Source organism: Mauremys reevesii, linkage group 5 (assembly GCF_016161935.1).
Source record: "Mauremys reevesii isolate NIE-2019 linkage group 5, ASM1616193v1, whole genome shotgun sequence".
In the NCBI taxonomy this organism is placed as follows: Eukaryota; Metazoa; Chordata; order Testudines; family Geoemydidae; genus Mauremys; species Mauremys reevesii.
Genome location: NC_052627.1, coordinates 84,802,411 through 84,874,499, shown reverse-complemented (window position 1 = coordinate 84,874,499; position 72,089 = coordinate 84,802,411). Strand labels below are relative to the sequence as shown.

Genomic DNA, 72,089 nt, shown 5'->3' with positions numbered 1-72,089 from the left:
GCTATGAAATTTGATGCCTTGTCTTCTAGTGCCTTTTTACATCTGTAAGAACTCTCTAAGGGCTTGTCTACACTACGCAGCTTTTAGTGACAAGGCTGTGTTGACACAGCCTTGTTGCTAAAAGTCAGCCTGTGTGAACGCTCTGTCGATATTTTGTCGGCAGTTTTGAGTGCTCCTGCTGACAAAGCCACGTTCACACTTCCATGAAAGACAAAAGTTTTGTTGACAATGTCACAGTGTAGACAAGTCCTAACACGCTCCTTTTTGTTTCCAGAGTTGCTGCAGCCTCTAACAGAGGCTTAAACACTGTGCTCTCTCCTGGTCCCTTTACCTTTGCTCTTTTTTCTTGTTTTCTGAGAGTCAATTCAGACTAAAAGGATGGGCCTGCAGCCCCTGTACAGCCACATGCAGGCAAATATTAAGTTTTCCCAATAGACGGGCTGCACATTATAGGAGTCTCTGCACCCCTATGCTCTAAGCAGAAGAAAGACTGCTTATTCTTGCCCTCCAGGAGAGCAGAACACCTTTAAAGGCAACAGGAGGATGCTAGGTCATTTACCAGCTACCACTCTGTTTCTAATGATTGGAGCAGATTGTTCAGCCCCTGCCCCCAAGGAGCTTCAGTTACATCTCATTATTTTTTTTCTCATTTCCCAACAATTAAGTAGTGAGTAAAGCAAATGTGTGTTTGGTAAAAAGAGCTCCTTAGCTCACTTGTCGGACAAAACCAGGTATAATTTCTGGTTGCAAGTCCATTTCAGACAACTTTTTGCCAGTCCCATTTTGTAAAGAGATCATTTAAAATCACATTTTTCAGAAAGATTAACAAGAAATTGTGTGAAAATGTGAAAAGCCACTTTTGAAAAGAAGTGATTCCATTTTGGTTTTGTTCTTATTTTAACTGGAATTCCTGAAAAGTTTACAATATGTGCAGGGTACATATAAAAACAACCCCCCCGTGTGTCACAGGATTGCATGGAAGGCATCTCACAGATGGCATCAGTCTTATTGACCCCAACAGATATAGAAACAATGCTTGATAGAGTCCCCAGATCAGCAATTTAGGCCATGTTGACATTTTTAAGGTACTGATGTAGTGACTTCATTAATATAACGACAGACGTGCAAGTCCCTCAGGTAGATGCAGTGCACCAGAGTACAAAACGTGATTTACAGGTGAAGCTTACCCAGTTTAAAACTGAAGTAAGCCACACTTGTGCAATTCACTTCGGACATTCGTGCAACATGTCCACATTAGTGATTAGCACTGATGCAGCGTTCTGTATATCATCCTTAACTAAGGACAGATTTTCTGGTTTTATAAATGACAAGCACACTACAGGCATGGCTCAGTGTATCCCACAATTCCACTGTATTTGCCACAGAATCCATCCACTCCCCACCCATGACCACCTAACTGTGATCCATAAAAAAATATTTCTAACACATTCTGTAACTCTTGTTCTTGGACATGTGTGGCACTTACCTTCCTAAGTGGAGATGTTTTTCCATCTGGTTGCACCATTCTGGAGCATTGCCATCCCATTTTTTCAATTCAACACACAATTACTTATTGTACCTGAAACATCAAGGATTGGCTGTTAATTCTATGAAGGTACATCTAGTAGTTACTGCCAGGGAATCAGGCATCTTTTAAGTCGAGGGTGGCATACTAGTCCAGAGAGGGGATAATAAAATCATTTTTAAGAATTTGACACAGGTCTAAAATTGATCTGAGACTGCCCTTCACTTTCAGGATTAATGGTGGGAATATAACCACTTCCCACTGTGATACTGTGGAACCTCCTCTATGGGACTCACCCACAGGAGAAACTGCATATCCTGGAGGAGGAGCTCCTCATAAGAGTGGCTCCTGAAGAGGGATGGGTGGGAGGGGTAGAAATGAATTGGAAGGTATATTCTACCTCCACAGTGCTCAAGACCCAATGGTCTGAGGTAATATGGGACCAAGCACTGGGAAAGTAGGAAAGATGGTTGGCAAGTTGTGATAAATGAAGGGGGGAAGGGTAACTCCCTTTTATGGACACCCAGCCAGCCAGTTAGCTATAAAATCCCTGAAAGTAACTGTTCTCTACTTGCTTTACCTGTAAAGGGTTAAAAAATCCATAGGTAAAAAGAAGGGAGTGGGCGCCTGACCAAAAGAGCCAATGGAAAAGCTAGAACTTTTTAAAATTGGGAAAAAAACTTTCCCTTTGTCTGTTTGTGTTGTTCTCCTGAGAAGAGAGACAGGGCTGGAATTAAGCTTGAGCCAGGTATGAAAAAATCATCAAATCATACCTAGAAACTACTAATTTGAAACCCCAGATATATAAGTAGATCAGGAGCTATCTGTCTGCTCTGAAAACAGAAGGACTCCCAAAAGGCACATCCTGACTAGCATTCTGGACTGCATACAGTAGACCAGAAAACTGCAACAATGAGGCTCTCTGCATGGAGACTGCAGAAGCCATAGTCCTAGCAACTAAGTCTTTTGTTGTGTCCAGCCCAGCCCACAGCAAAGCTCTCACTACTAATTTAGCTTCATTCATTAGGGCAGAGAACTTAGACAGCAGATCTTTGAATTTATCTCTGGAACCCCACACATTAAAATCATAATGTCCCCAGAAAGCCTACAGGCTGACAATTATAAGCTACAACTCCCGAGTCCTATAAACTTGTCTGATTAACAAGTCCAGCTTTTTTGGCTCTTTTGACATTGAGATGGCAGATTGATGCCTCTGGCAGTCCCGCTTATTAACCGCTGCAACCACTAGCAACCCTGAAGGAAGATAGGAGCACAGATAGCATATCTACACCAGCGACACCATCACAGGACCTAACCAGATCAGCCACACCATCACCGGTTCATTCACCTGCACGTCCACCAATGTAATATACGCCATCATATGCCAGCAATGCCCCTCTGCTATGTACATCGGCCAAACTGAACAGTCTCTAAAGGAGATGGAAAAGGATAAATGGACACAAATCAGATATTAGGAATGGCAATATACAAAAACCGGTAGGAGAACACTTCAACCTCCCTGGCCACACAATAGCAGATCTTAAGGTGGCCATCCTGCAGCAAAAAAACTTCAGGACCAGACTTCAAAGAGAAACTGCTGAGCTTCAATTCATCTGCAAATTTGACACCATCAGCTCAGGATTAAACAAAGACTGTGAATGGCTTGCCAACTACAAAACCAGTTTCTCCTCCCTTGGTTTTCACACCTCAGCTGCTAGAAGAGGGCTTCATCTTCCCTGATTGAACTAACCTCATTATCTCTAGCCTGCTTCTTGCTTGCATATATATACCTGCCCCTGGAAATTTCCACTACATGCATCCGACGAAGTGGGTATTTACCCACGAAAGCTCATGCTCCAAAACGTCTGTTTGTTAGTCTATAAGGTGCCATAGGACTCTTTGCTGCTCTTACAGATAGTACTTGTGCTCCACACAATTTTATGTGGGAAGCAATGAAGATGGGGTCTGCTACAGTATCTTTGTAGGCTCAAAAAAAACCACCTTATTGATTGGGAGCACCACCCCAAATGGACCTATTATAGATATTATATCAACCAGGTTTGAGAGGACCATCACACCTCCTTGATCTGAATGTCCAATTCTGAAGCCATCCTCTTTAACAATTCCTGATAAATCTTGGAGTTATCAGGACAGGGTGATGTTGCCTCCAAGGAAACCACCTTGTCAGGAGATGAGGAGGAGGAAGCCAAGACTGGAAGTGGCTGAAGTTCTTCCACAGGATGCCCTGATGGCTCTTCTACAGCCTCTTCCGGATGCTCAGCACTGGGCCCACTACCTGATACTGGAAGTGGGGTCAGCATACCTGTCTGGATGAGGGCATTGAATAGGCGATATGAGGGGAGAATCTAGAAGCTTGGGGAAAACCCCATGGGTTTCAAAAAGGCAACTGATAAAGGGCTGGATCCCAGTAACATTCTGGCCACAATCCCATTACAGCTTCTCTTCTGGAGTTGCGAAGGGACCCAGAAAGAAAGGACCTAGATGGGGAGTGGCATGCTTCTATGTCTCTCAGTCTCATAGCAGGACCTACCTCAGAGTCCAAAGAAGATTATTCTTTTGCCGATTATGCAGCCACTGTCCCACTCTGTACTGGGACCAGAGAACCTGGCAATGGCTGGAGAAATTACATCTTTGCTGGCTTCCCCTCAGACAGTACCAATGGGTAGACTGTCCAGGAAGTAGACAGCTGGTGCGGGGGCCCTGATTCCTATACCACCAGCGATACCAGCACCAAGAAGCAGAGTAAATTCCTTGCTGCTGCAATTGTCTCCATAAGAGTCAGCACCAAGATCAACAGAGACGATTGTGGTGCCACTGAGACTGACTGTGCCATTTGTGGCATCAGACTCAACAGTGCCTGTTCCAGTGCAGTGATACAGTGCTGATTTAGGCACTGATTTGGAGGAGGGATGCTTAGCTTCTGGTTGCCCCCTACTCAACTCCCTTCCCCCTGCTTTACATGCTTTGGGGTTGGAGGTCTTCATTTGACTGGATCCTCTCTGGGAGATTTATACGTCTTCCTAGTAACAGGTGAGGGAGATCAATGCTGGGACCCTGACAGTCTAGGAGGCATGCTTGCTTCTGACTGAAGCAGCAGCACTCAGCACCAAGTCAGACCAGGACAGCTCCTTGGGTGTTCTCAGGCCTGCCTCCATTAGTGGGAACTTCAGCCTAGCCTCCCCATTATTTTTTCATCCTAGGCTTGAATTCCTGGCAAATTGGCACCAGTCCTTCATGTGAACCTCTCCCAGCCACTTGAGACAACTACCATGCAGATTGCCTACAGGCATAGGTTTTGAGCCCATGGCCTAGGATAAGCCTTGGTGCTGGCAACAGAACACTGAAATCAGGAAAAAAGCAATACTTCCCCCCCCCCCCCCCACAACTAGACCTACTAAAACATACTAAATAGCTACAGCTAAATGTGTACACAAAGGCTGAGAGAAAACTGTTCTGGCAACAAACTGGGGTTCCAATGAGCATTGTGGGTGGTAAGAAGGAATGAAGGGAGCTGTGGGTGGCTTTGCCCTTTATACCTTCATGCAGTGACACACAGCAGCAGAGGGTGCTCAAGCTGCCTGATGGGTATCACTGACAGGAAAAGTTCCCAACAGCCATGTGCTAGGTGCACAAATACCAGGAATGGAATGCAAGTATGCAACCTCTTGAAGAAGAATCTGAGCTTTCATTTACAAAAATGTACTTCCATTTTTCATGATTGTGAAGTGAAAATTGATAGTGTGTGTAGTAAGATAAGGCCCTTTGACATAAACCCTTGGTATCAGAGGCCCGAGGCCTGAACTGAAGTAATGGTCAAGACATTGCTAACATAAAGCAAAGTTAGGCTGTGAGCCAGAGGCAGGCCCTGCTCACAGAAGTTGGCAAGAGCATATACACATGTAAGTACTAATAAGATGAACGTATGCCAGGGTGGCACCCACACAGATAACAAGGAACAGGCAGACCCATTCTAAAGACAGTATAAAAGGACAAGATGATGGATAGACAATATGAAGGGACAATACGATGAATAGACAGTATGATGGATAGACTTATTTGTTCAAACCAATCTCCACCATGAGAAAGGCAACACCATAATGCATAGAGGGGATGTACCTCAGTGCATTCAATGATGCGAAACCTGTTTGTACTGGTGTATAAGAATGCATCCCTGAGTGGATGTCTTTGTCTGGCCTAGGGGGCAGCGGCAAATCCCGCCACTGACTGAGCCGGTCCATTGTCAGGGGGCACATATTCGTAGTATGTCCTGTAGAGTCTGCGGGAAACTATTACTGTGCTTCGTTTGACAATAAACCTGGCTGGGTGCCTTCATACCTTACTAGAGTCTGTGGTCATTGGGGATTCTCTCGGGGTCTGCTCTGCCAGCTATCTGTGCAGAGCCGGGGCAGCACACAGAGGGAACACGCAGCCAACTGATATCAACATGGAATACAGCAGAGCACCACACTGATAGCGTCTGATGACATTGTGAACAAGCTGTAAGGATCTGTCTGCACTAACTACTCCAGCACAAACTCCTAATGTAGACACTCTTCTCTGGTGTGAAACAGGGCTTGCCTCGTGTGACTTGCCCCTGTACAGTACTCTCACTCTTTTGCATCAGTTTACTTTAGGAGTTTGCAGCAGCATAGCTACAAGAGTGCAAATTTCCCTAACATTAACATGTTGTATATTACTGCAATATTGTCTTCTGCAATGCTAACTTTGAAGCTGAAAGATAACATTTAATGCCAACTTTGTTACCTATATTGCTGCTGATAATTTTAGCAGAAAACATGTTTATCCTACAGTTCCAAACTGCCTCTCATGCTTTTCCATTTTCAAAATCCCAAATGTTCTTTATTCAAGTACCAAAACATTCAGCTTCCCCTGATAAACAGTACTAAAGAATAGAAGTTACTTAGAAAATCAAACCACCAAACACAAAGGGTAAGTGCATGTTTACATATGACTACTTGGTGCAGCAACTGATAAATATCAAGGTTGATTTTGTTTTTCTGCACTCACTACAAGTCAATGGTAATAATTGTTCCAAAAGGAAAATGGCCAAAATGATGGTTCTCTTAGCAATGAGAAAACATGCTGTTTGTAGGCTGGCTTCAGAAAGGCTTTGAGAGACCTGGTTTCAGTTGTAGCCATAGCTGTGTATAACACAGCTCTAAATCTTATTCTACTGTACCTGAATGCTGATTTTGCTTGTCTATCACATTTTCTGTCTGTGTATGTGGTGGAACTAGGATTAAAATTAGCTAGTAGAAGTTCAACCCAGATAATATAATGGCAATGCTGATAGGCCAGGGACTATAAACATGAGGGATTGAGTGAAGTTATATCTAACTGAGGGGATGTACCAGCCTTTTAATCAAGTTCACAGTTTAGGAGTTATATTGGGTCCCAGTCAAGAGCTTCTGGATGTCCAGATATCAGTGGTGGCCCAGTGTCTAATCTTCTCTTCACTAAAAAGTTCCAATTTTTCTTTCAGATAGGGACCTCAACACAGTTATTCATGCCTGTGCAATGAATGCCCTCCACTTGGGATAAAACCTGAAGACCATTCCAAAGCTTTAGATTGTGCACAATGTGGGGGGCCATTTATTTGTCAAGTCTGAATTAAGAAGATGTGTCTCTGTCATGGCCCTATGCCTATGCTGTTGCCTCCCCTCTGCTTGGCATGGCGAGGGCCAACACCACAAAAGTCATCCGCTGACTTAGTTGGAGGGGACACCATTATTCCTTTGGATTGACTGAGAAATCCTTCTCCTCTCTAGTTTCAAGTGCGCTAGGGTGCATTCCAGAAGAAAAAGCTTTCAGCTCCAAACCATCCAGAGGATTCAAGGGGAAAGGAACTTGCCACCACTACCCGACCCAGCAGAGCTCCTTGCTGGGCTGGCTTTAGTCCCAGAACAGTGGTTTCAGCGTTAATCCATTGATATGAAAGGGCAGCTCACATCTCAGAGCCATTGTTTCAGGCTCTGCCCAGACTCAGGCTGCCATCTCTGTATTCTGTACATTGGTTCACATATTTAAACTTTTGTTCACAACCATGAGTGCTAGATAAAAATAAAATGAAAGCTAAGATTCTAACTTTGTCATACCCGTGGACCTTGTATTACTACCAGATCTTAATCCAGCCTTATTTCTTACCTAGAACATATTACATCTGTACTTCAACTAATTCACTGGATACAACTCAATTTCTAAGTGTAACTGCAGGTGGTGGGTTTGATCTACAGATCTATTATGGTCTGGCTCCTGTGTACCTGACACATCTCTTCCTGTATGCCTTGCCATGACATCTGAGATCAGCTCAACACTAAAACTGACACATGTTAGGTTTTTACTTCTGGGTGCCTGATGCAAATCATTCTCAGTGGAAGTCCCATCACTCTAGAATTCATACTCCCTTTTGCTCTGAAGCCCAAATCTGTCCAATCGTGCTGCCTAAAAGGTATCTAATACTATACAAAATTAATATTGAAATCTGATTTCTCACTTACAGGAAATGGATGTAATAATTGCTGTCAATTCAAATAAGATGATTTATCCAGTTATATTTTGATTATTCTATTTGAAATTCAAGATAGAAGAGGGATGCATATTTAAGAGTATCAGCACTAGTTACTGACTTGATGCTGTGTGTATCCCTTTCCCATTGACAGCAGTGGAGGTGGAGGGGGGAGCTCAGCAACTCACAAGAGTTTTTGGTAATTGGTCAAAATTTTCCACATTTTGGTCCAAAAGGAGAATCTGATGAACTCTCAATTTCTTTTTTCATGTTTTTCAAGCAGCTATATTCAACACTGTACAGCATCAAGGCCTTTACCCTTATAAACAAAGGCATAAAAGACAAAGGGGTTGGGTCAATATTGTCTTAGCCACGTGATAAGGCTAAGATTAAAGGATAGCTAGAAAAGAGACTCCTTGTTTTTCCCTGTTTTATATTCTATGCACTAGAATATATAATCATGAATATCCTTCTACAAACCAGAAAGACGACAGACATTTTTACTCTGCCAGGTCATGTGCAGGGATTTCCCTACACCCTCACCCCTGAATTTCCTCTCCCCCTCCCCACAGTGGTCAACCAGTTACATGCAGTGTTGCCAATTTAATCATTGGTTGAACATTTTAATTAAAATTTAAACATTAATACACACTTTGAAAGCATATACAGTACATGACAAAATACTTGTACCTGAAAAAGCATAATGGGTTTGAAAACTATGAACAAAGACTAGCTTCCTCATACAGCTGTTATTTATGAGAATGTCAGGGCATTTGTTTTGGCTATATTGGCCTACCTAATAATTTCACATTATAATTTGTAAGCAAGATCTGAGTGAGCTCTCCCTTGATAGCTAGTGATGAGCCAGGGGGTGGTGGAAAGGCTTCAGAATCAGACTATATTTGCATGAACACACCTACTCTGCCTAGGTATCCAACAGACAGAGCTGAATTGCTCAAGTGATCAATTTTTGCTGGTGTTGGGTTACAAATCACTTTAGTACTGAATGTGGGGGTCATGAAATGTTGTTATCCTTATTGTATGAGTAAAAGGTGGCAGAACTGTGCTTAGCCTGTCTGAATTGGGTGGGGCTCCCTCAGTGCAATTTGTGCTAGGGCTTGCCAGGGCTGAGCCCTGTCACCTCTGGGCTTGGCAGTTCATAGCCCTGGGACCTCTGGGCTTGCCACATCAGTTATGAAAGTAACAAACTTGCTTGATCCCTGGCACCTCTTTCATTACAAATTAAGCACTGGTCACCCTCAACTGAACTTCACTCGCTAATGCCAAGTGCTTCAGAGGAAATGAACAGAACAGGCAATCATTGAGTGATCCATACCTTGTCGTCCACTCCCATCTTCTGGCAAACAGAGGCTAGGGACACTCAGTGCATGGTGTTGCATCCCTGCCCATCCTGGCTAATAACAGTTGAAGGACCTAAATTCCATGGACTTATCTAGTTCTTTTTAGAAACCTATTATAATAGAGTCACAACATCCCTGGCAAAAAGTTCCACAGGTTGACTGTGCATTGTGTGAAGAAGTACTTCCTTTTGTTTATTTTAAACTTGCTGACTATTAATTTCATTGGGTCACCCCTGGTTCTTGTGTTAAGTGAAGGAGTAAATAACATTTCCTTATTCTCTTTTTCCACCAGTCAAGATTGTGACACTGCACCCCATATTCTTCACAGTGATATTATTGTAACAATCACAATGTATTTTATGCAAGATAAGTCACATGAACTACCATTGGAAAGGTTATGGTTTGCTGAATATGATTATCCTATTTGTATGCATGTATCATTTTTTATCCAAAGTTATGAATATTAACTATGTATATGTATTTCAAAATATAGTTACACCTGGGCAATGCCCACTAGGCAAAATGCTCTCAGTCTAGATGGCTGCTTTGGAGGGGCCCATTCAGGTTAATGAGCCATTAGGAAGAAACAATAGGCCTTAGGAGAAGCTTATCTCCCATCTGAGGAGCCTTCCTGAGGACCCTACAGATAACCTCTGAGTAATGGCTGCTGTGACACTACAGGGACATGTGATCAGGTCACCTGGTGCTGGACTCCATCTGAGGATGTCAGTATTTTTCCATTGACTGGTGTGGGAACCAAGCTGTGAAACATAGTGCTCCCACCATATGCAAAAGCTATATAAGGCATGGGAATGACATCATCTGGGGTTCTTCACCAACTTCCACCAACTCGTGGAAACACCTAAGGAACAAAGACTGAACTAGGGGAAGTGCTTGACCCAGGCTAAAGGGATATTTTCGCCTGTGAATGGAACACTTGGGGATTCCAACCTGTAAGCAAGTGCAGCCTGACCCTTAAGAAGCTGTAGCCTGCTTGTATCATCACTTAGGGTGAGGATCTGCTATTCATATCCAATCTATTTAGCATATTAAGCTTAGTTTGCATTTCTTGTTTATTTGCTAGGTAATCTGCTTTGATCTGTTTGCTATCTTTTATAATCAGTTAAAATCTATCTTTAGTAGTTAATAAACTTGTTTTTGCTTTATTTAAAACCAGTGTGTGGGAATCATAACTCAGGGGGGAAAAGCTGTTGCATATTCTTCTCCACATTGATGGAGGGGGTGAATTTTATGGGCTTAAAATTCACATACAAGACGGTATAATTTGGGGCTCTGTGGGGGAGGGGGGTGCATGCCTTAGGAAATGGAAGATGCCCTAGCTGAAATCTTCCAATGCAGGGGCTGGTTAAAGAGCCTGCCTGCCTGTACTGCAGCTGGGTGTGTCCCTACCAGTATGCATGCTGGTGAAAGTGCAGGCTGAAGCCTGGAGGGCTTGGCAGCTTGTCACAGCAGTATAGTGTAGAAGGGAGCCCAGGCTGGTGGGCCAGGGGGACTCAGTGGTACCCAGTTCCAGGTGGCACTCTGGAGGAAACCCATCACAAAGATTATATAGGCCTCTATCATATCCCCTCTTAGTCACCTCTTTTCCAAACTGAAAAGTCCCAGTCTTTTTAATCTCTCGTCATATGGAATCTGTTCCATATCCCTAATCATTTTTGTTGCCCTTCTCTGTACATTTTTCCAATTCCAATATGTCTTTTTGAGGTGGGGCAGCCAGAACAGCACACAGTATTCAAGATAAGGATGTATCTTGGATTTATATAGTAAAAGTGGAAGAGCTTGGTTTGCCAGACTGATCAAACAAGCCACTACTGACCACCTACATGAAAAGACTGCAAAACACCATGCCTCTGGACTGCATCAACATGCAGAAAGCCTTATAAGCCAGTTGCTGTCAAAACCAATTTTAGAAGTACTTAATGAGGCTGTTAAGAATGCTGGAGACACAACACAGTTTATGTGAACCAACATGGCTATTGCATCATACTTTCTATTTAACCAAGAGATACCACACACTACAAACTCTAGGCCAATGTTAAGTGCATTGTCACTTGTTAATCCTGAAGTTGCACACTGGTTGCAAACAAGACTGATAAACGCTCGCTATCTTTGTGCAAAAAACTGAGCTGACTGGCTAGAAGCATACAGTGCAACAGTAAAAGACTCAGCAGGTGAAAAAGTGAAGGACTGTCTCACCACGTTCAAAAAATGTCCATACATGGCTAATGAAAGCACCAATAATATTTGATACCCATTTGTAAGTCATTTCATATGTTTTCTTCATGTCCATGGTAGGCCAGTTAGTGCACTCTAGCTGTTCAGGTTATAGAAGACACATCAGCTGCATCTGTGACAGCCCACATCTTAGAAGATTTACATGCTTGTAAACTGAATCCCAAACAGGTGGCTGCTTGTGCATTTGATAGACCTGCAAACTTCTCTGGAAGACACAGGAGAGTAAAAACTTTGCTTGGAGAAAAGCGTAACCCCAATCTCTCCTATACACACAGCAAAGGACATCTACTCCAACTAGTACGAGCTGCAGAATATTCAAAAGACATTAAAAAGCCATAAATTTAATGGCTTTGTTATACTCTTTTTTTTCAGCAACAGTCCGAAGGGACTGAACTTCTTGGGAAAAATAGAAGATACATTGGGACTGAAGTTCAAATTAGTTCAACCTGGGAAAACCTGCTGACTTTTTCGTAAGTTATCCTTAACTGTTGTCTAAAATTACTGCAACCATTATTACTGGCTGTGATGGAGCATCTGCCCCACATTGGCAAAAAAGGGGTTAAAGGTAGCCCTAGGAAGGCTGTATGGGAGGCAGCCAATCAGAGAAGGGCTGAGGGAGCAGCCTATCAGGGCAAAGCAGGCCTATATAAAAAGGGAGCTGATGGGCAGAGGAGGGTAGTTCTCTGTTGGGAGCCCAGGGAGGAAGGACTGGGTCCCTGAAGGGCTGAGAGAACTGCCAGTACCTTGGACAGAGCAGTGCTGCCAACAGGGGCCAAGGGACCAAGAGACAGCTCCTGGCTGGTTGCAGACTGAGGCCCTGACGCAAGGGCAAGGAGGGTGCTGGAGCCACGTGGGAAGTGGTTAGACTCTGGACTGCAGTCTGCCACTGAAGGGAGTGGCTGGACAGTAGACTGCAGGTTCCCCCGGAATGGGGGGAGAACAGAGTGTGGCACAGCTGGAGGGTAGTGTCATTGAAGAGGACACCACAGTCCTGGGAGTGACATGGGTCCAGGAACAGAGGTGACAGCGAGTGAGACACCATCAGAAGAGGGCACAGCGCTAATTCCCCGGACAGCTAGCAGGAGGAGCTGCAGTGGCGAGTCGAACCCTGTCATACTGGATTTGGAAAGTATCTACCGAGATGGGATAGATCTAATTAGTGCAGCTGGCAGACTACTTTAGCTATTGAGTTCAGAGAAGACCATCACCATTCTCTCTTGTAAGTCTACTGTTGAAACCACTTGAGTCATTAAGCAATGTCATCCAGGCATCTGCTACAACAGTAGTGGATCTTTGTCCAACAAAAGGAACTACACTTGGATCAATTAGAGAGATATCCATTGAAAACATACTAGAAGAAGCAGACTTCAGTCCAGAAGTTGACTAATGAAAACACTTATATTGAATCCTTAAGTGAAGAGGACAAGTAGTGTTTTTTAAGCCAGCTGAGAAAGTACACCGACAGACCAGATAAATTGAACACAGAGTGGAATGTCATACAACAAACGAATGAAGATTTAACTTCAACTTTTTCTTTATCATCACTAGTGGTTTGACCCAATCTTTGTGCTATGTTTCCTGGGATGAAAAACTTAGGAATGTATCTCTTGCAATTCCCAATCACAACAGCTACAGCTGAGTGTTTTTTCCTCATTTAATAGAATTTTGTATTCTGAGAGAAGTCGCCTTCTGCCCCATCATGAGCATATCATGAAAGACTGGAAGTAAGGGACACACAAGTAGCCACCAAAGATGAATGCACTGCATTTGAGAAATTCATTAACAGAGTTGTGCAAAATCCAACAAGAAACCAAGAAGGATGTAGATATCGTGCTTCACAGTAGGCTCATGTAGCCAACTTTAATTTCTGTGATTATTTTAAAACATGAGTTAAATCTAATAAAATGGTCTTGAAATATTTTTGTTTTTACTACTGTGCCGTACATTCCACCTTCGCCCTCACGGTCTCTACCCTCGTCTGCCCTCACGCAAAAAGACATTACACCATCTTTTTTAACAGGTTTCCCCCAAAGAGTAGAATATTTTTAAAGAAGTGTTACCCAATATTTTGTGGATATGATAAAGTCACTATACAAAGAACATGATGGGACACAGATAATTAAATACCCTTTCATAACTACCTTAAAATCCCATTTTAAAAAAGCTTTCATGACAAATTGGAACCTGAACAAGAAATCACACAATTTTGCACACACACCTTTGAATACAGTTCTGAGACAATTTGATAATTTGAGAGGTGAATTAAATACAAGTTCCATCACATAAATGTCAGGGACTATGAGTCTTTAACACTAGTACACAGGGGCCCTAAGGTGCTACCAAGTTCCAGCATGCCGCTCACTGACCTGTTAACAGTTGTCAAAATAGTAGCTGAACTCTGATGAGGACTCTGGTCCTGGGAGCTGATTGGCAGAATGCTGGGGTTTCTGGTTGGTCCCCAGCTTCTATTTAAACCAAGCACAGGAACAAGAATCGTCCATAAAACTGGGTTCTTCTTATTTAGGTCTCCTTTACCTGCAGTACCTGCTCCCAATCTCTTGCATGCCTCCTGACACCTATTTTGTCCTCTGGCCTGTCTCGGACTCTGACCTCCTGGTATCTGATCCGGCCTGACTCCCAGCTCCTGCTCTGACCACTAGCTCAGACTGCCCAGGCCTCAGTCATGACAACAAAACAGGAAGATCCATGAGATACAAAAAAACAATTTTACTATGAAGGGAAATTATTATTCTTAATTCCTTTTAGTTTTCTGGCAAATTACACTATTCCAACAGTTAAGGAATATTCAGACAGAAGTGGTGGCACATCCAAAGGCTATCGGGTATACCCTCAATTTATTACAGCAGTCTTTATGCAACAGATAATCCAATTTAGAATAACAGAACCATAGGGTTAGAAGCGACTGCAAGGCTCATCTAGTCTTACCCTCTGCCAGGATGCAGGATCTGTTGTGTATAAACCATCCAAGACCAATTGCTATCCAGTCTCATTTTGAAAACTTCCAGCAAAGGGGCTTCCACAACTTCCCTAAGCAGTTTCTTCCATTGCCCTACTGTTCTTGTGATTTAATTTAAATCTGGTATGATGTCATTTGAACCCATTGCCTCTTGTCCTGCCCTCTGTGGCAAGAGAGAACAACTTTTCTCCATCTTTTTTTGCAGGCTTTCAAGTATTTGAAGCCTGCTATCATGTTTCCCTCTAATCTCCTCTTTTCCAAACTAAACATATCCAATTCCTTCAGCCTTTTGCTCATATGGCTTGAATTGCATCCCTCTGATCATCTTTGTTGCTCTCTTCTGGATCCTTTCCAGTTTATCTACATCCTTTCTATATAACGGTGACCAAAACTGGACACAGTACTCTAGCTGCGGCCTAACCAGCATTGAGTAGAGTGGTACTATCACCTCCCATGACTTGCATGCTATGCCTCCGTTAATGCAACCCAAAATTGCATTTGCTTTTGTGCAACAACATTACCTTGTTGACGCATGTTGAGGTAATCTCTCATTGTGCATTTGTGCATTTGGTTTTTCTTCCCTAAGTGTAGCACCTTACATCTTGGTTTGTCGAATTTAATTTTATTGTCTATAGCCCTGTACTCCAATTTATCAAGATCCCTTTGAATTTTAGCTCTATCCTCAAAAGTGTTTGCAATTCCCCCCTACTTTGTGTCATCTGCAAATTTTGATCAGTATGATCTCTATTCCTACATCCAGGTCATTATTAAAGATGTTAAATAACACCGGACTTAAAACAGATCCCTGTGGAACCTCACTTGAGATCGCCTTCCAATCGGATATCATTCCATTAATAGTTACTCTTTGTTTGCGGTTGTTTAACCAATTATATATCCACTTAATGGTAGTTCTACAGAGCCAGCATTGCTCCTGCTTATTTCTGATTTAGCTAAAATGACACAATATTAGGCAAAATTATCTGAAATCAATAGGAAAGATTATGACAAACTGGGAAAGTGTCTATTAGTTCTTATGGATATTAGGTGACTTGGTTTCCCTATTCAATTGTCTACTGCTTCCTGCTTGAATGCCTAGAGCTACATCAAAGAAAACTACAAGTGGATTGTTACAGAACCAAGCAGGAAATGTAAAATGATGACACAAATAAAACAGACTCTCAGGTAGATATCTTCAAAGCAGCTAAGAGAACAGTGTCTCGGCTACCAGTTGTGGGGAGAAGTGACCTAGCTGGCTTCATCCCAACTAGTAGGTTTTATGGGGGGGGGGGGGGCGGAGGAGAGGTGATCTGAGAGAGATGGGCCAGGATGTGTCAGCGAGAATACTGACAGTCTGCCTGGAATGCAGAGGGATAGGGCTACAAGTAGTGTAGGCTGGTTTTCCCAACTCAGAGAATAAGCCAGACCCACCTGAGCTGTGGATAGAGAGTTAGACTTCAGTTAAGGAATGTTCATGTAGGTCTCCTATTTTAAATCCATTACTCTAACTGCTGTGTACCTCTTGGGAAAAATAAATCATGCTTTGTTTTCAAGCGACTATTTCTGCATCACTGCAAATGTATGTTGTCTCAGGTTCCCAGAGAAAAACTCTCACATGTGCCAAGCCCGTTGAATCTTCTAAATAACACAGTTGACCACCAAATAGTGTTTGGATTGCAGAAATCTGATCCCAAAGAGATGTGAAAGCATGTGCCTGACACTTGAAAGAGGTTCACTTGGGGCACTGGAAAAGGCCCTTAGTTGGGGTAGCCTACCCAGTGACCATGACACTGACATTGAAATGTTGGAGTAAAACACCACACAAATAGGGTTAGCAGCTACAAAGGGTGTGATAAATAGTAAAGTGTTTGAATATGTTTAATGCATTGCCAGTGAAATAAGAATTGTTCATTACTATGGACTCAGTTGTGAACTGGCCTATGTACCCACGTAGAGGAGCAAGGGGGGAAATGATTAAAGAACAGATCCATTAGCTAATACATTTTTCCTAGGGAACCTTCAGTCCGCGATCCTGCATGGGTGGAAACCTGTGCCCATATGGGAGCCCACTGAGATCCATGGAGCTCTACAAGGGTTCAAGGGTTGTCTATACAGAGCTCATTTTTCGGTCAGGATCTAAGTCACCTTATAGGGACTTCTAGTAGATATTCCTTTTAATAATTGAATTTAATAATTTGTTCAAGGAACCTTCACTTCCAGCAAAAGCAAAGCACACTTACTTTGACTAGTGTATAATTAACTGTTTGTGAAGTAGTTTGCTAACCATAAAAGGAAGTTACATCAAGTTTAGACATTAACTAAATACATCTCCAAGAAATTAGCCTGCAAATGTAAGGAAGATGATGATTCATGACTGTGAGCTATGTTTCTCTTTAATAGGAAGATGAAACATTAGTCTATCTGATAGACCAATAACACATATATGTAAAAAGTCATGGTGTAATCTGTGAAACTGATTGGTATAACTGCTTGTGGCCATTTTTATGTAAAATGAAGAGGAGGGAGTGTAGATTTGTACTGATTTTACAATGTTATATGCAAAATTTTTATAAAGAGAAAATTATATCCAATTTCATTTAAAAAGTTAAAACCTTTTAACTAAAACCTAAAACCTAAAGTTGTGACACTACACCCCATATTCTTCATAGATATATAGTTAAGATATGATTATAGCATAACTAAGATGTATTTTATGCAAGATAGGTCATGTAAGATATCATTGGAAAGGTTATGATTTACTGAATATGATTATTATATTTGTTTGCATGTATTAATTTTGTATCTGAAGTTAGAAATATTGTCTATGCATCTATTACAAATATCTTTACATCTGGGGAATGCCCTCTAGACAGAATGCCAATCAGTCTGAATGGTCAGTTGGGAAGGGACATTAGGGAACACAATAGGTCTTTGGTGATGTTAATCTCCCACCAGGAAGCCTTCCTGGGGATGCTGGAAACAGCCTCTGTATAAAGACTGTAGAGAAATCTGACCAAGTCACCTGGTACTGGATTCCATGATAATACTAGTGCTTTTCCACTGAGCAGGGGTGGGAATCAAACTAGGAGACAAAAGATTCCTGTCATATGCAAAAACTATTTATGGCAGGGGAGTGACATCATCCGGGTTGGTTCTTCATTGACTCCTCACCAAAAAGAAGACTGCCGGAAACACCTGAGAACAAAAAGACTGCAGTAGGGGAGAAGGGCTGAACCTAGGCTAGAGAGTGTCTGGCCTGTGAAAGGAATATCTGGAGTTTTAAGCTGCAAGCAAATACAGCTTGCCTTCAAGAAACTCTGCAATCTGCCTAAAACAGCATATAGGGTGAGAATTTGCTACTTATAATCAATTTCTTTAGTATATTAAGCTTAAATTGCATATTTGTTTTATTTGCTAGGTAATCTGCTTTGATCTGTTTGCTATCCCTTATAATCACTTAAAATCTATCTTTTCCAATTAATAAACTTGCTTTGTTTTGTCTAAAACCGTGCATGTGGAAATCCTAACTTGAGGCAGAAAGCTGTGTATATCCCTCTCCACACAGAGGGAGGGGGTGAATTTCATTAGCTACACTGTACAGTTCTCTGTGCAGCACAAGACGGTATAATTTTGGGTTTACACTCCAGAGTGGGCATGTACTTGAGTAACTAGGCAGTTCCTTAGCTGATCCTTCCCATGCAGAGCTGATCTGTGTGTATAGCTGCAGCGGGGTGTGCCCCTACCTGTATGTGTGTAAGTGCAGTCTAAGCCTGAGGGAGGGCTTGGCTGCCTTGCCTCAGCAATGCATTGTAAAGGCTGGTGAGCCAGGCAGGCTCAGTGGTACCCCAGTTCCAAGTGTCTCCCTGGGGATGGAGGGGAACCTGTCACACACTTAATTCTAAGAAACTCATGTATTCCATTCACAAAGGCTAATTTTTTCAAATATGGTGGCCTAAAATTAGACTGTGAGATACTTAAAAAATTCATTCCAGTTTTAGAAGTATTACCAATTCCAGAGATATGCCCTATACTTAGAATGGGAAATACCACTGGTACCAGTAATACCTCTGAAACCAGAATGATTTTTGTTTAAAATGTGCTCACTGTCAATCTATAGGAGCTTGATTCTGCAAAGCATTTAAGAATGCATTCACCCTGGCAGTGAGTCTGCAAAGCATTTAAGAATGTGACCAATATTAAGCACATGAATAGTACCATTTACTTTCTGTCTACAAAGGAAACAGATGGGTTTCCATGTTCTCATTGTGCAGTATATCACTAATTTACATTTTAATGTACTGTACACTTTACGATCCACACGCAACATTGCCAGTTTCCCCCACCTTTGATATAATATTTAATAGAAGAGACTATAGATGAAATGTTGCTATTAAGATTTCACTATGTTTACAAAATGCATTACAGTAAGTTACTGTATATCCTGAAGTGTTATTCTAAATAATGAAGACTAGTTAAAGCTAGTTTTCTATCTGAATTACCAAAATCTCATCTGCCATAATGTAAAAAGGAGTTGTACATAAATAATCTCTTTCACAGTGCACTGCAAGATAATCTGCTACTGAATGAGCATCAGGGACTAGAAATACCTGAATGCAAATGACTGCCTGAGAAGAAGTGATAGAATCTGCATGAATTTTAAAAGCTTGAGGGAATGGAAAAAAAAACAAAGATAAAATCTCTGATACACAAAACATTTTGCAGAAGCAGAACACCTAAATCATGTCAATAGATAAGTTATCAGCACAAGCACAAATGAGTCTGAAGCCTGTAAATTTGTTTTGTTACATAAACATAAGAAAGGAAAGAAACAAAGAAATCGTTCAGCCAGTGTAACATTCCAGACCATTTATCTTCAAGTTTTCTTTATGTGGGCAATATCAACAATACACAAAGCCCTCTTTTTTGGTGTTTGTGGTACCTGACCAAGTGTTTTTAATATCTTATTGGTAGTTGGTGGCAAAATTACAGTTTTGTATATTATCTCAGCCTGTATGCTGCCAATCAAAGACTGAAAATGTTCATAAATACAATGCTGGTTTAGAATAGAATAATCTATTACATTTTACATTAAAAAAGATATCACAGTTGAAAGGAATTTCTTATAAATAACTCAAGATTAGCAAAAAACAAACAAGCAAAAAACAGGGCAATAATAATCTGTTTTGTATCAGTCTATTCAAAATTCTTTCAAAGTCCTGTTGAAAAATAAATCCTCACTATGATCCCCTATGAGGCATCGGCATGTTTCATTATGACAGTCTCTGGCAGCTCATCAGTTCTTCTCAGGAAGTGATCTTCTCCTTCCAGCAACCAAACCAATGTTTCCTATTCCAGCTTTTTAGATTCTCCACCCTCTGGCCTTGCTCTTCTCGCTCACTATTTTGATAAAAGCAACACAAAACAAAACTTCATATTTTGGACTAGAATCTGGACTAAAAAAAAGCAATATTCCATTCCTAAACCTAAGAATGATATAATGATCTGCCAGAGAATACAGGGCAGTGGAGGGAATAAAGTGAAGATAAAAAGATGAGAGCCAGGTATTTTTGATGCTTAAAGATGCACTACAAAACTGTATAAACATTTGCCCAACCGTCTTGGAAGAAAGTGTGCTTGACTGACACTTTTTAAAGTTTTTCTCTTTTAATGAAATTGGTCTCATTAAATTCAGTCAGAACAGTTTTCAGTCATTTCATGACAAACTTCAAGTTATCCCCAGATCACTATTCCATGAATGTGTGTCTTGATACCTTTACTCATTTAAATTATCAGTCTGAACATCATTTCTGTGATGCCTGTTTAGTGGCTGTTCGGAACTCAATTGCATTGATTTGTTTTTATTCTTGATTATGTGTGCATGTGCGATTAAGCCATGCAGAATGCTCAATTTTAAGTTGTGAAGCACAGTATAACTAAACTAAGAAACTTTCAAATTGAGTCTTTCACAATTAGCTAAAGCACTAGGCTTCTTCTGTTACTAGCTAAGCAACATGAGGGAGCTGGCAAACCAAAGTTAGATTATCTTCAGAACATACTACAAGACTTATTTGGTGGCCAAAAAGTTTTTCAGTTACAAAAACCAAACAAACATAGGAACCCCTTTATGGTTTAGTAGCCTAATCCTCCTTTTCTAGCTAAGAGGGAATAGGAGGTCAAATTGCTATGCCTGGCCCTAACCCTAATGCAATTCCAGATTGGAAGTGAGGGGGACAAGGGGTGTGAAATCCTGGCTCCCCTGAAGTTCATGACTAAACTACCTTTGATTACTGTGGGGCCAAGATTTCATTCTGGGTCTTTGGACTCTCTCTCTTTTGTTCTGGAACCACACTCTTTATACAACTACGTCAAATACAGTTGCCACTATGTTACAGAGCAAGAGATGGAGACCCCATTAATTGATTAATTAATGTTGAGATAATATAGAAATGTCTAGGCCGTCTAGGTTCCCTGAGAAAAACTGACATTTCAATCTACAAAGAAATACTAGGCAACCATTAACGCTGCTGCTGGAATTAGCTTGTAGACGACAGTGAAAGAGTGAGTATCCACTCCATGGTGTCTCTCAGACCAAAGATATACTATGGTACTTGAGGCCATATCTGAGCACCTTTAATGTATTTATTCTCACAATGCCCTCTGAGGTAGAAAAGTACTATTACCCCATTTTACAGACAAGGAATGGAGGGAGCGAGAGAGAGACTAAGTGACTTACTTGAGGTCACATAGGAAGACTGTGGCAAGGTATGTAACCCATGTTCTCAGTCCCAGACTAGCACCCTAACCACTGGACCATTCTCCCGCTCTACCAGCTAAAGGAATTAGAGACTTATTGTAATTACTGAATTACTTATTGTAATTACTGAATCTATGTATCCCATGTAGCATTGTCCAGCTGTGCTGGAAGAAAGACGGACATTAGTTTGGTGGTTTAATTAAGCTACAACTTTATGCTTAAATAAAGGGAGTACCCAGCAGATCAAGTACAGTGCAGGTAATTCCATAATTGTTTACATATGCCACAGTGGGATGGAGGGCTGCTGTCTGCCCTCTGCCTTTACCCATCCTGATCCCCAGCCAACCTGCTGCTGGGACTTCAGTATACTCCCCTCTTGAATGAGGGTTAAGGGTGGCTATAAAAAGGGGGGGGGTTGACTCCCTGCCATACCAGCCATAGGAGCCCTGAATCCCCCCTCCACTCCTGCCCCCCATTTTCCCTCCTTTAAAAAAAGACCTCCTTTAAATCCTTTACCAATCCATTTTGTCTGATCACCGTATCCCTTCCCTACAGAGTACCTGCACTGGACATCCACCACAAGAAGGTGCAACCAACTAGGTTGGATGCCTCCCCCTGCCTAGTACCTAGCTAAGTTCCCAGACATTTACTAGTGTCTTCTTTAATATCAGCCAAAAATGTGTCAGCTCCAAGTCTGACAGGTGGATCCCATCCTCCCTGAACAATTCTGGATCTCCGTATGCTATGTCTAAATGAGAAATTACCAAATCCCACAATGCCACCTATGTATTTGGCCACCTCACTCTTCACATACCTCCTAGCATTGTCAGTCCAACAGGGCTTCACAGCTCCCTGCCACAGGCTGCATTGCAACATGTGTGACCAAGTAATTTTCACACCTGGAAAGAGTTCCAGGATCTGTCCCAAGCCCCCTTACCTCTGAGCATTAAGTTCACCCCTTTACATGTTCCCTAATCACTTTTCCCAAGATTAGCCACAAATCATATTTGGTGCCTGCTCACGAGCCATCAAGGTGTTCAGAAGGGGCATCAGCTGGTGCCATAACATGCCCTTCCCCCCATGCCAGCTCAGGACTGCTTCATCACTGAGGCCCAGTGCAAACATCCAGACAACCTGGAATCCTGCCTATGCACCCAGTAAACAATACTGTGCCCACAGATCTTCACCGCTGTCTGCCTGGCCCACCTGCCAGCATCTGGAATGCAGACACAAAGGAAAATTAACACTGATTCCCCTTCTGCAGTCACACAATGTTCTGTATGCCTCAGAATGCCAACACCCAATTGCCTGAATTGCGCTAGCCCCCAGATCCAGCTGGGCTGCTGTTGCTGCTGTCGCAATCCTGAGTGAGTGGGAACCAAATTCACATGCTGGAAACCCCAGCCATGTCAGTCCCAGTCTTATAACTAACTGTAAAGGTCCAGTATGGGGCTCGCCCTTCTCAGGCGCGGCGGGGAGCCAGGGCGCCTCCCTACAGGCAGGAGTCCGCCTCGGGCTCAGATCCCTCCGCAAGGGCTGAGCAAACACGGAGTCTATAAGCCCGGCCCTGGAGCAGGGTGGGGCAACAAGTTAGTTCAGCCTCAGGTCCTTCAGCAGGGCTGAGCAAACACAGAGTCTATAAGCCCGGCCCTGGAGCAGGGTGGGGCAACAAGTTAGTTCAGGCTGAGGTCCTTCAGCAGGGCTGAGCAACCACAGAGTCTGTGAGCCCAGGTCCTTCAGGCAGGGGCTGAGCAGCGAGCTAAACAGTAGCAGTCTATATAGCCAAACCCTGGCTCAGGGCGTGGCAACAAACACAGGTAAGGCTCAGACACTTAGGCAGGGGCTGAGCAGCGAACTAAACAATAGCAAAGGCCTCCTCAGGCCAGGGGGAGGGGGAGTCTGCCACCCTTGGAAGGGTGGCAGGGGGAACGCAGGCCCTCCCACTCCACTGTGTCCCAGCCCGGGGCCCTAGCAGTGGCAAAGACTCACTGCTGTCAGTGGGGATCCTGACCGCAACACACTGACATAGGCTCAGGTATATCTGCAGCCTGACTGGGGTCGGCTACCCCCGGGCCACTTCCAATCTCCCCCTCCCTAGGTACCTGTCCGTCGCCGGCATCATCTGGTGGGTCCCAGACCATGGGCTCCTCCGGATACCGGGCGGAGGGGAGCTCAGGCGACTCTTCCGGATACCGGGCGGAGGGGAGCTCAGGCGACTCCTCCGGATACTGGGCGGAGGGGACACTCAGGCGGCTCCTCCGGATACCGGGCGGAGGGGACACTCAGGCGGCTCCTCCAGATACCGGGCGGAGGGGACGCTCAGGAGGCTCCTCCGGATACCGGGCGGAGGGGACGCTCAGGCGGCTCCTCCTGATACCGGGCACGGGGAAGGTCAGGCCAGCGCTCCTCTGGATACTGGGCACGGGGAAGGCTGGCCCCGGCAGGAGCTCGAGCACCGACGTCTGTCCTCTCCGGAGGCCTCCGCCTCACTGAGCACTGGGGCCGGGCTTTTATACTTCCTGTCCCGCCCCTTGACTTCCGGGGGGCGGGGATGGGCGGCGGTGGCTCCGCCCACTCCGGCGCCTGGTCTGGCCCGTCCTTCTCAGGCGCGGCTGGGAGCCAGGGCGCATCCCTACACTAACAAATTGGGGGTTCCCCTCACAACATACCATCAACAATGAATCAAGAGAGGCCCATCCCTCCCTGGCCTTATGCCACATACACTTTCCCTGCCTGCACAGCATTGATCCCAGGCTTGCCACGCTCCTGTAAGATAAAGGATTCACCCTGCCTCCTTGATCTGCCTTCAACCTCCTCAAGGTTAATATCACCGATTGCCCGTCCCAGTGTGTATCCCTCAATTCCAAGTCCTTCCAGAAGACTCTATGCAGGATTCAGACCTAGTTTGCTGATTCTAAAAGCTCAAAAAAAACCCAAAACACTACCAGAGATGCTGCCCTAAACAAGGCCACCGCTTGTCCACAATGACACATGGGCTCTAGGATCCACACCAGATCCCTAAGCATATTAAACACTGATAGGATGATATGTATCCTGCCTAGGACCAGTGCTTTGAGATCACCCTGGGTGAAACCTCTGAACTAAAAATTTCCTACAAGTATCAGGTAACCATTCAACCTACTGACATATGTAATTCCTGATAGACGAGTGGAGATGGTTATTGACACCAGTCACCAGGTTGCTAAGACCACCATGTCATGCAGCATCCATTCCTCTGCAATTGGCCCTATTAGTGACAGGCCTTCCTGCTCCTGAAATTGCCCCCAAATCATTAAATCTTCTCTTATATCTCCAAAATGTTCACAGTGCTACCGATCTCTGCTACACTGATAGTCATCATACACCATGGTTCTACAGTGCTAGCAGCATCTATTCAGGTTGCTTGCTGGCTCCTTGTGCCAACTCCCACAATCTGTCCATCTGAAAAGGAGATAATGAATCAGCTATGCCATTGTAAACCCTAGGCACATGTTTGGAAGAGAAACAGATGTTAAAGCTTAAATACTGTACTACAAATACCCTCACCAACTGCATCTCCCTGTGAGAGTTGGAGATTGATAACATGTACCACCTCCATGTTGTCACACCAGAAACACACCCTTTTTTAGAAAACTCCAATCCCCAGAGGACCACTGCCACCAAAATGGGAAAAAAATCCAGAAGTGTTATATCCTGCACTATTTCTTTTTATATCCAGGTGAAGGGCCATTTCTGGGTAAGCCTTCTGCCTTAATAAGACACCATAAAGCCAGTATCTCCCAAAAGCATCTGAGTGGGTCTTTAAATCAGCCTTGAGTCTCCATTCCTCCCTCCACAATGACACTTCAGTGAAATGATTCAGAAACTGTTCCCAAACCCCCAAATCCTCCTTCATCTCTCAAGTACCTCTTATAAAATAGTTTGGTATAAATATACCTATGGTGTCCACTGGAAGCCAGGCACAAATGCCCACCCCGGGATTACCACTCGGTAGGCAAAGAGATGATGCTCTTGTCTAGATCCCTCCATTTTTAGCTCACGCTGACCCCTTCCTGGGCCTTCGCCCCCCTACTTTCCTCCTACCCCCATAGGTCTACAGATGGCACCTGACTTACTTCCCATTTTGTTTCCACACTGCAGCTTTCCCCAACTGCTGTAGCAATTGCAGGGTGACTGGGCCCCAAAGTACATTTCACAAACAAGCCTAAAGTTGCAGATGCTATGAAGAGACCCACTTACATTAAATGCTCAGCAAGTGTGGGCTTACTGCTGAATGAACAGACCACAGTCAGTGTGGAAACCCGACCCCCATTGAGTCCTCATCTCTATGAGGGCTATTCTTACACCAGCATGGACATGGGTAATCCCTGCTTTCTTCCCATCACTGAGGTGGCCAGGGGAATGAGAGAGGGGAAAAATCAGTCAGCATCCCCACGCTGACATGATATGAAGCTGCCACAGCACTCATTGGCTCTCTAGCCCTTTTCTGACAAGCCAACCAATGGGCCCCACCACTTAATGTGCAGTGAGGTCATTGTAATATAGGCTAGTTCATTCATCCTTCAGTTGCATTTAGAAACTATAGCCAAATGGTATTTCTCAGGATTTTATTAGTCTGATAGAGTTAAAAGGGCCAAATTCACAACTGGCATAGTGGACGTTAACTTTTAACCAATATTTGGAGGTGCACCCACAGCTAGCAGTGAATGTGACCAATGAATGGAGGGCACCTAGAATGACACTGGCTGTGAGAAAGGGATGTGATACTGTACCTATGCAAGGCATTTTCTGCCTGCATGAAAGATAACACATGTAATTTCAAAGATCAAGAAGATCAGAGAAGCAGAAATGTATGGTGCAGCGCTGAAGTAATGAGTTAGAAAGAAACAGAAATCATTATCCACCAAGTCCTTTCCAGAATTTAGCAGCGTTTCATATTGTTCCTAAAGACTAACATTCAAACTATTTTGGACAGCAGAGGCTTGAATAAATAGCAGCTGCATTGCAAATCCTGCTGGTGAATCAGTTCTGGATTCTGAAACTGAGAGCTGCCCAAGTGCATGCGATTGTCACATTAATTAATCAGGAACATGACAGCAGAGCTCCTAGGTGCATGGATTCTACCTTCCTCTCCTTAGGGTACAGAAACTCAAATAATAAGCAATAATACTAACATCCTTTTGACTTCACTACATAATCAGTTCAGTTACATAGATAAGTATCACACCATCTCCTAATTAGAATGTATAAATTCTCTATGGACCCTGTTCTGACCTCACTTACACAGCTACCACTAATATCAATAGGCGATATGGCTGGAATTTTGGAATGATTCTAATGGAGTTAGGCACTTGCAGGCTGATTCTGTTATGCTCCTTTGAAAAGTTTGGTTAGACTAGTAAATTACTGTTAAAGAATCAGAACTCTGGAAGGGAATTCAAAGACCAGGACTAGCAATAAAGAATCACATCACAGAAGGATACCAATTAGAAATGGTAAACCTTGCTATTGAATACAGTTATAGGGTGAGATTTTCAATCTCAGATGCCAAAAGTTAGATAACTATTTAAATGTAGGTACCTAACTTTAGGCACCCAAGATTGAAAATGTTGTCTCTGTGTACAAATGGTAAACCAGCTTTTCTCATCTATGATAACGTGGGAGTGAGTCTAATGAAGTGCAATTCAGAGAGTGATAGAAAGAGAACGCTGCTGTGTAACTACTATCCAATTCCTGATGTCAGTGAAAGCATCTCTTATGGAACATATATGTGATTAGTCGGAGAAATCTAGGAGAAAGAAGACAGTCTACAGATTAGAGAATCTGTGGGAATTTTGTTTCTAAACAAGGAGAGAAAGGATGGTGCAGTGGTAAGTACACTAGCTTATGGGAGACAGTTGTACCATTGACTTCCTATATGATCTTGGATTAGTCACTTAGCCTCCCTCTGTCTCAGTTCCCCACCTATAAAATGGGAATAATGCCTACCTCAGAGAAGCATTGTGCAGGATAAATACATTAAAAGATTTTGAGATCCTCTGCTGAAAAGCATTAAGAAATAGGCATCACAGCTCTGAATGAGCAAGTAAATCTTATCTATTCAAAAGATATGTTGATTCTATATGCGAATGCACATTAGGGCCTTCTCATGTATTATGTAGTATTCTCTCAACTCTTAAGAGTTTTTAACCTGCCTGATAGCACAAGTAGCCTTGACAATGTAAATTGATATCCAGTTATCTATATTTAGTATTTTACTAATTTTAGTGGTTCTAATCCTTATAGTACCTGGGTTCTTTACAGAAATTAAAATACAGATTTCACAAAATAGAGGTCTATAAAAAAACTCAATAAAAACTGCATATCTTGCTCTTAAATGCTTGAGCAAACATACGTCAAGCACCTTGCCACAAAGCTCAGCAAACACCCAATCTTGTTGAATCTGCAGCCAGAAAAACTGCCACAATAACATTTAAAGACACATGAACTTCCCCCATCTATCATAAGTTACATTTGAAGCTTGGTTAGCAAAGACCAACGACCCTCTGGTTTCATGAAATCTAAGTTGGCCAAGCAGAATTTCAATTTCATGCCAGCATAAGTGCAGTCTTTCTGCTTAGTGCCGGGAAGATAGAAAGCAGAATAAGAGGTCCTGAATCTTATTTAAAATGGCCTCAACCTGGTCTCTTAGTGTGGGCCTCCAAATAATCTGTGATCCTCCAAATAATTGTGCTTGTATTTTCGTACCCATTAAAATAGTAGTATACTATCTAAGTGTCTAACAGGATTAGAAATAGGATGGTCTTGTGATAAAAGCCCTTTACTCAAATGTAGAAGATTGGGGTTCAGTCCCCATCTCTACTGTGCAACCTTGGGCCACTCATTTAAGCCACATTTCAGGAAAACACTTAAGAACATGCTTATGTGCCTTCCTGAATCAGGGCCATTATCTGAATTTTCAGTATAAAATATGAATAATAATATTCCTTTCTCCCACTCTATAATTTTGTCCATTTAAATTGCTAGTTCTTTGGAGATAGAGATTGTTTCTTACTTTGTGTTTGTAGAACTCCTAGTAATGTGATCCTGATCTCAATTGGAGCATGTAGGTGCTATTTTAATACAAATACTCTAATTTCTACAATTCCACAAACATTATAGAAAAATGTATGCCTCGTCTTTCAATAAAAGTGACAAAACAAGATATAATAGCTTTGATTTTGGAATTTTAACGGGAGACTTTTCCACGCATTGACATGGATAATAGTTTTTATCCAATTGCAAGAAGAAAACTAAAATGAGGCAATTGCAATATTGTAGATCATTGGCCTCTGAAGCAAAATTAGCTGTTAACCCTCCATTTTCTAATGTGTTTGCTTTAGCTTTGAACCTATGACATTGGAAATATATGTGGTTTTGCAATAACTATATTGTGATAGGGTGAGTCCAGCTCCTGTCTTCTGTTCAGTCTACAGACTACTCAGAAACCTTTCACGGTTAAACACCACCATGTCGTTTCTTTATACTGCTCTTCCCGACACCTTTACTGACTCATTTACCAAGTCTATTATGGCATCCATTGCTCCTCTGCCAAAGATTGGAGACAGAAGAGATCACTCTCCACAGGGATCCTTCTTGGGTCTGGCTCTGCTAGCTTCCCTCTCCTCCCACCACTTCCTTCCTGTGCCTTCTTCCACCTTCTGCATTAATGGGCCAATTAGCTATTTTGGAGTCCCCAGCCCATGCTAATCCACCAATTAGGCACAGTCAGGTCCACCCTGGGGAGGGTGTTTAAGTGATTAAGTGTTTAAGTGATCCGAGTACTGGTTCAGCAGTTGGTTCCCAGCACTCTGTCACATATACATAGAAGCAATCTTCTGCACATTATCCTGATCAAAGGCCTCACTTTTTTTAACGGGTCTCTAATAACTATTTTTAAAGCTAAATTATCAAGAATCAGATGCATTTATTTCTAGCATTTAGTTCTAAGTAAATATACAGTACTGGTATGTTCAAAGAATATAGAAACTTAAGACAACTTCTATAAAATGGTTAATTTTTAATTAGCAAGATCAAAGCTGCAGTTGACAATTTAGCTCTCAATATCTCAGCACCATAATTATTTTGATATGAGTTTTCCCTTTAATTAAATGTGAAAGCACTTTTATGATAGTAATTACTATACAAATCGTGTGTCCTGTAGCTGCACTTTCACCTTTAATAAATGGGGAACATATGACTTGATAGTGAATAGTAGGAGTTCTCAGACACATTAAACATGTTGGCCTGTAAATTAAAATGCATAGATTGATGGTTATCAAAACCTATTTTGTCCTCCTAAACCATCTCACTACTCCTATTCCTATTCTCACTACTCCTACTGTTGATGTCATCTCCATCCTACCTGTCACCCAGGCTTGCAGGATACAGATTCTTTGCCCTTCTCCTCCCATATCTAAGCTGTGACAATATCTTGCTGCTTCTATCTTTGTAACATGTCTGCATTCTTATGATTTAATTACTTGCCCTTACCTTAATCATTTCCCACCTAGACTACTGCATTATCCTTCCTACTGCTCTTCTTAACACCCACCTGACCCTCATTCAGTCTCAAAGGGTGCTGTTAAAATACTATTCCTTGCTTACCATTGTGACCAAGTCACCCCATCTTTGAATCCCTCCAGTGATTATTATTTGTTCTGTGTATAAGTTTAAATGTATTCACATTTTAAGGCCAACAGTCATTTCACTCCTGTCTACAACTCCAACTTTGTCTCTTCTTCCTGTTTCTCCCCTCCCTTCTATCATTCCAACTACCCTATCCATTTCCTACCAAACACATTGTGTCTTCCTCCAACTCACCTATTATATGTACTTATATCACTCCCACTACCACAGTATCTGAGCACCTCACAGGCTAACGTGTTTAACCTCACAACATCCCTGTGAGGTAGGGAAGTGCTATTATCACCATTTTCCAGATGGGGAACTGAGGCACAGAGGGTAAAATTTTTGAAGCGGTATTTAGGTGTGTAACTCCTAAGGTCACCCAAGAAGTCTGTGGAATAGCAGGACTTTAAGTCAGGTCTCCAAGTCCTATGGCTTGTGTGCCCTAACCACTGAGCAAACCTCTTTATGGAAAGCCTTAAAGTCTGCTTGTTAAGCCACAATTGTTGCCTAATTAAAATCTTTTCTAAAATTTATTTCTGTTAAGCTAACATAAAGGAAAGTAATTAAAATTAAATTAAAAACCCCCTAGAAAATACAAGACCAAAAAGTGCATGTGAGTTAAACAAATCACCATGTGATTTTACCTACATAAGCTGGTTCTTCCTCACTTTGTTACCCATCTTAGTTTTTGCCCCTCACTTGTTGTGCCATGTCTAGAGTCTATCTGGTAGATGCTTTTGAGGGCAGGGACATTGTCTATTTGCTTGTTAAGTTCCTTGAAAAATCATGTTCCTCGAAGGCCTAGCAAAAACCAACCACTCTACGTTAAAGCCAAACAAATTCAAGTTAGAAGTAAAGCACAATTTTATTTATTGCACACAATGCATGGGTGTGCACGGACATCATACAGACATAAAACTACATGGAACAAACTACATAGGGAAATGATGGATTCTCCAGCTCTAGACGTCTTCAAATCAACACTGGATGCCTTTTGGGAAGATGTGCTTTAGTTAAACACAAATTACTGAGTTCAATACAGGAGTAACGGGATGAATTCTATGATCTGTGTGGCCAATACAGGAGGTCAAACTAGATGATCTAATGGTCTCTTCTAGCCACAGACTGTGAGTCTGAGAGATTTTAGGCTGGAGGATGTACTACTGCAATAAACTCCACTTAGCATGGCATACAACTTTTTTAAAGGATGCAAACTTATGATGGTAATCTAAAGTACAGAGATAATTGAAAACCATCAACATTTACCAATCTCCACCATGCTGGTGTCTGAAATACCATAATTTTTCCCTATTCTTAAAACATGAAATAACTGTGATGTCTGTATGGTATCTACTAAGTGCTCTCTTTTGAATGGTGACTACTGTATAGTTATTGAACACACAAATATTTGAAGAAATAAGATTGTCAGAAATTAATTCTAAAAAGACTCACAGCATGCATGAACTTAGATTGCACCACTTAAACACAATATACTCCATGCTTCTAGTAAAGAGCCCTAACTCTGCAACTTCTAATCTTATTGATTAGCTCTTACACATAAACAGTCCCAATAAAGTCAATGAATTAACTATTAATAGTAGTGAATCAAACTATACAAAAGAATCTCTATGGACAGAAATTCCATGCTTGAACAATAAAACTATTGCAGCAGAAATATACTGCTGGCCACCTGACCAGGATGGTGACAGGGAGATTAAGGCTAGAAAGGCAGAAAAATGGACCAGGTGGGCCTGACTATGCCTAATCGGTGGATTAGCATGTGCTGAGGACTACAAAAACAATAATGGTGGATTTCAACTTTCCTCATATTGATTGGGTATGTGTCATTTTATGAAGGATGCACAAATAAAATTTATAGATACCACAACCGATTGCTTCTTGGGGCAGCTTATCCTGGAACCCATAAAGAGTGAGGCAATTCTTGATTTAGTCTTTACTGGCACACAGAATCTGGGCCAAGAGGTGAATATAGCCGAACCTCTTGGTAACAGCCAAAATAGTGTCACTAAATTTAACATCCCTGTAGGAGGAAAAATGCTAAAGACACTCACCGCAGTATCATTTAACTTCAAACAGGGGAACCACACAAAAAAGAAGCTAGTTGAATAGAAATTAAAAGTCACAAAGGTGAAAGGCCATTATAGTTAATGGGCGTGCCTGCGGATCTCCACTGGAGCTGCCTGCCACCCTCCCGGCGACCGGCAGAGCGCCCCCCGCGGCATGCCGCCCCAAGCACGCACTTGGCGTGCTGAGGCCTGGAGCCGCCCCTGCCTTCATATAACAGACTCAGGGTCACTCATTGAAATGAATTGGCAGCAGGTTTAAAAACAAGCATAAGGATGTACAACTTGTATACCTTCACATTGCCATGGAATGTTGTGCAGGCCAAAAGTACAACTGAGTCCAAAAACAAATTAGATAAGTTCATGGAGGATAAGTCTATCAATGGTTATTAGCCAAGATGTTCATCAACGCAACCCCATGCTCCAGGCATCCCTGAACCTCCAACTTCTAGAAGCTAGGAATGATGGCTCACTCTAAATTGCCCTGTTCTATCCATTCCCTCTGAAGCACCTGGCACTGGCCACTGTCAGAGACAGGATACTGGGCTAGATCTGTGGTTCTCAACTTCTATACTGGTGACCCCTTCCACATAGCAAGCCTCTGAGTGCAACTCCCCATATAAATTAAAAACACTTTTTATATATTTAACACCATTATAAATGCTGTAGGCAAAGCAGGGTTTGGGGTGGAGGCTGACAGTTCATGACCCCCCATGTAATAACCTCGTGACCCCTTCAGAGTTCCCGACCCCCAATTTGAGAACCCTTGAGCTAGAAGCACAACTGATCTGACCAAGTATAGGTGTTCTTATAGTTAATGGGAATACTCACACAAGTGAATTAATTTCAGCAGGACAAGGAATTGTAGAAGTGATTCAAACTCCAATGATGCTAGTGGAATGACTCCCAATGATTTCAATGAGCTTTGAATGACAGATTTGTTTATAACACAGATTTTAGTTATGTGCTCTCAATATTTTGTTCTTTCAAAATAGGCACTGTAGGAAAGGCCACAGGGTCTTTCACATTCTTTTACTTTTTCTTGTTTCTCCTCACATCATTTTCAAAGATTTCAAAGTCACCGTTGACTTTGCTCATCCAGTTGAGCTTGGTGGCTGGTGGAATGAAAGGAAGCAGTATGTCCTTTCAGAAAAAACGAAATACTGCTCCTAGAAGTGCTACGTCAGCACAGGCTGCAGCCCAGTAAAGAATCAGAAAGCTGGTTGTATTCAAGTCAGAGCATTTTCAAAAAAATCTTTTGGCTGCACTGCTAACCTCAGATTTAATTTTGTAAACTTTATTCTATCTGCAGTCCCACTCTATCCTTTCTAATGGGAAAATAAACAAACAAGTCAAACTTGTACTAAATGCCTCTTTTATTATTCTCTACTCTAATAGCTGGAAAAAAGGTAAACAAAGGATCCCACAAGGTTATTCAAAACTTCTTTATAGGTCATGGATTGATTTTCAGTTTTTAAAATATTTTCTTTTGTACAAGTACAGTATGTAAAACTGATTTATTCTATAGTGTATCAGTGCTATCAAAAATAGCCTTCATTTTCTTATGCATGAAGGTTTTTTTATTGAAACAAATAGAATATTAAAAAGCTTATTTTGCAGAGCATATTTCCAGTGTCATATAGTTCCAACATGAGACTGAATAATACAAATTAAGAGAAAACGCAAGTGTTTAATGCAAATTTAAGTTTCTTTTAATAGAATAGTATTCACTTGGCCTTTGGGCCAACTTTCCAAAGGAGTTTTCTCCATGCCTATTATTGTGGGTGAAATTTTGAGTTTTTCAGAGTGCACTCATTATGCCTGTCTCTTGGAAGCTGTATAGCTGGTGAAATCCTGACCCAATTGAAGTCATTGGCAAAACTCCCATTGACGTGAATGGGGCCAGGATTTTACCAATTAATGTCTTATAAGCCACTATAATATTAAATCTAATTTAAACAATGCTAAAACTCTACCAAAAATCCCAATAAACAAATGCCCAAAGCCCTCTATTTCCTAGAGGCCTGGAAAAACAGATGGGCTTTGCACTATGCCCTGAAAGCCATTCAAATCAGTGGCAGAACTCCCAGTTAATTCCCCACTCACTGGGGAAAAATAGCAATATTTCATGCAACAACAATATCTTCAGCATGAGTACTTGAATGGCTGATTTTAAAGGCAAAGAATAAAATAGTTTCAGAGGCTGTTGAAGCAGTATGCCCATTGTTTTTTCAGTTCTCCATATAATTAACTTGCAGTTTGGTGCTACAGCCAACTTGACCTAAAAGCATTCAAAGTGGTGTTAAATTAGAAAGCAATTCTTTGAGAAAATAGAAAGCATGACAGCCTGAATATCCTCAATTTGAAAACCTAGTTTTGATCAGATACAGATTTGAGTATTGAGACAGCTGAGCTACTGACATTTTAGACTCCCTGCTACTGGAAGAAATCTTAGAGGATCAGCCACTGTATTTCCTATTGCATTTATAACAGTGATTGTCCATTCAAGAAGTCTTCTCTCATGCACTTTTTTTTAAGTGCTAAAGGGAAACATTTAACGGAGTGTGTCGTTAATAAAGCACAGCAACATAAAATTAGCCTGAGGCCTCCCAGAAATCAATTCATATGACCAAATCCTGTCCTGTATTACATGGGTGCACTGGAGAATGGCAAAGTTCCATGAAGGCATTTCCCCTTAGTGCACCCACATAAAACAGCGACAAGGCAAATTTCCTGTGAATTCTGCAGTGCTCAGGAAATTAGTACTAAGGAAGCTCATCTTCTGTGCCTGCAAAGGTAATAATAAATCTGCTGCTGCTGCCAGAAAACATGGCTACCCCACTCCCAGGATCTATTTTTCCATGTACAGCACAATTGCCAGGGGCACACATAGTCTTAATGTGAGATAAACTGCTGTACCAGAAACAGCTCCTGGATCACGAGTGGTGAGCACCCCTTGACTCCAACCCTACACCCCCGGCTCCAGACCCCAGCGCACCAAACGCGTGCTTGGGGCGGCGACCCAGCGGGAGGGCAACAGGCGGCTCCGGCGGAAGGTCCGCTGGGACCGCAGCTCCGGTAGACCTCCCGCAGACGTGCCTGCGGAAGGGCCGCTGGTCCCGCGGCTCTGGTGGAGCATCCGCAGGCATGCCTGTGGGAGGTTCACTGGAGCCACGGGGCCAGCGGACCCTCCACAGGCACGTCTGCGGGAGGTCCACCGGAGCCGCGGGACCGGCGACCACTAGAGCGCCCCCCGCAGCGTGCCGCCCTGCTTGGGGCGGCGGAAATCCTAGAGCCTCCCCTGAGCACGCCACTGTGCTAAGCAGATAATTTTACCCACAACTGCTAGGCCTGCTTTCCCTGGAGCTCAGGAACCGCTCCCTCTAAAAATCCTCAGGAGTATAAATAACTCTTAAAGGAGCAGAAAGGTACCGCCAACAGGTACAGTAACTATAGCTCTCAGTGAAGTTATTTTTCCACCTTCAGGGAAGTTGGAGTCTGAATTTTAGCTGAAGTTTTGAGTCAGCCCTTATAGCCGAGCAGCCTACACCACCGGTTTGGTCAATTTAATGTGACCTCTCTCCCCATTCCACACACACACAAAAGTTTACTATGTCTACTTCAAGTAGAAGTATGATGTGAAACAATTGCCATAGAAACAGCAATAAATAATCACGCCATCAACAAGTTAAAATTACCACTTTGAAATATTTGGATTCATTTGTTCATTTAATGACTATGCATTATTTCAAGACAAAATTGGATTTCTTTGTGACCTCAAAAGCATAACAATAATCTAAAGGACAAGACAAATAGATACATTTGTACAGGCATCATTGAAATGCAACAGCACTGTGACATTTCTAGTCAACATCGTCTTTGCTCATTTTGATCTCTGTCAAGTGCATGGGATGCACACCAGTTCTGTGCAGGGAAGACTGTTCTGACTATAGACACAGTTGATTGTGCAGCAACCCCTACTGGTACAGGCACAAATAAGGTCTTGTAAAAGCTCAAGTGCAGGTAGGCCCTTGAAGATAGGAGGTTATCATCTATATTTTTCAAACCACATTGCAATGGTAATCCAATATCTGGTTCACCTACGTGCAAAGACATCCAAATCTTTGTTTGCCATGATGTTTCTCTGACCTGCTCTTCAAAACGGTCCTCAAATAGTGGGAGTTTGGTGAGTGATTTGTGCTTTTTGATGCAGAGATTGAGGTGCAAGCAATTCAGATTTCCTTTTCTTTTTTGCTCTGGTCATACAGCATCTCTCATTCCTTTCATTGAGGGATCTCAAAGCACTGTATAAATACATTCACTAAATTCTTATCAAACCTATTAGTTATATATTTATTTGTATTTAATAGATGGGGAACCTGAAGAATAGATCCACTAAATACCTTGTTTAAGGGATACTATAAGTAAATTGCATAGTTGGAAATAGAACTCCAGAATCCAGATTAACTATTCTCTCTACCTTTTGCAAAAGACCAAACAATGCTTTGGAGCAGGGCCGGCTTTCGGTCGATTCGCCTGATTCCCCATGCCTAAGAGGGCCCTATGCCGGCGTCCAAGAGGGCCCCGCACCAGCGCCTTTTTAATGTTTACTCACCCAGCGGCACTCTGGGTCTTCGGCAGCATTTCAGCAGTTGACCCTTCACTCACTCCGGGTCTTCAGCGGCATTTCGATGGCGGGTCCTTGAGTGCCGCCAAAGACCTGGAGCGAGTGAAGGACCCACCGCCGAAGAGCCGCCCAAGACCCAGAGTGCCGCCGGGTGAGTACGAATCGGGCCCCGCCCTTGCTAAAGCCAACCCTGCTTTGGAGGAATTCCATAAATAACTTGTAAATCAATGCCATTAAAGAAAATACTTTCCTAGTGAACTTTTTAATTAATGATGGGACAACCAAATACATGCTTGGTTTGAAATAAAGTTTATATTATCTCCTTTTCAGGTCCTGAACTCTTTATCCAATATGTAGATATTGCCATTGATTCATTAATTCTATGGAACTGCATGTTGTTGGCACTCATTTTACTAATTCTGAATTAGAGTAGGTTACAAGGGTTAAAAACTCTTTTTTAAAAAAAATGTATCCTAAAAAAACCAAAAAGCCTATGAGATAAGGCTGTGCACAACTGCATTTGATGTATTACATCTCAGTGGTATCTGACAACCCTTACTCCCTGGTGATGCAATTCTTTTCTAATAATTTAGTCTCAGTCTATTAAAAGACAGTTACAGATAATGCATCCAGGCAAGTGGTGAAGGATGTCCAGAACAGTATTTGTAGAAATGTTATCAAAACACAATTCTCAAAAAATGTAGTGTGTTATTGATCTTTTAATCATTTCAGACAGACTGTTATATAGATTTTTTAGAGGACTGAACATAACTGGAAGATGGAAATGGATTTCCCCTTTGCTACTTCATATGTCATAATAGATTATTTGTTCACAGCTAGGAAGAGACCATAGCTAACCATTCAGAGGTTATCTTTGCTTATTATAGCTAAAGACTTAATGTGTTATTGATTTTTTTTTGCAATTTTGAATGTATTATCACAGTTGATGGTACCTGGTGTCATTTTATAGTGCTCTTGACACACCATTACTTCAGCATTGTTATTGTTAATGCAAAACCAAGGATGGTATTTATAGTTTATAGAATTGTGTTCTATGAGGTTATAATGTACCAGGCTCTCCATTATATGAGTGTATTATAAAGCTATAGGGTAGAATATGGTTTCATAAGTGTTTTTTTCAAATTAAGGCCCTGATTCAGGAAGACATCTTGAGACAAGAAGGGTGCTTAATCATGTGCTTAACTTCAAACATGTGGGGCTAGCGTTCCATAGTTCAGGAGGGCTGGACTGGAAGTTCAAAGGCTCCTATGCAATTCCTGTTTTCTTCCTTTTTAATTTTAAGTGTTGACTATACTAGCTGAAATATGCTAATGTGGTTAAAAAACCTTAACATTTCCCTAGAGGCTTTACTGTATTTTTAAGAAATCATACAATTTTTGTAGTACTGCTGTGTTTTGTTGCTCAGTGTAGTTAAAGATTTTTATTTCAAAAGCATTTCTCAATTATTCCTAAAACAATTAACAGTGTGTGATTTAAAAAGAAAAACTAAATTCACTCCATTTAATAAAATAACAGTAACAATGGCAAATATGACATTCATATGTGCATCACTGTAGTAATATTGTGCCACTAATGATATTTAATACTCTGCTAGGCACTCCAGACATTCATGGAATGCCCACAAAAAATATCCATGGAATTTATGCATTCACAGTAAGATTTTTCTAACACTCCCCTGATGCATTCTGTTTGCACTAGTTACAGGGAACTGGCTGCATACATTTACTAAGGCTATAGAGAAGTCATATTAAATCTTAGCTCAGAAGGGAATTGCTTTAGAAATATTCATGTTTACTGTTACAATGCTCTTGCACCTGCTAAGTTTGTGCAGCCATGTTTCCCTCTAGTGGCTTGCCCATATAGAAGATAAGAACCTGCTACTTAGCAGACAACAGTAGAGCTGGGTTAAAATGTGAGAAATGGGAAATTTGGAAAACATTTTTGTTCCATACATTTCAAAACTCATTTTTTCCAAAGCTTTCTGCAAAAATTACATTTTGCTTCAATAGCAGTAATTATTTTATTTTTTAAAATTACAATTTCTAAACTGAATTTTTCATAATTGCACATTTTTTATTTTGGAAACACCTTACCATATCAACAGGGTAACCAATCAAAACTGGCAAATCAATCAAACCCACAAGCTTCAAATTGGCAAATCAAACACTGAAAACCAGAAGAAAGGGGATCCATCTGGTTTACTGCCTGCCTCCCAATCTGCCTAGCCCACTGCCTAGCTCAGTGCCCCAATCCAGAAGTCCACCTGGCCCCACCTCTCTGTTCCTCAGAGACCATACAAAACACAACACAAGTTACAAAGCAGGTCAAAGAATAATTAACAGGCTATTTTTACCATCATGTTCCCATTAAAAAAAAGATTGAAACCCAAAACTGTTTTGTGAAAGTTCAGTTTTGAAAAGAGTCCATTTTCCAATGAAAGTTTTTATTCCAAAATTTTGATCATCTATAAATAATAGCATTACTCCTATAGCTTCAGTGATAGGGTCTTTGCTTTTGGTGCTGATCAGCCTAGATTTTTAGCTTCACTTACTGCTAGGGTGTCTCATTGACTTCAGTGGGACAAGGATTTCACCCATCAGATTTTTTTTTTTTTTATAAATAAGCCATTTTAGATCCCAGTGTTTTTACAGCTGGAGGTTGTCTCAAGTAATCAGCATCACAGAGAAAAAGAAGAGTGCACAAATCATTGACGTTATATTAGCAATAATAGACTCAATAAGCCAAACATTTCCCAAGATGTGCACCAATTCAGTTGATTTGAGGCATATTACTGTGTGGTTATAACAAAATAAATGAAAGTGGAGTTTGGCCTACAATCTTAGCGCATGAGTATGATCAATGAGAAAGAGTGCTGACTATTGAGCTGGTCAAAAAAACTGCAAATTAACTTTTGAGGTAGAGAGAGCAAATGTTTCAATATTTACCAAAAATTCTATGAAAACAAAAAAAGCATCCTCAGAATTTCAGTTTTTGTAAAGCATCTTTGATTTTAAAAAATCAGTTTTCAAAAATCATTCTCAATATTACAATTTTGGTTTTAAGGAATCCATATGCTTTTTTTAAAAAAAAAAAAAAAACCATACCCACAGAATTTTTACAGAATTTTTTTTTGATGTGTGGTTTTCAAGTCAAGACTGGACAGTTTTGAGGAAAATTGTGTGAAAGCTTTTTTCATTGAAGAAAAATTGACAAAAAAGATTCAACCAGTTATTACTCAATACCTCAAGATCAGCCTGTTAGTCCAATTTTATTTAAAAGCAGCAGTTAATATTCTCTTTTACCCTCAGAACTTTGAAATGTAAGAAGCTAAAGAAATAAGAAGTGGACTGATGTTCCCCCATAAAAATAAAAGAAAATCATTAACCGGGGGAAGAGGATTAAGGGGTGAGAAATCAGCATCTGATTAATACCGCAGAAGTTACTGAGTAATAAAAATTCATCTAAACTGCAACAAAGTTTTCCCACTACAACTATAATTTCAGAAGATTTTTAATTTCATAAGGAAATTAGTACAGATTAGAAATTCATGTGTCACTGATTATTATAATAGGAACTCTAAATGATACAGTATTTCTTCTGCATTTCTCAATGGCTGAGCCAATTTAAGTCATCAAGAGGGTGAACGACTCATCAGTATACACTTTCACTTAGTCACAAAGGGGTACTGAAGTATGAATTCAAGATCCTAGATTTAGGCCCTCTTTTTAAAATAGATTTTTAGTGTGCTGTCTTTTAAGCCATAACTCACTCTATTTCCCCTAACTGTTACTTGAGTTCCATGCATTAAGATATGAAGCAACAGGATGAGGTAAAGATGGAAATAAGCTAGTTAAAGGACAAAATTTTAGATTTAGTTTTGAACTTCATTCTGTGGCTGTCATAATATTAATATAATATTGATTTTTTTCTGTAAATATGAAAGAAAATTAATATCCAGTTTCTCAAAGAAAAAATATTGTCAACTAATTTACAGAGAAACTAAGTTGAGTTTATTAACTTTTCAAAGGACTAAGGTGCATTTTTAGATGAAAACTAATAAAATGAAAAACTGAAAGGGGATAATTTAAATTGGGAAATAACCCCTCTCTAGAAAAGCTGGAAATGAAATGAGAATTATTGTGGAGCAACATCAAAATATTGCATCATGATTGATAAAGATGACATTTACAAGGTTTGGAACAGCGAAGTGGTGAAGTTTACAGGAAATTAATCTAATATTGTAGACATCATTTTTCACACAAGCTGAATCATAATTCAACTGTCTTCAGCTGACAAGGTCAAAATTTACCACAGTGTACACTAAATGACTATAAACTGAAAAGTTTATCACATCTTAAATCAGTTTGAGTAATTTCAGACATAAAAATCTATTTCTATGGCAGCCAGAGGACCTATCCCCACTATAATAAAAACACTCTCCAAAACTTTCAATTAAGCTATAATGGAGAGAGAAATGCTACTTAATAAGTCTGTTCATAAGTAATTTGAATTATCAGCAAGCAATTTTGCATACAGTTTTCTAGGAATGATAACACAAAATACAGCCAGCTGTTTCTTTCAGCATACTAGTTTCATTACAGACTCAAGTGTTACTCTGATTAAGGCTAACATGATGTGATAAATTTCATAACTTGCAGCTGCTTTTGTGCAGATTTCAAAAAAAGTGTATATGCTGTGAATTTAGTTGCAGCTAGGGTTTAACATATGCATGTCTCATTAGGGATTGTTTTAAAAGCACAGGGGCAAACATTCACAAACTCAAGACAAATATTGCTTTATATCCCTATAATATATCCCATTAGGTCCTGATTCTAAGACCACCATATTAGACCTCATCTTCACAGATAAATAGGAACTGATCACAAAATTAAAAGTTAATGATAGCTTAGGTGGTAGGTGACTTGATCACATGTATAAATGTGCAAACAGAATGAAATCCAGACCAGTAATATATGTACCTGGTGCTTTAATAGCAACAGTTTCACAAAGGTGAAAACAATTATGAGCCAAATCAGTTGGAGGAAGAATTTAATCAGAAAAATGTTAATGGCAAAAAAGGCACAATTGAGGAAGAAGGCTGTACTGGTTAAAAACTGACCTAGCTTAGAGGAAAAATGAAGGCAACTGTAAAACACACACACAAACAAAAAAAAAGGTATAAATTTGTAACATTGTGAGTAATTAATCAAAACCATTGGAACAATTTACCAAGGGTCTTTATGGATTCCCCGTCATTGATGTTTCTTTTTTAAATCAAGATTGGATGCTTTTCTAAAAGATCTGCTCTAGGAATTATTTTGGGGATGTTCTCTGACCTGTGTTATACAAGAGGTCAGGCTAAGTGATCACAAGTATCCTTTCTGGCCTTGGAATTTGTACATCACTGAATGGGCTTTGGATGTGTCCACTAAGCCTTGATTCAGCAAGATACCAAAAACACATGTGTTACTAAGCACTGGAACTACTTAGTCACATGCTTAATGGAACTAGGCCAGTATGCTCAGCTCTTTGCAAGACTGAATACTTCACGCAAAATGGTCTTTTATTATGAACAGCATTCAACTTATTGTGATTCCTAGGTAACTGTAGCATATGTACGACTTTGATTCATAAGCTACAAAAAAGAATCAATACAAGATCAACCACTGTGGCCCCAGTTCAGCAAAGCACTTAATGTGCTTCAGAATGTTCACAGTGATTTGTGGTTTTAAATAGCTTTCTTCATTGTGAAAAGGGACCAGGGTGGCTACGGTCAGCATAGCTTACCGGGCCACTAAAGTCCAGCCGGTCACAGCATCAGCAGAGCAGGCAGGCTCTGTGCCCAGCTCTGCATAGCTCCTGGGAAGCTGACAGCATGTCCCTCTGGCTCCCCTCATCCCCAGCCCCACCCCAGAGCCTGCAGCCCCAGCCAGAGCCCTCACCTCCCCACACACCCTAACCCCCTACCCCATCCCGGATCCACCTTCCGCATCTTGAACCCATAATTTCTGGACCCATCGCAGAGCCCACTCCCCCAGCCCAGAGCCCATACTCCCTCCTACTCCTCAACCCTTACCCCAGCCTGGAGTCCTCTCCCAAACTCCAAACCCCTTGGCCCCACCCCCCGGCCGAGACTCCCCTCTTGCACCCCAAATCCCTCATCCCCGGCCCAACCCAGAGCCTGCCCCCACAGCCCACTGCCCTCTCCCACACTCCAAACCCCTCAGCCCCAGCCCAGACTCCCCTCCTGCACCCTAAACACCTCATCTGTGGTCCTACCCCAGAGCCTGCACTCACAGCTAGAGCCTTCATCCCCTCCCACACCCCTATCCCCTGCCCCAGCACGGTGAAAATGAGCAAGTGAGTAAGGGAGAGGGCAATGGAGTGAGCGGGAGTGGGCCTCAGAGAAGGGGCAGGGCAAGGGTGTTCAGTTTCTGTAATTAGAAAGTTGGCGACCCTACAAACCATATGAAAAAACCTTCAGAATTTAACAGAAAATTTTAGCGATATCATTTTGGGGGGGTTAGTTACACCACAGTGTTCAGTAGAGATTTGTATCCATGCAATAGAATTCTGTAGGATTGTTCTAAAGTCCATAGGGAAAATAGATCATTCCCTATTTATTGCTATAGGTTTTTATAGAGTAATTCTTATGGTACCTTATTAAATGGGCATAGGCTGGTAGGTTGAGTTATAACATAGATAGATGCTTCTTGCAATTTTGAATGTAATTAATAGATTTAATGCCAGAAGGACCATATTAATAATTTCATCTGACCTCCTGTATAACAGGGGCCATATAATTTTACTCAGAAATTCCTGTATTGAGCTAATCACCAGACGTTTGACCACATGCATCGCCAGCTGAATATATTCCATCAGTTGAAGAAAGGCATTGAAATACCCAAACTCCATGTCTGTGGAGTGGCATATGACATTTGTAATCTCTCGATAATCAAGTGATAGAATTATTATTTGTATAAGACCCCAGTTCCTCAACATTATAGGATAAAAGTGTATTATTTTATTTTATTTTATTGTCCTAACTTAGAACCAGGCCTAGGTCACTGTAATCTGTCCTGTGTGGGATATATGATGTAGTTTTGACACCAGTTTGACACTAAATTGCATAAGATGGTTGTGACACAGAATGACACACTTATCTTTTTCACTGTGATAGATATATGCCACGGTTCTGGGAAACTGCACTTGTTTTCCTTCTCTGTGATCCAGCAAGAGCAACCATTTTTAGGCTCCCAGCTCCTCAGCCATCACCTATCATGGGCAGAGACTTACTCCTCTCTCCTTCCTGACCAGATTTTTCCAGGCTGCACATAGCTCCCTGCCTACACTGTGAATTCCCCAGCAAGTCAGACTGCCTTAGCAGTACACCTATACTTTCTCCTCTGAGGCTATAAACAGCATAAGTGCCCACAGTTAAAAGTTACCACACAGCCCTTTCTACATGAGCACATTTATTCTTAAAGTTAGAGCATTACAGAGAAGACACACTAAAAAATACAAGAACCTGCACACATGCTAATAAGCTTACAAGAGATCACCCCATCTACAGCAGTTGTTCTAGTAGGATTCAGTCCTTCAGAACCCACACAGGGTTTTTCTGTGGTTAAAAGTTCATAATCCCTTTTGCTCAGAATAAGAACTCCCTGAATCTGAGTGTCAATGGGACCCTGGGACAGGTAATCAGCAAAGAAAGGTCCTCTCCTCAGGGCAAAGCTTCAAAAGTTGATGGGGTAAGAACTCAGAAGGGGCACATTTGCATACACCTCCTCCCCCAAACCCTGGAGATTTCCTGGGAAACTCACCTAATATTATCTGGCCTTTAAGTTCATTCTTGTCTGGCATATTGCTTCACATAGCCCTTTGACACTCATAACACTTTCCAGTGTTTACACAGGTCATGTTTCCATCTATAAAAAGTTTCGTACAATTCCACAATACTATATAAACTTTGCATTTTTAATACAATGGACTTCAAAGCCACTTAAACTTAATTCAATAAGGTTTTACAAGGATATTGCTGGAAAGTGCCACATCTGTCATAGTCATCACATCACAATGTCACTTTTCTTGTGAGACACAAGAAAGTTCCCTAAAGCTAATTACCCTAATAGAACTGCTGCAATGACTTTCAATGGGACTTAGGCACTTTTGAAAAGCATATGGGCTATCCAATAGTTTGGATACATATGTAGTCCCCTCTTTGAAGCCTGGCATCTTTTGTTTAAAGTAGTATTTTTGTGGCTTGTTGTAGCTGTCATTTCAGTAACTCTCTGGTTATTGATGGCTTTTGTCAAAGAGTCTTGCAGCATCTTCCCAATAACTCCGTGTCTGATACTGCACGTGATATTTTACCCATAGGAGAGGCTTCATTGCACTCAAGTTAGTGAAATTCATAAGTATTTGAAGGAGTAAGCCCTATACTTGTTCAACAGGGAGTTTCATTCAAACAGTAAACTTTCCTGCCTCTTGTTGCTTTGTGGCACAAGCAGAGTATTTATTACAATGCATGTTTTTGTCTGTAAATAATAGAATGTCTCAAAATAACCCACAAGCTTTTCTTTTCTTTTTTTTTTAATATTCTGAGATAAACACAGCATGTCTCATATATTGAAATAATCTATCACAGCCTATTGTCCGCCTTGTGTATTCGCCTTTATTTGATTATCTTGGTAAATTATTGTTGCCACCTTGCTTATTAGATGTAATTCTTTTTACTATAAGAACAACCTTCATTTCCTCAAGAAGAATAGTGAAATGGCCATTATGCCAAAGATATCTCTGAATGCCATAATCAAACTGTTTTAGTGCTCTTAATGTTGCCTCAGAGCGAATATGCAATTCTATCCTATATACTCCAAGTAAGGAATAAATATTAACCTGAGCCCTGACAAGAAACCCTCTCCTGACTGCATTTCAAAATTTAATAAAGGAAAAGCACAGTTTTTTCCGAGGGTTTCAATTTCAACACAGGTATGACAATGAGGCATGAGAGACTATGTTTTGGTTCCCAAAACTGGGTGTGTTGAGAGAGATGAAGCTAAGTGCCTTCAGCTACCCACAAGTATGATTGTAGTCAAACTGCATGCCTTTGATTGGCTTACTGAGGTTACAAAATTGATAGTTATAAAAGACTGAAAGGCATTTTATGTAAGTTGTCAGTCATTAGTCCAACAATTTGGTTTATGTCATCCCATTATCACTTCAAAGGCAGTTCATAAAGAGCTTGACCTTTTAAAGACAGGTTAGATGCAATTGTGCTCCAAAGACTGTAGCACATCAAAAACAACATTGGTTCTAATACATTTACATTTCAAGTAAAGCTTTGATTTTTTTTTTGTGGATCAGTCTTCCCTTCTTTATTAATCACATGCCCTAAGAAAACTGTCACTGGGTTTGTCATAGCATATATTTTTCTCTATTTAATTTGAGTGTGGCAGCCTGAATATACATCAAAACTGGTTTTAAATTTACATGTAGCCTTCCCAGGGCTGGCTCCAGCATTTTTGCCGCCCCAAGTGGCAGGAAAAAAAAAGCGCCGAGATCGGCAGTGCTTCGGCAGGATCTCTACCGCCACGGCAGCTCTGCCTCCAAGAGAGACTGAGGGACCCGCCACCAAATTGCTGCCGAAGAGCAGGACGTGCTGCCCCCTTTCTTTAGGCCACCTCAAGCACTTGCTTGCTGCGCTGGTGCCTAGAGCTGGCCCTGAGCCTTCCTCTGACCTCCTACAGGCTGAAATGTTGGCCATATAAACTTCCAGTCTCTCCAGGCCTTATAGAACCCCATTCATTTTCTACAGGCATACTCTTGGGGTACAGAGCCTCTGTCTAGCACTCTTTCCTGAGAGGTGAGACCTCAAGGTCCAACTGTCCAATTCCTAGAACCACTACTGAGCCCTAGACTCCTCCATAACTTAAATACATCCTCTCCACGAACTCCAGTTATGTGGGCACTCTGGGGTCAGTGGCACACAAGTATAACACACACACTTCACACAAGATTCTAAATCACTATTGTTCTTTACTTAATCGCTCAGTAAATACACAGATCTACACAAAAATAACAAACCCTACATTCATTACCCTTCCTGAGTTTTCTCAGCAGACCAAATGATTCTTTCAACTGCAGTCAGAGTCCTCTGCAGCATCCAGGATCCTTCTCTGGCAGTGCATAGCTGGTCTTCTCAACTGTAGAGCCTCCCTGTCTCTCCATGTTAGCCAGCTCTGACCTTGGTTGATTCTGCAGCTAACCCAGGCCCCCATGCTGTGAAAGCATGCCTGTCTCTTCCCCTCTCCTGCCAAAAACTTCCGGTGTGGCTTTAAGAGTCTTCTGACTCACCCAGTCTCTGTGGTTTTTAAAGGCCAGAATTAACATGTTAGTGTCTTTGTTCTGTGTTTGGGGGTTTCCCATTCTCACCACTTTCCCTTTGCTGTAGCCACATGGAAGAAAGTAACTTCTCCCAGACTCATCCAACTTATTGTAACTCAGCTGTTTCCACCTGAATAAGCAGCCTTTAAGTTCTAATGACTCCTCCATTGTACCTTGTCTGGGAGGGATATGACAATCCTTGTCAGCATTGGTGAAAGACTCTGCATACACAGATATATTCAAAAATAAAGCAATTTCATCAAAACAACTTCATAGCATCAACTGGAATTCATGAGTTGTACAGATTCCTCAAATCACTACACCTTACGCTGCACTTTACAACTATTATGGTTGCTATATAACCATTTTAATATTACCCCACTTTAATATTACTCTGTACTACTATTTACTGGTATGTTTCATATTGCACAGAATAAGATAAGAGTAGCAGAACATGTCACAAAGTAATCTGAATTTTGAAGGCCCATCTTCTTTCTCAGACAAATCACCATTTTCCATATTACAAGCCATTATTTCTGTCTGTTGAAATAATTGTTTACCATAACCTCTCTAAAAGTCTGTCATTTTATACATTTGCATACAATTGGCATAATTAATCGATATATTTTTTGAAATGCAGGTTAAATATAATTATATTTTATACAGTTTACAAATAATTTAAATCAAGCAGAGCTATTAAATGCTTACCTACAAGTATTTGTGCAGGCCTCAGTTCAGTTTTTGCAGCCAGATCTTACAGGGAAGGAAAGGGGGTTGAGGCACTCCATCAGTCACTACAGGCATTCTTGGAGACTTAGGCCTTGTCTAGAGTAGAAAGGATTTTCCAGTATAACTATATTGGCAATCTCTCCTGGTGGAGCAACAGCTTATATCAGGTTCTTTTGCCAGTCTAGCTTATGCCAGTTCCCCGGACAAAATAAGCTTTAACAAAAAACTACACCAAGTCTTTTGACAGCATGATTATGTTAGCTAGAGGTGTGATTTTTTTTCCACACTCTTAACTGACATAGCTATGACAGCAAACCTTTTAATTGTAGAGCAGGTCAACTATGCTCCTGGGAGAGTTGTGACAGTGTGCATCAGACCAGGAATTGTGATGTGTGCTCTCCTTCCCTTCACTGGCTCTAATTTGTTGGCCAGTGTATAAAGAAGATGGGCCATGGCTCTTCCCCTGCATCATCATGCCTCACCACCTAGCATCACTCTTATTGCTAGACATCCCAGTCTCCTGCATGCCATGACTACAATGAGATTATGGTTTATACCTATGCAGGTACACATAATGTTTGTGCCCTATCGCCTTTACTCATCCCCATAGTCAAACCTAGTCAACAGATCGATAGATTTTAAGGCCAGAAGGGACCATTATGATCATCTTATCTAGGTCCTGCATAATACAAGCCACACATTTTCATCCAGTTACTCCTAAATTAAGCCCAATAACTTGTATTTGGCTACAATCTCTCTTCCAGAAAGGCATCCACAGATTGATTTAAAGACCTCCAGAGGTGGAGAATCCACCACTTCCCTTGTTAGTTTGTTCCAGTGGTTAATCACTTTCACTATTAAAAATTGTATCTTATTTCTAATATGAATTTGTCTTGTTTTAACATTGAGCCATTGGTTCTTGCTATGCCTTTCTCTGATAGATTAGATTAAATCTTATGTTGTGGAAAAAATATAAAAACAGATATTTTGGATTTTTAGAATATTTTTTGATATTTTAAAATAACCACAGATGATACTTTTCTTCCTTCTGTACTTATCCCCAAATCTTGTCTCTAGTACATAGGCTAAGGTGACAGGCTGGGCATTAGAAGTGAGGAACTGAGGTGGGAAGGTAGCCAGGCTGTGCTGAAGATGCAGATCTGCTCCACAGCTTCTACTCTAGCCTCAGGGTTGAAGCAGCATCTGCAAGGTCAGGCTTTGTGGACCTCATGGGCCCTTCTGTACCCTCTGTCTTCCTTTTAGGGTGGTGGCAGGACTCAGAGCGAGCTGAGTCCTGGAAGGAGGGAGGCTGAAGAGTGTGTACCCTGAGTTACAGGTTACACAGGAGGAGCCCAGTAACCCCCAGCCTGACACCAGTTACATGCCTGGTATGAGGGACTATGGGTGTTGCAATCTACCACTTAAAATCCATCCATGTGTCTGTCCTCATGTCACTGTTGTGTCTGCATCAATATATTCATATACATTCCTTTGACTAAAAGCTGTGCATTCACAACCTTTTTCATATATTTTCTCTGAACATCTCGCCAAACAATTTTTTTCTTCACAGAAATGATCATGGAAGGTGAAAGATTCGCCAACACTTCTGTGAATGAATTTGCAAGTGTTCACATGTACATTTGAAAATATCTTTGAAACGGTCATAAACCAGAGGGGAAGATCAATCATGGAGCAAAAGCAATACCATGTGACTTAGGTAACCAATCACACACTGCAAGAACAAATAGTTGTACACAAAATCAGTGTGATAACAACTAACCCATAGACTGATATATTTGTATGATGTGCTCATTGGATAATTGATATAACTGTTTATTATTTGAAATGAAATATGTTTGTGGATAAAGTATGAACAGAAATCATGGCAAAATTAGAAAGTTTTATTGACAACTAATAGTCCTTCCAAAATGGCCCATTTGCAGTTTGCAGCAGTTGACAAGAAGTTGTGAGGAACAGTGTGTGTGGGGGGTGGGGGGAAATAAACATAAGGAAATAGTTTTGCTGCAAATGGACCATTTTGATTACCACTACAAAAAGTTTTTTTCTCTCCTGCTGGTAATAGCTGATCACTCTCGTTAGAGTGTGTATGGTAACACCCATTGTTTCATGTTTTCTGTGTGTATATATATATATATATATATCTTCCTACTATATTTTCCACTGCATGCATCCAATGAAGTGGGCTGTAGCCCACGAAATCTTATGCTCAAATAAATTTGTTAGTCTCTAAGGTGCCACAAGTACTCCTGTTCTTTTTGCGGATACAGACTAACACGGCTGCTACTCTGAAACTTAAAATATACTATAATCAATCCTTCCCATATCACTCAACATTTAAAGCCTGGCTCCAAGACTATAATAAATCCACCTATACAGGCTCAGGAGAAATACAAGTGATAATTAATACATTTCAGTGACCTCTAAAATTAATCTAAAATAGTTGTCCATAGGTCATAATGCGGTGAGTTTATAGTCCAATATCTTGTGACCTCTCATGACCGGTAGCCTTTTGGCAGAGAGGGATTCCCATCTCCCCAGGATTATCAAGTATCCATTTCTAGTCTTCATGGCTAATTGCAATTTACTCATTTATTTAAATAACAAAAATTGTTCTAGGAAAGCATACCCTCAAGTCTCCCCCAAATCCCTTAAAAAGATAACAAACTTTTCCAGTAGCCTAGGAGTGAATATTGTTCATAAAATGACTCAGCACAATGCCTAATCCTGAAAGAAAATTGGCTATTTAGAGGACAGAAGAAAAATATCTTTTTTTTAAAATCTGACTAGAATGTTAGAAGTAGATTAGTGTGCATTTTACAGATGAAGTTGTAATAGGGCCAAGCATTTACTATATGGTTCTGTAATTTATTTATTTTTACAGGTCTGTCACTACAGCATAGGTGGTATAAATTAGAATTTTGTAATCTCATTCAGAAATACAGAATATATTTTGCATAGTCTGTATTTCTAATGACAGTTAAACATAGTCATAGTTTTACTTCTATATTTGGGGGGGAGGGGTGGCTCCAGTCAAACAATAGGGCCATGCCTGGGAGCGGACAAATTCTGTACTGGTCCACAGAGGCATCATTTCAGATTTTTCAGGAGCGGGGAAACTTTAACCATGATTCCAGGAATTATGTAGCAACCGAAAACTCTATTTTTTTGCAGATAATTATTTAGAAATGATCTGACAGGAGCACTGTATCTAATTCCGATATAAAGAAAGAACATTAAATAAATATTAGACCCACTCAGCTGTAATACTAACATGTTCTGACATTTTGTGGCAAGTCACTTAAGAGACACCGGTTAGGTTTAAAATTGTAATGTATATTCTCTCTCAGATACTCTTTCTATAGTCAAAAGGGACCATTGTGATCATATAGTCTGACCTCCTGCATGTTACAGGCAACAGAATCTTACTCACTTACTCCTGTAATAGGCCCCTAACTTCTGGCTGAGTTACTGAAGTCTCAAATAATGTTTTAAAGACTTCAAGTTACAGAGAATTCACCATTTAAACTACCAGGGTCTCTGTCAACCTGACCTATGGGAAAATTCCTTCCCAACCACTAATATGGCAACCAGTTAGACCCTGAGCATGTGGGCAACAGCCACCAGGCAGATACCCGGGAAAGAATTCTCTGTAGTAACTCAGAGCCCTCCCCATCTAGTGTCCCGCCTCTAGCCATTGAAGATTTTTACTACAGGCAGTCGCCAATGGGCCACACACCATTGTAGGCAGTCCTGTCATACCATCCCCCCCATAAACTTATCCAGCTTAGTCTTGAAGCCAGCTACGTTTTTTGCCCCCACTGCTCCCCTTGGGAGGCTGTTCACTCCTCTGATGGTTAGAAACCTTCACCTAATTTTAAGCCTAAACTTGTTGATGGCCAGTTTATAATCATTTGTTTTGTGGTCCACATTAGTGCTTAACTTAAGTACCGTATATACTCGTTCATAAGCTGAATTTTTTTAGTAAAAAAGGGAAGCACCAGAGAAGGGGGTCAGCTTATGAACGGGTATAGAGATGGAGAGGTGGGATACAGCCCCTCCCCACAACAGAGAGAGCAAGGAGAGGCAGCACAGCCAGAAGGGAAGAGGTGGGACCAGAGTCTCTCCTCTTCTAGCCATGTTGCTCTCCTCCCAGCCTCCAAAGCAACTGCAGCTCCGGGGCTGGCAGGCTGCAGCTGTGCTACTTGGCCTTGCCCCCCAGAGCAGGTTGTGGCCACACTGCCGGAGCACGTTGCGGCTGTGACACCCGGCCCAGCCCTCTGGAACATGCTGCGGCCGCACCGCCTGGTCTGGTCTGGGGGGGGGGGGGGTTGGCTTATAAACAAACCAGCTTATGATCGAGTATATACGGTAACTCCTCTCTCCCCCTCCCCGGTATTTATCCCTCTGATATATTTGTACAGACTTATCACATCTCCTTTCAGCCTTCTTTTGGTTAGGCTAAACAATACAAGCTCTTTGAGTCTCCTCTTGTAAGGTAGGTGTTCCATTCCTTGGATCATCCTAGTATCCCTTCTCTGCACATGTTCCAGTTTGAATTCATCTTTCTTAAACTTGAGAGACCAGAATTGCATAGAATACTCTGAATGAGGTCTCTCCAGTGCCTTGTGTAATGGTTCTAACACTCCCTATCTCTACTGGAAATACCCTGCCTGATGCATCCCAGGACCATGTGAGCCTTCTTCACAGCTGCATCACATTGACCATTCATAGTCATCCTGGGATCAACCAATACACCCAGATCTTTCTCCTCTTCTGTCACTTCCAATTTACTAGTCCCCAGCTTATAGCAAAAATTCTTGTTGTTAGTTCCTAAAAGCATGACCTTGCACTTTGCACTATTAAATATCATCCTGTTTCTATTACTCCAGTTTAAAAGGTCATCCACATTTTCTTGTATGATATTCTGGTGCTCCTCCATATTGGCAATACCTCCCAACTTTGTGTCATCTGCAAATTTTATTAGCACACTGCCACTTTTTGTGCCAAGGTCAGTAATACAAATGTTAAATAAGATTGTTCTCAAGACTGATCCCTGAGGAACTCCACTAGTAACCTCTGTCTAGCCCAGGGGTATCCAACCTGAGCCTGAGAAGGAGCCAGAATTTACCAATGTACATTGCCAAAGAGCCACAGTAATATTTCAGCAGCCCCTCCATCAGCTCTCCCACCCTGCTCCCAGTACCTCCCACCCACCAGCCGATCAGCACCTCTCCCTCCTTCCCCACACCTCCCGATCAGCTGTTGTCGTGGTGGCATGCAGGAGGCTCTGGGGGGGAGGGAGCGAGGTCATGACAGGCTCAGGGGAGGAGGTGGGAAGAGGTGGAGTGGGGGCAGGGCCTGTGGCTGAGCCAGGGGTTGAGCAGTGAGCACCCCCTGGCACATTGGAAAGTTGGCGCCTGTGTCTCCAGCCCCAGAGTCGGTGCCTATACAAGGAGCCACATGTTAACTTCTAATGAGCTGCATGTGAGCCACAGGTTGGCCATCCCTGCCCTAGCCTGACAGTTCATCTTTCAGTTTGACTCACTGTAGTCTTCCCTTCAATCAGTTCCTTATCCACCTTTCAGTTCTCATATTAATCCCCATCTTCTCCAATTTAGCTAATAATTTCTCATGTGGAACTGTATCAAATGCCTTACTGACATCCACGTACATTAGATCTACTGCATTTCCTTTGTCTAAAAAATCAGTTATTAGTAACTTTGTTACCACCTCTTGAATCCAACAATTATAGAAAAATCGACAATTACTTTCTATCATTTAGGCTACTTACTTTTTGCAGTTCACCAAGCTTGGAACAGATCATTTAACTGTAGGAAACATCTTAACAGCATTTATCACTCTGTTTATAAACAAAATTCTGACTCCCTGCCTCAGGGGCCCAAGCTGGGAGAAGTCTCCTGTATCCTCTGCAGAACTGATTACATTGCACCCTCAGGCTGCCTGTGGCTTAAAGTTTGGGGGTACTGTACCCCTCCATGCCCCCACCCAAATTCCACCCATGCAGTTAAATCAAACTTTGATGAGATTTATAGTGAAAAACACTGAGTTGAAATGGTAATCAGCTGCAGAATACACAGCAGTAGGAGCACAGCCATAGATTTAAGGCATTATTGTCCCGTGGAGGTTGTCACAGGGCAGAGCTTCTTCCCAGCTTTGAAACATACATTGCCCCACCCACTCTCCTTTAAATATGTTTATTATCCAAATAAAAGCAAAACAAACACAAACAGTTCCTTAACTCACCCTTTTCAGCAGCTCTGTTGTGCTCCAGAACAGCAGTTCCAGGGTGACCTTCTGGGCACAAAGCCCTTTGCTCCAAGGCCCCACCACTGGTCAGGGGCGGCTCCAGGCCCCAGCACGCCAAGCGCGTCCTTGGGACGGCATGCCGCGGGGGGCACTCTGCCGGTCGCTGGGAGGGCGGCAGGCGGCTTCGGTGGACCTCCCACAGGCGTGCCTGCGGAGGGTCCGCTGGTCCCGCAGCTTCGGTGGAGCATCCACAGGCACGCCTGCGGGAGGTCTACCGGAGCCGCGGGACCGGCGACTGGTAGAGCGCCCCCTGCAGCATGCCGCCGTGCTTGGGGTGGCGAAATGTCTAGAGCCGCCCCTGCCACTGGTGTTAGCTTCACTCCTTCATAGCTCCTTTTCTCAGGCAAATCCTGCCCCAATCACTTCTCCCCTTCCTTTGACTTGCCTTCATAGCCCTAGTTGTAGCTCAGGCCCCTTTACTGAGCTCGTTTGGGCCCACCTGCCATGACACAGGGGTACTGGGCCTGGTCTATTCAGAGGGACCAGCTGCCCTATGACAGAGGTCATTTTTTAATCCATGGGACAGTAACTTTCACTATAAACAAAACACAAAGTCCAAAAATGTTTTATTAAAATGTTTTAGAAATACACACAAAAGATGCTACTTTAAGGTGGGTGTATAACTGGCTGGATAACCGTACTCAAGAGAGTAGTTATTAATGGTTCCCAGTTCTGCTGGAAAGGTATAACAAGTGAGGTTCTGCTGGGGTCTGTATAATATAACAGAGATTGTAAGGTTTAGGTGGCATTTGTAGGAGAAATTCAATGTAACCCACCTATGCTCCAGGAAAAGATAATTAACTATATTTTTCTGTATATCTGTCATTTCTTACTTGAGTAGTAAATGTAATCACAAGGTATGCTTTTGGTTCAAATAAAGTTTTGAATTAATAAACCTGAGTCACTCAGACACAAGTATATACCTTTCTCCTCAACAACTTGATCAATTACAAATCCTATGACACTATCACAAAATTAGAAGTTCTAATCATGGTGTGCTGGCCAAACTCTACTTTGGGCTAGTTCCACCAAGGGCTTTAGGTACCTAACTTCCACTTTAGGTGCCTCAGTTCAAAATTTAGATTCTGAAAATCCCCACTCAACCACCATCTAACCTTGTAGTTGCTGAAATTCCCTAGACACCTAGGTTTCCAGCAATAAAGTCCTCTAGGTACATCAATTTCTGTGGTGTGCATATGCACAATCCCTTAAGGTCTGACACATCCAAGCAGCTCAGCACCTAAGTCCTGGAGGGATCCTCACTAGGATTGCCCCTGCCCATCTTGCTTACACAGCCTGATATGGTAGGTCTTCTCAGAGGCTACCTACCAAAACGGACCCACAAAACATAGTCAGCGGTTGGGAGGTGATCCCCTTGTGCTCTATAAGTCAGTGATTGGAGCCCTCTCCCAGGATGTGAGACACCCAGATTCAAATACTTTGAGGGACAGAGCTGAGGCCTTAAACATCTCCTTAGCATTTCCTGCTGGCTAGCTTGGGTGGCTCCTCACTCAGTGGGCTGTTGGTTTTAATTAATTCCCTTTTTATGCTCCTAAATCTCCCCATGCTTAGTATAGGAGGCATTGCAACTTAACTCAGGGCTGTGGATTCCACGGTATGGTAGGGTATAAACTTTTGTATTGTCCTAGTCCGCTCTGGATTTAGCATTTTGATAAAAGATCACAACTGTTTGTCAAATAAAGTCCCCATCTCCTACAGATGAGGGATTTGACAAACGGTTGTGATCTTTTAAAAATAATTTTTCTCTCAACCTTTAGAGATGATTGAATAATTTGTGAATATATTCACTGAATATTTTGTAAGATTTTTCAAATAGTCAAAAATATTTTTCTCCATTAATCATCCAATTCCAGTAATTACATTCTCCATGCCTATGGCATTTTTCAATTGTTGTCCTAAACTATTGCATGGTATGTCCGTATTCTGTATTAAACATTTGTATTTCACCAGTTGGTGAGCAAAGCGATTCATATGTATTTGTAGGGAAATTTAGGATCTTAGGGGATTAAAGAAAATGTACATATATGTAGGGTCATGATCAGGTATCTAATGTATATATTTACATCTGGATTTGTACAATACCTAAATATTTGTCTCATACTTACACCTTGAAGTATCAACTTTTAAATGAAGGTAACTTTATACACATTGAGGATTTTTTTGAAAATATTATTTCTCATAACTAGGCTTTTTGCACATGGCATTTCCTAAGTGATAATCAAGTAATCTAAGTCATCATCCTACTGAGACAAAAATTCATCATTTTATTGCCATGATATTTACAGTAAAATCACCAGACTATTGGGATGAGGCATAGATATTTGAGACATCTATATAAAACTATTAAACACCTAAAAGGTTAGGCCTACCACAGAAGCATATTCCTGGAGAAAATATGCAACAGGAAAACTCTTTTGTTCACCAGAGCTTATTTAGGAGTCTAGCATTTGTTCATTATTGTTTAAGTGACCTAAATGGTTTCCCCAAGATATTTTTCAATATCTTTAGCTACTAAAATGACCTGCTATATGTAAAACATTATTCCTCCATTACTGATAACAAACACTCAGCTTAATTTTCAATAAGCACTAGTGTTACCAATGAGTTAATGATAGTTTAAACTCTGCATTGCCAATTACAGCTCTAATGTCTGGAATAAGTTCCCTAGAATGTCATGAATGGCATATATATACATATAGTGCTTTTGCTTAGGTTATAACGGTACTGTATATCAAAAGATTCTGTTTTCTCCTACTCCATCCTGAGGTCATACCTAGTCTAAAGACCATTTCACAACATAAACACTTTTACCAACAATCATTCCTTCTGAAATATTGTTTAGCTACAAAGAGTATAAAAAAATGTGTCAACCCAGAAGACGACATCCCAGTCTTATTGCCAGTTAACATATTAAAATGTCTCATGACTTGTAAATGAGGATTTATATGTTAGAATAAGGTAGATGAATGTTTTATAAAGGGCAATGAGAGACAGTAAAGAAAAAAGTATGTGATATATATCTTAAAAAATGAGTTCCCAGGTATCTGGGGAGTGAGATGGGGGAGAAGGAGAATAAAACAACAAACTAAGTTATGAATTTCTGTGACATAAAGCAGCTAATCCATATTGTCAGAGGTATTTTTCCCTCAAGGTTTCTCATAAACCAACGGCCCACAGGCCGTTTGTCACACATTCTAAGATTTAATAATGCTGCTATCTATGAGAATATGTTTCATCTCTTCACCCTGTTTTGTGTATTTTAGAATTAGGAAATTAATGTGAATATTGATTACTAAATTTGGCAAGAGTACTTTAATGTTTAACACTGTTTCAGTGCATTTAGTACACTATGTTGATTTCATTTTTATTGAAAAGATACTTTAATTTGACATATGATAATAAATTAGCATATTTCTGACATGCTTCAAGCTCTAATGTCAAGAATTTTGCCCTTTTATTACTATCACACATCACATTTCACAATGGGACTAAGAATGTATGTTCATATCTGGGCAAATAAGCTTTTTAAGGTTTTAAAGCTAAACCCTTTAATCTCTGTAGCTCTTTTATTATCACTACCACCACAAACACTCTGTTAAAAGGGAACTCTTTAGAACAAAAATATTTTAATTGAAAGAGGAAACCAGGGCAAATTCTCACCCATAGGTGGTATTTATTCAAAGCCATATTCTTTACACACATATTGTTGTTTGACATCAGAGAACACAATTTAGTTTTTTTTCCAAGTCAAGGTCAATTTATCAATTACTAAACTGACCTTGTCTACTGGAACTACGATGGCCAATACAAATACAGATCATGATGTTCAGCAAATTGAAAACAACTATTGTGTATGATTACAGGAGAAGTGCCTATAATATTTCATCCCTGGGCCCAATCCTGTAATGTGCTGAGTGATCTTTGAGAGGTGTTCAGTGTCCTGAACTCCCATTGACTTCAGCAGGAGGGAGAAGGTGCTGGTTGGTATCTTCTTAGATGAGCTCCCACATGTTTACAAATACCAAAAACTTTGCATTAATTGGCTTGGCTATAATGAATGTCTGGGTAAAGGTATAACAGGCAAAAGGGATGCAAAGCCAACATTCTTCGTAAGAATTTTAGAATTCTCATACAAGGTTAATATAGAACAGTGCTGCCCAATTTGGGATTTACAAGGGCTAGCTTGGCCTAGGAGTGGTGAGATAATGAGCCACAGTTAACAGTTCTTACACAAGCATTTAATGAAATGGACTTGTAAAGTTATCTTGCTTATGGGAACAAGTTTATATACCACATAAGAAGTTTTTATTGTATAGCCTTTGAGGGCTGCATGTAAAAATCTTGGAGGCGGCCTCAAGTGGAAAAATAAAAAGTTACTCAGCCTATCATCAATTCCTTGCAAACAATTTATAATTCAGTTCAATATCCTTCTTCATCCACTAGATTCTAGAGGATTTTGTCTCAGTAGCTGACAGGAGAGGCACCCCAGCAAATTTTAAGTGCTTGAGAGTACATCATTGAAGCAGCTTCACATGCAATCAGGCCTCTGAACATTCAGGGTATTTCTTTGTATAAATCAGTTTTCCTGTTTCATCGTGACTTGGAGATAAAGGTGACATGACAAATGTAAATACGTGGTTGATCTTTATATAAAGAGGCAGGACAAACTAGGATATGAGGCAGCATTGGCTGCATTATGAATCTGTCCTTGCAGTGAGTGTTTTGGTTGCTTTTGTTAAGAAACTAAATCTCATTTTCAGCAATGGGGTCCTGGCTTGTGGAACTTACTCCCTCAGATGGCTTAACACAGCCAGAGTTTGGGAGGGCTCAGTGGATGGATTCATTCTGGCAGACTTTTGATGTCTTTTATATGGCAGTGAAGCGGCTCCTTACATACTAGTTATGTTGCTTTTGGGAAAAGAAACAATAAAGCCTGACCACCATGTGTGAATGGTTATTGATATTTTAATGACAAAAATACTTATCAATATACTTTATGTGCATATATATTGGAAAGTGCTCCAGTACTAGGGCATTATGTGTAATATGCAAGGGTGTCTATCAATAAATGCTTTCCCTCTACCAGGGGTATGAACCATGGCTGCATATAATGGGTAGTTTCTAATTATTCAAGCTGAATACGAGGTTCTGGAAAGCTGAATAAACTGTGTGCTAAAGTCTGCTCTTCTTAATTAAGTCGGATTGTAAAATTAGTTCCCTATTTTGTCAATTGTTCAGTGGCAAAGAGTGATCTGCCCTCCTGTAAAATCATGCAGGACCAGCAATAATGTAGCTGAATAGTTAGTATCTGATATGAACTTATACCCAATAGTGTTAAAAGTTGAGCTTATTTGAGTAAAATGTTGAAATTTATATTCACTTCATTTCTGAGCATGTAGAACACTGTGAACTACAGATAAGATTCACATCTCCTGCACTAATTATTTTACTCTTCTTCTACCCTTCCCTGAAAAGAGGGCTGTTTGCTTTATTTTAAAGCACTCAGAGTTGATCAGTCAATTGGATTGCTTGGCTGGCTGAACTTCCCTAACCTTACAGTTTTACAGAATAAAGAGGGTGCCTCATACAGCAGAAGTAATTTCCTAAACTGTCACATTGTAACTTCTCAAGGGTTTGGCTTTAAAGTTACAGTAGAGAGTACTTTCTCATTTAAGAAAAAAACATTTTTTACTCTATTTTCATTATACTTGATATTCATATAGGGGGAGAGTTTTCAAATCACAGAGGAGAGGTAGGTATCCAACTCCCACTGAAAGTGAATCAGAGTTGTGGATCTTATTTCTATGAAAATCTCCCCCTTAAATGGTGTTTTCATGGTATTTAGACTGGGCTAGATCAGTAGCACAGGAGCATAGGAACATAACAAGAACTAGGCTCTTGGGGGATCTTGATACCCTACTTCACAATACTCAGTTTCCTAAGGTGAAGGCCAAAGTAGATAAGAATCAATAGTCAACACAGGATAGTTAAAACTCACTGTATGTAAAGCAAAGCTATGTCCCACTCTCCCCACTTTTCTGCAAATGAGTTAAATAGTTCAAAAGCTGTGGGTCTGAGGGCTAGTCTACACTTACCTGCCAGGTTGACGCGGTGAGTTCGACTTCTCGGAGTCGACCCCGCGCGCTCCGGTCGACTCCGGTACTCCACCACTGCAAACGGCGGTGGCGGAGTCGACCTTGGAGCCGCGGACTTTGATCCCGCGGCGTCTGGATGGGTAAGTAGTTCGAACTAGGGTACTTCGAGTTCAGCTACGCTATTCACGTAGCTGAACTTGCGTACCCTAGTTCGACCACCACCCCTAGTGTAGACCTGCCCTGAGACAGGGGATGGAGGAGGGTGGGGAGAAGGAGACAGCAGTTCCAGCTTTATTGCCATTGGTGGTCACTTCCTCCTGAAACACTTTACAGTTGTGTCTACACAAAAAGGGAACAGTTTGATTCATATCCCTGAATAGAAAATATGCTTCCACCTACCATCAAGTAGTCTGATACCACTGTCAGACACTCAGATATCCTGCTGATAGAAATGGTATTGCTACCCAGGGTCTTCATTGTGCTTTTTTTTGTTTGTTTTTGTTTGTGTTTTTTTTAAGGCAGTCAGAAACAAATCAGTGGGGACACAGCTTCTCCATCTGATAAGTGATTGATACAAACCAAAGTGCATGTATTAAAACTATTTTGTTACCTGGTTTTAAGCACACACATATATGCAATAGGTTTAGAGTATTTTATACATACACAAAGTCTGAGATGGTTTTGAGTGATCACAAGCCAGGCTTCTGGGGATCCTTCTTCTGTCCAGCTGATTGAGAGTTTAGGTGTCAGCTCCTTGCCCGAAGAAAAGCTTCCTTGGGCTGCTCCAAAATATTTTTTTGATTAATATTTATAGCTAATTTAAACAAAGCACATAACTTATAGTGACTTTTAGTGAGTTATAATAGTAACCCCTAGTTGGGTTATCATTTTTATTTTATTTTAGCAAATTATTTATTATTTTTATTAAAGCATTTTTAGTTATAACAGTAATAAAACTTGTATGTCAGGGGCACTTAAAACCAAGGTTGGCTGTTTAAACTTGTTTTAATTGTGTGTGTATATATTATATATATATATATTATTTTGATTAGCAAAACTGCAATTATACAGTTATTTGGACTTGCCTCTCAGAACCCTAATGATTATTTCTAGCTGTCATATTTGTTTTTTAGCTAGCAGTGCGGACGCACAAAATGGCTGACTGCAGTTATATTAAGTTCTGGGGCCACAGTATTAACATTTAGATTGGGGTTTCTCATGTTTTCCCATTAAAGGGCAAAATAACTTGTGAGCCACCTCCCTTTCCATTCGCACAACATATGTGTAACAACTACTGAAATTGCTTTAATGGAAAAGTAGTATTGGGGAAATATCTAATGTTTCTGTGGCCTCTGAAAGCACTTCAGCTGAAAACAGAGAGAACAGTCAGCACCATTTAATGAGCCAATTCTCCACAGGCCACCAGCAATTGCTTTGTGGACCGTATACAGCAGTTTGGGAACCACTGACTCAGACAGATAAATTAGATAGATTTTTACTCTATTACCTAGCCACTGCCAGTCAGAGATTTCTAGGCCTCTAACAATTAGGGAAAAAAAGTAGCGAAGAATGAAACCTTCATTCCTTCCCCTCCACCTTTTTCCAGTTTCAAGGTTATTGTAAAAAAAAAAAATAAATAAATAAAAATTGCATTTATGCAGGACAGATATTAGCAACAAATAGGAGTCAATTTTGAAACATTAATATTAACCTAAAAAGCACATTCATTTTAATTACATTTACCCTTTCCATAGTTTGCAGGCAATATAAATCTTATTGTAAGCTTCACAATCCAGCAGAAATTTTCAGTTTATGCAAATTTCATTTATTGTATAGAATCTTCACCTCTAAGTGTCCAAAGGCCTCATTTGTCCCTATGAATTCTTGACTCACCATAAAAGAGTAAGAGACGGTTCCTTTATATAACATGGCTTCCATTTTATATTTTCTTACCTTACTGACTGAAAATCCTCCATAACAGAAAAGGATCCTTCCACCCCCCCCCCCATTTTCACCTCACTTTTTACTTTTACCTGCCACTTAGATACAGCAGAGAAAAGTATGAGCTTCTTATCCCTTTTCCCTCTGTCTTTTCTCTCTGTGGGCAATGTCACTTTATATAACACACACACACTGAAAGCAGGCTCTCCTCCCACTCAATTGTTTATTTGTTGGGGGTCTCCAGGGCCTTGCCTTAGTCCTTCCTGGTAAGACTCTTTGTCTCTCTGTCTCTGTGGGTGTCCCCTGCACCCACAGCCATAACACCTGCTGGGTTGGGCATCTGACTTCCTAATCCTGAAGTACCTTTTCCATTCCTGGCCCCTTTGATGTTCCCTACTTCCCTCTTATAGGATTCTATAAAAACATTGCTGTTGTTCAGCTACCCTCACCAAATAGTCCTGTAGGTAAACTTGGGCTTCCTACAGTCTCTGCTGATTCTCCAGCATTGGTCCCCCCAGAGCATGGACCTACCTCTTTTGCTTCTCAGCTCACCTCTGTAGCAGGGGCAACTCTGGTATCCACCCTGATGGGGGATAATAATAATAAATAATAATAATAGGAGATATACCTATCTGCAAGAACTGGAAAGGACCTCAAAAGGTCATTGAGTCCAGCCCCCTGCCTTCACTAGCAGGACCAAGTACTGATTTTTGCCCTACATCCCTAAGTGGCCCCCTCAAGGATTGAATTCACAACCCTGGGTTTAGCAGGCCAATGCTCAAACCACTGAACTATCCCTCCCCCTGCTGAGAGAAAAATCCTGCATCATCTGCCTCTCCATTTTCAGTTTCCCTAAGGGGTCCTTCTCTGGCTCAGCCCCTTCATCAAGGTTTAACACTTTATAACCCCTCCCCTTTTGATACTTGTCCTGTACAGTCTGTCACACCCATTTTTGTAAGGAGTAACAGCAGGGCCGGCTCCAGGCACCAGCGAAGGAAGCAGGTGCTTGAGGTGGCCAATACAAAGGGGCGGCACTCCGTCCGGTATCGGGGCAGCATCTCCTGGTCTTCAGCGGCATGTCCCTCAGTCCCTCTCTGCCTCTTTGAGCTGCCACTGAAGTGCTGCCGAAGAGGAAGAGAGGGAATGAAGGACCTGCCGCCCAATTGCTGCAGAGGAATGAAGCTGCGTGATTGAGCTGCAGCCAAAATGCTGCTGATCACCATTTTTGGTGGGGGGAGGGGGCACGGGGCACCCTGCTTGGAGCAGCAGAAAAGCTGGAGCTGGCCCTGGGTAACAGTCACATCTGTGTTCTCCACCAATTGTGATGGGGTGCTCTACTCACCACCAGATGGCACCTCCTCCTGGCCATTCTGGAAATTAGCTTCATAAAGTAAACACCCCTTCCCACAATATACACTGTTTCTCTACCTCTCTCTATCTACAGCCCTTCTCTTGCTCCACAAGCTGCTACTGCCGCTTTGTGGCTCAGCCCTCTTGTCAGGTCACTATACATGTTTTCCCCTTCTGGAGTACCAGAGGATTTCTTCAGCAGTCTTCAGCAGTCTTCCCATTCACTGCCTCATTGCCACTTCTTCAGACTTGGGCAGTCTTCCCACTCACTGCCCTATAGTGCCATGTCCACAGTCACCAGCAGACCCACCCTCTACTCGGGTTATGACTCAGGGACCTCTAGTCAGCAGCCAAGGTCTGTGCCTTATAGACCTTACTGCCTTTCCTGAGTCCTTTCCTTACCCCTCTGGCATCCCCGCCCAGGTTTGCCAGCCACCCAGCTCCCTGAGAGTAACTGCAGGCTACCTGTCTCTGCAACTTCCAAACATTCCTCCCTTCTCCCAGGCAGTGACTGCAGACTTTCCCAGAAACCCCCATGCTTCAAATTTCCTGCTTTATAAATCCAGCCCTGATTATTCCTGCCCAGCTGGGCTCCCTCCCTCGGTCAGGGGATTGCTTAAACACCTGATTTTTCTCAGCTATGTCCTAACAGCCAGTGTGGAGTGAACACACCACCACAATACCTCTCAAGTCTTCCCCTGTATGATCACAGTTGGTTTACGCTCTTCTAGCTAGAATGTATATAATGACTCTGGTATCGTGGACTGGAAAGCACATTACGACTACAGTATGTCAGAAGAAGGGTATAATACAACTTTTAAATAAAGAGATATTTGTTTTTCCTGATATCAACAGAATTTCACAAAATTACAGATGAAAATTTTGACTTCTTGTTAGGCTTTCAAGCTTCTGCATTGTTTTGGTGCAGAAAAAAATTATAAAATAATTTTAAGACACTTTATTTACTATAACATTGACAAAGTTGTCCTATTAACACAATTTGCCCAAAAACTTCTTTTACAAAGATGGTGATGTATGTTCTGATAACAAAAGCATTAACTAAAATTTTCCTAACTACAAATGGTAGATGGTACAGAATGATAGACTGAATTCAGGTTTTCTAATATTTTTCTATGTCAAAATGATAATGATAGACTGAATTCAGGTTTTCTAATATTTTTCTATGTCAAAATGCAATTACAGTTTGATCTTGTCTTTCAATTGTTACCTTTCCCATTTTTTGTCTCTAATGTATTTTAATAGATTGTTTGAGAAGCCTGGGTTATTGTTATGGTTTTGCATTTATGCCAATCTTATAACATTTGTTTATTTTCCTTACTGACATTCCTTGACTATAATTGAAATACTGTTTTAGAAAATAGTACTTCTTTTAAATACAAGCATGAATATTGCTACATGCTACTGAAAACTGGCAGACCTCTTCAATGAGATGGATGTTTAAGTTAATACCATTGTTGGAATACAGTACATGATTCTGCATAAATATTTAGCTAAATGGGACATGTCTAACAACATGAATAGAACAGGAAATTGGTGTTCTGAAAAATGACAACATTTAAAAGTTGACAAATAAGAGGTAGTGTATTTAGTGGCAAGAGCTGCAACAACAGGTTTTGTAAAAGCTTCATAGGCACACATTTTCATCAGTTCTGTGCTCCTACACTGATCCAAAATGATAGCAAAGCTTCTGGTTTTACAGAAAAGAGATCCTGTCAAACTACCTTGATATACCTTTTGATGAGAGTACAAGTTTGACTGATAAAGGTAATAGTATTGATGAAATATACTTAGATTTTTCTAAGGTATTTGACTTGGCACAGCATGACATTTTGATTAAAAACCTAAAACAAACTATACAATTAAGATGGCACACATTAAATGGATTAAAGTTGGCCAACTAGTAGGTCTCAAAATGTAACTTTAAACAGGGAATCATCATTGAGTGGGTTCCACAGGGATTGGTCCATGGCCCTGCACTATTTAATATTTTTATTAATGACCTGGAAGAAAACAAAATCATTACCAATAAAGATAGCAGATGACACAAAAATATGAGGAGTGATAAATAATGAAGAGGACAGGTTACTGATTTAGCACAATCTGGATTGCCTAGTATGCCAGGTGAAAGCAAACAATATGCATTTTAATACAGCTAAAAATAAATGTATACATCTAGGAATGAAGAGTGTAGGCCATACGTACACATTGGGGGACTTTATCCTGGGAAGCAGTGATTCTGAAAAATATTTGGGGGTTGTGGTGAATTATCAGCTGAACATGAGCTCTGAATACAGTGATGTGGTCAAAAGGGTAAATGCAATACTTGGATACATAAACAGATGAATCTTGAGTAGGTAGAATCTTGAGTAGAAAGGTTAGTTTACCTCCGTATTTGGCACTAGTGTGACAACTACTGAGATATTGTGTCCAGTTCAGGTTTCCACAATTGAAGAAGGGTGTTGATAAAGAAGAGCAAGCTCAGAGAAGAACCATCGGAATGATTAAAGGATTAGAAAACATGCCCTATGGTGACTGAACTCCTTGAGTCTATCTATTTAGCTTAACAAAGAAAAGGTTATAGAGTCTATAAGTGCCTACACAGGGAACAAATATTAATAATGGGCTCTTCAATCTAGCAGAGAAAGATATAACACATCCAATGGCTGGAAGCTGAAGCATGACAAATTCAGACTGGAAATAAGGCATAAATGTTTATAATGGAGAGTAATTTACCATTGGAACAACCTAGTATGTTCAGGATGGATTCTCCCTCACAGACAATTTTAAATCAAGATTGCTTGATTTAAATGCTTTTCTAAAAGAGATTCTCTAGGAATTATTTTGGAAAACTTCTAGGGCCTGTGTTACATGCGTGGTCAAAAGATCACAATGGTTCCTTCTGGCCTTGGAATCTATATTCTTTGGAAGTGAATAAGAAAGTATCCACACTAACTACCTTTATTGTGGCAGATGATTATTATTCCCAAAAGAGGAAGAAATGAACATTGCTTTTCTGGAGTTCTTTGAATACGCATCATGAATACAGGTCACTGAAGAAGAGCTCTGTGTAAGCTTGTCTCTTCCACCTACAGAAGTTGGTTTAATACAAGACATTAACTCACTCACCTTGTATCTGTAAAACATGTGACGTGCACTGGAAGATAATGTTCCTACATGTACAGATGAATTAATACTGGACATCCTAAAATATAATTAAGGACCAAATCCTTAGCTAGTGTAAATCAGGGTGCCTCCATTGCCTTAAATGGAGTTATGCCAACTTATACCAGAGGAGGATATGACCCAAAATCTAAAGATATGTTTTAATTCATTTTACATCCATAACAACAATTCAGTACAAGTTAACAAAACAAGATACGAATTTCGCCCTCAGATAGGTGTGTACAGCTGTCATGCAAGTCAATGGCAATTGGGCACAGATGAGTGGGCAGAATTTCACCCTATGATAGACTTATAATACTTGATTCTACTATATTATTCTAATCTATATTTTTAATTAAATTGGGGCTTTTCCCTCATCTCCACATGCACTAGGGGCCAAAAAGTAAATGAATGGGACTATTCCTGTGAATAAGGTGGGTAGGTTTAGGCCCCAAATCTGTTATAAGTAAATTTCATTTGACTGAGCTATGTATATCTCTTTTAGACATAGTATTTTAAAAATGGAAGGCCAAATCCTCACCTGTTTTAAATCAGTACTGAAGTTAATGCAGCTAAGGTAGGCTAGGCTAATTTACACCCGCTGAGGTTCAGGCCATGAGTCATTAAAATGTTAAAAACTTAAGTTAAGCCTTGAAATCAATATTCCTGAAGGATACATGAGACAAGTTTATACTTTGAGAACTATATTGTTTCAGTCTGTCTGGGAGCAGAACAAACAAGACATCATAGAATCGATTTTCAGAGTGAATGCAACCTATGAACCAGAACCAGAGGTGAAAGTAAACTGGTCTGGTCCGGTACGGTTTACCAGTAAGAAAGCGACTGATGGGGACCGGTAATTCCCCTGACCAGAACATATTTATTTCGGGGAGAGGAAGGGAAACCTTAACACCATAGGAAAATATGTGAAGATACCATACATTTTCAGATCCCCATATATTTTCCATACCTATGATTTCCTTTGCACATGAATGTAATGAAGTTTTAGAGTACTGTAAGATAAATAACATGCAGATGATATAATTCTTCTAGAGTCCTTTTGCTTTCACAAGCAAAAAAATAAGTGTCTCCAGCCTGCTCCTCTAACCAGTCACTCTTTCATTTTTGGCAAAGACTTAATCTTTCTCCCGCTAGTAGGAAACATTGCAAATTATTTACTACTTTCTTAGACTTTTTGAGAAGTACACCATTCTGAAATTTAATTATGCAAATACCAATTCATTATTATTAATTATAACTCTTGTTTTCGAAATCTCTTTCAAGTGTTGTTATAGTAGAAGCACTGGAAGGCAGAAAAAAAGTAAAAAGTTAGTTTCATATTATAGGTATTATTTATGCTTTTAGTCATTACTCTTGGAGGTGCGTTTTGAGTTTCCTTGAGGCAAAATAATAAAATAACATCATTAATAATAAAATAAATGAATAAGTAATAAAATCTTGCATTTGTAGAGTAGCTTTCATCTTCAATGAATCCGAAGTGCTTTACAAACTATGGACCAGATTTACCTGTTGTGGGGGAGGTGGTGAAGTGCTAGCATACCTAGCACTATTCTAACTGTCTCATGCCCACCATTGCCATAAGGGATATGTTGTGGAGGGGAGGAAGGGGGTATCAGTGTATGTGTGTGCTCCAACAGCTCTCAACTACAATATGGTCCCTCGGGGATCCTAGCCATCTGTTGTAAGTTAGAGCAGACTCTAGGGGGTCAGGGCTGGACCAACTGTGGCTTGAGAATCCTATAAATCCAGAAATCCTATAAATGAAGCTGAATGCTTCTTTGTTCAGCAAAGTAAAAGTGGATTGTGGAATTTGTCAGAGGTTCCACTAACCATGAATAAGCTATACGTCCCTGCTTTCCTGTGATCTGGAGAGCGCTAAGCCAACTGCATATCATCCAAATATTGTTAAACAGCAAGATAGTGTTTTAATTGACCAAGCTGGGACAATCAGGACAGAGCACATAATTTTGGCATTAAAAATTGAAAATCATATCATAGCATGATTACCGAGAACATTCCTAGGACAAAGAATGGTGGTACCTTGTCAAGGGGAAAAGGGGAAGACTCTCTAATCTCTGAGAAATTCTTCCTGCTGCACTATTAGCAAGCAAATGCACATCTGAACCTGGTCACCAGATCTAACAGTCACTCTACTTGAAGAATTTTCTGGACTTCTCATGCAAAAAATAATTGGGAAAGACTCTGGACAGGTCCACGGTTTTATTCCTGCTTGTCCTTTTCCAGTAGTTCAGAACACACCAGTATAGATAACAAAGGACAAACAGATGGATGTCTGATGATTGTTCCAGGCCAGGGTTTAATCGATAGTTCAAATCCTTATAGATTCCTCTATAGGCCAGGTAAGCCTATCAAAGTAAATAATATACAAAGGGATTCTCTGTTGAGCACATATCTACTGGCAGGCTATTCTTCTAAAAGATGGTCTTTTTTCAGAAAATCTCATAGACTTCTATTTCTAGCTGGACAAGTGCAATTTAGTGACTCATACAACAAAGCTATATGGGCTTAATCCAAACCAGGAGGGAAGAATTTACTTTTATGAATATGACCCACTCATTGATTATCCAGACAAAAACCAAAGACAGTAAATCCATTACAACTATTAAGTGGAAAGCTTTAGTTTGAGTCTGTTTTTTCCCTGAGGTAATCAGAACCAGGAAATAGGGTATCATAGCCAAGGCTACTTCCCTATCAAAACCTGTCAAGTCAATAGGATGTAAATGTTTTATTAAACCAGTTAGCCTTAACAGACAATTCTGCTTGCAGTATCGGAAAATTAGCTGAGAAATAGCATGTTTGCTAGTGTTATGTCCGCCAGCAGCAGTGCAAGAGTAAGGGTGGCATGGTATGGTGTATTACCACCTTTACTTCTACACTGCTTCTGGCGGCAGCACTGAGGTGCTGGGGCTATGAACTGCCAAGCCTAGAGGTGCCAGGACTCAACCCCCAGCACAAGTTAAGCGCCGTTTACTAGAAGACATATGACCTGGGTGGGTTGGGGAAAGCTTAGCCGAGGAGCAAAAAGCAAGCTGTTTTCCCCTAACTCTGAGTATTTTGCAGCAGTCCAGCAGAGGAGGAAGGGTCTGTGTGGGTTCCAACTGGAGAGTTCTTCAAGTAAGAGGAGAGAAGATATTAGTGCAGTGCTTTTAATTTAGCAGATTGGGTCGTGTTGATGACCAAAGACTCAACTGAGGCCTGGTCTAATTGCTGCTTAAGTCAATGTAAGTTACATTGCTCAGGGGTGTGAAAAAGTGACATAGCTTACATTGACCTACTGTGGCATCCACACCGTGCTATGTTGAGGAGAGATGCTCTCCCACCGACTTAGCTTCCGCCTGCTGGGAAGGTGGAGTACTGAAGTCGAAGGGAGAGTGTACTGCTATCAACTTATGTCTTCACTGGACCCGCAGCATCATTTGCAGCAACACCGATTTAGTGTGCCAGTGTAGACAAGCCCTGAGACTCGTGAACTCAGCCTAAGCTTTTGGAACTCTGAGTAGCTTCTCACTGTGTTTCTTTGGGGACTGACCGGTTTAGATTTAAATTTGTTTCTTTTGTGTATTTTTATGCATAACTGTGAAGACAAGGTATGTGGATTATGAGGTAGACTTATTATTTAATAGAAATGAAGCTATTATCATTATAAAAATTGTATAAAGTCAGTACTTAAAAATAAGTTTATTCCTTTTGGTTTTTTTGGACTTGATTGTGAGGAACTGACTTTATGCAATGCTTGCTGGAATTCCTCAGTGACTGAATTCTGGGTCTCCATGTGCTTTTCTATTGAAGTTGTGTTTGAAGCAGTAGGAGAGGTGTGGTGAAGTAAACTCTAGCCCAACTAAAGATTACATATGCACACACATGAACACACACACACACAATTGATGGTGAGGTGTAATACAAACTCCTTATCAGAAGTCTGCATTATTTATAAGTCTCAAATTTTACAGAAAATATTTTCACACTTTTTATATGGCTTAATATTTTTGTTTATTCAGATAGCTTATTGAATCCTTGTGCCTTTGCAGACAGACGGCTTTAGTGCTGCAAGTCCAAATGTACAGATCTCAGATAGAAGGAAAAATTGATACTCACATTTTAGAAACTCAAAACTGTTCTGAAATACAAACCCAATAATCATGAGATTATTTCCAAAAGCTAGCTCATGACTATTCCCATCTGATGAAACTTCTGCTTTGCACCCCAAAGGCCTGATTATAGGTGAACACTTACTCACCCAACTAGTCCCAAAATCTCAGGAACCACTAAAGATATTTGCAGCAAAAGTTGTTCAGTCCATGAGCAAATATTACACTGGCCTGAGGTGCAAAAGAGGTAACTTTAGAGAGAAAAGAAAAACCTTTGTTGTGGCTTCCTAAAAAAAAAAAAAGTGTCTGTTTGAAAGCTGGCTTTAGAGGTTTGAAATGCTAAACTGTAGAGAAGAGAGATGAGTGGGCAGTGGAGCTGCTTGGGAAGCAAAGGGACTTTTTCCATGACATTTTACAATTTTTCAACCAGAGATCACATGTATGATTATATCAACAACAAGCGGCCTCATCCCAGGCACCCCCTCATGACCACCAGGCAGCCTCTCACCTCAGTTTCCTCAAACTCAAAAAGAGGCTTTTACAAATCAAGTAACAACCATAATCACATTATGACATTATAAGGTCACGTCATTTCAGCCTTCTTCCACAGTCAGCCTCTAACAAGGCAGGTCTTTTATATTTCACAATGAAGAGTCCTAGCTTATAAGGGTGTCTGTCATTATTTCACATATACAAGTAACACCTTTTGGGGTCATTTTCTCTTGTTAATAAGTTTTCAAAACAGCACCAGTGTATGCTTTAGTTTGACATTTTGGAACAGTTCTCTGTAATCCCATGTTGATATTACAAGTGCAGCTGAACCTGGATCCATGCCCATTTTGAAGATATTAAAAATCAGAAATATTAAACAATATGAAACATGCTAAAATACATTCTCTACACTGTCCTAATCAGCTCTACTATTCACTCACCCCTCTGCCTTACAATTAAATTGTAGCATTTCAAGCCTCCTTAGGGTTTGGTTTGTTAACTTAAAGGTCAAAAGTAAACAAATCTGCCCCCAGCTTTAAGTTGAACACAGTCTCTCATCTTCTTGTCAAGTCAGGGTCCTTCCAGCTCTTAA

General features: G+C 41.0%; 1 long non-coding RNA gene across 2 annotated transcripts; it reads right to left on the bottom strand.

Annotated features, from left to right (window-relative positions):
- Positions 1–19,593: 19,593 nt before the first annotated feature.
- LOC120407130 lies at positions 19,594–64,215 on the bottom strand. Of its 2 annotated transcripts, none has more exons than XR_005599807.1 (4): positions 64,158–64,215; positions 61,065–61,180; positions 47,917–48,033; positions 19,594–20,060 (listed from the first exon to the last, which is right to left on the bottom strand). It is a non-coding gene; the product is annotated as an uncharacterized LOC120407130 (long non-coding RNA). The 2 variants fall into 2 exon arrangements; XR_005599808.1 differs by having other exon boundaries at positions 47,921–48,033.
- Positions 64,216–72,089: the final 7,874 nt, after the last annotated feature.